A 72,089-nucleotide genomic window follows, 5' to 3' on the forward strand; every position below is an offset into this window, starting at 1 on the left:
GATGTCACTTTCTGTGTAGATGAGTGATGGAAACAAAATGCACGATAGACTGGAACATGCCTCATCTTTTCACGTAGACAGTCGGGCTACAAGAAAGAAAGTTTTAGTGCTTGGGGGTGAAAAATCCTCTGTCATTTTGCTACCATGTTTCTTACTTAGCCATCACCCCAAGAAGGAGGAAGGAAATTCTAGGAACTATACGAACATTGAGGGAGGGATGAGGTGTCTCTGCCTGAGAAGTGGAAGGAGAGATATTTCCTCACTAGTGTGCAGGAGCCACTACTTCTGAAAGAGTGAGGAACAGAATGTGTGCACCTTTACTCAGAGTTTGTTTTGTGCTTTTGTCTTCAAAGGTGTGAGACGGGGCACCGGAGACAGTTCATTGTACTTCTCTGCCAGAATGATGTTTATCAATGCACCACTGTCGATGATAAAAGGTATGGGACAACCATTAGCCTTTAGTGTGATCTTGGGGCAAGGTCCAAATGAATGTGGTTGTTTCACGTGGTGATCTCACTTGGACTCACTGCAGGAAGCCAAATCCACGTGTTCACGTCGTTCACTAGTCAACATCATCATCGCACAGCCATCTTCTTCACTGTGGCTCGACAATGACATTGAAGAACATTTGGAAGATTAATTTGATGATGGTCGACCTCTTTTAGTTTCCACTTGCCTCAAGTGGTGTTGCTGTTTGGTCTTGTGGGCATGGCTAGATGGTTTCTGGAACTTTCTGGCATGAATTTTCTCTTCTCGACGTGCTGCAGTTGGTTTCTCTTTCACTATGCAAACTGTTATAAAATGGTTTTCTTTCTGGCAGCCTTTGTATATTTAGCCAATCGCGGTACCTTTACCTTCGTGCAGGAAGGAGAATCTGCATCGGAAACACAATTTCCTTTTCTTCGGTGACATCACTTCTGCTTACTTTTCATGTTCAATCCTGATTCACTATGGACTACTCCAGCTTCCATATCAGCAGCTTATCGATCTTCACTGTCTTTTGCTCTTGCAGCCATGAGCCAGGACCCATATGTTTATCTTGACTATGAGCTGCATAGGTATTCAGGAAGGAGTTCGCTCAAAGCAATCAGGCTATTGATGGGAAACATAACATATTCTATAGGTATTATAACAATGGCATAGGTAGAATACAAGTTATTGACCAAGATCTGGAGATTTTCTCATGTGACTTCACAGGTTACAAACCATGGAAACAACACCACCAAACCTACAACATCTCAATATTAATCAAACACAGGTCTGAGTTCCCAACAAAACAACAACCACTATTGGTGGAAGCTCACCAACTATAGACCTATGACATGAATTCAACTAACATCAGTTAAGCTTGACCTAGTGTACCTGATTAAGTGTAGCAAACCTTATTGGAAGACCCCATTAAACCCAAAAGACAGCAATAAATACCACAACCTGAAAGTGCAACATGGTTTTAGACAACATGGAGAGTCACCATGGGTCTGCTTTCGGGAAAACAAAAAGGCCTCTAAATAGGCCTGACCTATGTCCAGCCTATGGCAAAATATACAGGCAATATATTTTACACCAACAAGCTCCTGGGACTGTTTCTAACCTGGCTTGCTGACAATGATACCACTATACTAGACAACATAGGATTCTTTCCAAGAATAGCACATGCCGTAGAATAGCTTTGGCACACCCATTTCGGCTACTCTGCCCACAATCAATCAATCACTCATAGTATTTGTAAAGCGCGCTACTCACCCGTGAGGGTCTCAAGGCGCTGAGAGGTGGGGGGGGGGGAGTTTTGCTACTGCTCGAAGAGCCAGGTCTTGAGGAGTCTTCTGAAGGCGAGTAGGTCTTCGGTCTGCCGTAGGTGGGTAGGTAGGGTGTTCTAGGTCTTGGCGGCGAGGTAGGAGAAGGATCTGGTGCTGGAGGTTGTTCGTTGGATGCGGGGGACGGCGGCGAGGCGAGGCTGGCGGAGCGGAGCTGGCGGGTGGGGGTGTGGAAGCTGAGTCTGCTGTTCAGGTAGGCTGGTCCGGTGTCGTGGAGTGCTTTGTGTGCGTGGGTGAGGAGTTTGAAGGTGATCCTCTTGTCGACGGGGAGCCAGTGTAGGTTAGTCAGGTGGGGGTGATGTGGCTGCGGCGGGTGGCGTTGACAATCAGTCGGGCGGAGGCATTTTGGATGCGCTGTAGTCGTCGTAGGTGTTTGCCTGGGATTCCGGCGTAGAGTGCGTTGCCGTAGTCCAGCCTGCTGCTGACGAGGGCCTGTGTCACCGTTCTTCTTGTTTCGGTCGGGATCCACTTGTAGATCCTGCGAAGCGTGCGGAGGGTGTTGTAGCAGGAGGAGGAGATGGCGTTGACCTGTTTGGACATGGAGAGGGAGGAGTCGAGGATAAATCCTAGATTGCGTGCGTGGTCAGTGGGTGTCGGTGCTGTCCCCAGAGTGGTCGGCCACCAGGAGTCGTCCCAGGCCGAGGGGTTGGGTCCGAGGATGAGGACCTCCGTCTTGTCCGAGTTCAGTTTCAGCCGGCTGCTCCTCATCCAGTTGGCGATGGCCTTCATTCCGTCATGGATGTTGGTTTTGGCGGTGCGTGGGTCCTTGGTGAGGGAGAGGATGAGCTGAGTGTCGTCGGCGTAGGAGATGATATTGAGGTTGTGGTGGCGGGCCACTTGTGCGAGGGGGGCCATGTAGATGTTGAACAGCGTTGGTCTGAGGGAGGAGCCCTGGGGGACGCCGCAGATGATGTTGGTGGCTTCGGATCGGAAGGATGGAAGGCGGACACTCTGGGATCTGCCGGAGAGGAAGGATGTGGTCCAGTCGAGGGCCTTCTCTTTGATACCAGCTTCTTGGAGGAGTGTTATTAGAGTGCGATGGCAGACCGTGTCGAAGGTGGCCTAGAGGTCCAGGAGGATGAGGGCTGATGTTTCGCCGTTGTCTAATTGGCGCCTGATGTCGTCTGTGGCGGCGATGAGGGCAGTCTCGGTGCTGTGGTTTAGTCTGAATCCGGATTGGGACGGGTCCAGGATGTTGTTGTCTTCGAGGTGGCGGGTCAGTTGCATGTTGACGATTTTCTCGATGACCTTCGCTGGGAACGGGAGCAGGGAGATGGGCCGGAAGTTCTTGAGGTCCTTGGGGACCGCCTTGGGCTTCTTGAGGAGGGCGTTGATTTCGGCGTGCTTCCAGCTTTCCAGAATGTCGCTGTTTTGAAGGAGATGTTGATGACCTTCTGTAGTTGGGGGGCGATGGCTGCGTCTGCCTTGTTGAATATGTGGTGTGGGCACGGGTCTGTCGGAGATCCTGAGTGGATGGAGTTCATGGCCTTGCGTGTCTCGTCGTTGCTGACGTTGGACCAGGAGGTAAGGCGGTTGGCGTTGTTGGTGTTCGGAGGAGAGGTGGAGTCTGGCATGGTCGGGTCAGTCGTGGTGTTGAAACTGTCATGGATGTCAGCGATCTTGCGGTGGAAGAAGATGGCCAGTGAGTCGCACAGTTCCTGTGAGGGTGGGATGTCGTTGGTGTTGGCACTGGGGTTGGAGAGTTCCTTAACAATGCGGAGGAGCTCTTTGCTGTCGTGCGCGTTGTTATCCAGGCGGTCTTTGAAGGAGGACCTCTTGACTGTTCTGATGAGGTGGTGGTGTCTGCGGGTGGCGTCCTTGTGGGCTGCGTGGTTGTCCGGTGTACGTTCGTGGAGCCATTTCTTCTCCAGTTTCCGGCATGCGCGCTTGGAGGCCAGGAGCTCGTCGGTGAACCAGGTGGGACTCTTACTGGTGTGGCTGTTGGAGGGTTTCTTCAGTGGGGCGAGGGTGTTGGCACAGTCGTCGATCCACTGTCTGAGGTTGCGGGCTGCGGCGTCTGGGTTGGTGGGGTCGGTGGGTGGGTTCTGGGAGAGGGTGGTGAGCAGCTGGTCTTCGGTGACTTTGCTCCAGCCGCGGCGAGGCAGCTGTTGGGTGCGGTGGTGCGTGGTTGGTTTTTTGAAGTTGAAGTGAATGCAGCGGTGGTCGGTCCAGTGGGGTTCGTGGTGTGGTTGAAGGCGACGTGGGTGCTTGTGGAGAAGACGGCGTCCAGCGTGTGGCCGGCGGCGTGGGTGGGTGCAGTGACGAGTTGTCTGAGGCCGAGGTTGCCGAGGTTGCCGATCAGCGTGGTGGAGTTGACGTTGTTGTTCTCGAGGTGGAAGTTCAGGTCCCCGAGGAGTATGTAGTCCATGGAGGCGAGTGCGTGGGTGCTGGCGAGGTCGGCGATGGAGTCGCTGAACTGGGCCTGGGGTCCGGGGGGTCTGTAGACGAGCGTTCCTCTGAGGGTGGTGTTGGGGTCGGTGTGGATCCGGAAGTGCAGGTGTTCGGCGGTGTTGAGGGTGTCGTCTGCGTGGGTGGTGACCTTGAGGGTGGACTTGTGGACGATGGCAATTCCTCCTCCGATGCTGCTGGCGTGGTCCCTGCGGGTGATCTTGAAGCCGTCTGGGATGGCAATGGCGATGTCTGGTGCAGAGGAGTCATTCCACCACGTCTCGGTCAGGAAGGCTACATCCGGGGCAGTGGCATCGAGCAGGTCCCAGAGCTCGATGGCGTGTCTGCGTGCAGAGCGGGTGCTGAGGAGTATGCAGCGGAGGTGGTTGGGTCTGGTCCTTGATAGTTTGGTGGTTCTGCCGCAGGTGAAGCTGCAGCTGTGGCAGGAAAAGGGTCCATGGGTGCGTTTCGTGGCGGCCTGGTTGTAGCGTTGGTCTCGGCCGGTGTTGAGGCGTGGAGGGAGTCGGCATCGTAGCTGAGGCTGGGTATGGTGCGGTGGGGTGCGCGAGGTCCAGGGGTTCTGGTGCGGGGCGCTGTCCAGGCGCGGACGGGCGCAGACGGGCTTGACTCTGGTGCGCCTCCGGCCGCGCAGCGTCTTGCATTAAGAAGGGGTGGAGGGAGGGAGGGGCAACTGGGAGGCGGATGGCGGGAAGCGAATGGGAGAGGAGGGGGGCGGGGCCGCAGGGGACGCAGCGGCGGGAAAGGAATGCGGGGAGTGCAGGGAGCGGGGCGGCGAAGAACTTGAGGCACAGCAGAAAGGAAACAGGCAACAAAAACACAGGCAACAGTTATTTAAGCAGCGCACAGAAAAACAGGCAACAAATACAGGCAACAGTGACTAAAGCAGCGCACAGAGAAAACAGGCAACAAATACAATACAAATACAGGAAACAGGCAGCAGATCAGACCGAATACTTACAGCCCACCACTGGGCCACCAGGGATGAGGCGCAGGCGGGAGCCTGCGGGTGGAGGAGGGCCTCGAACTCCCAGCAGCAGCGAGGGGCAGCAGACAGAGGACACAGCACCAGCAGGGAACGCTGGAGCGGTGGGGCGAGTGGCCTGGCCTGAGAACAGGTCAACAATCCACAAGAAGAAGCAACTACTGTTGAAATCCTAGCCCCAAAATGCATGATGTGTAGTAATACTTAGTTCACCATGATACTCATTTACCATCCTCTAATCTACTATTCAAATTCTTGGATACATTTATAAACAGCATCTTATATATGTGTTAGATGCCGAAAGAGACTCCTAGTTTCAGAAGACTTTAATTTATTAACTGATGGCCTATTGAAAAACATGCTCAAGACCCTTGACTTTATTTAGAGTTTGGTCAACTGGATACTTTGTCACAAATTGGTGGATATCCTTCCCGCCGTATTCCAAATGTATTATAGCCGATGGAACTTGTAATACAGCAGCCCGGAAATCTATCTGGTTCGTGAGAGAGTATCCCACCCCGCAAACTCTAAATAAAGCCCCTTGTCACTAATAGACTCAATGCTTGAACAACTGGTTTAAGGACATGCACAATTATTAGGCCATGCACTAGGACCCAGATTTACGAAGGAATTGTGATGTTGTTGTGTCACGCAAGTCGAGGCAAGGTAAGTCCTTAAGTTATATCTACTAAGTCACACACAGGGTGATTTGTGCTGCCATGTTTGACGCAACGGACCGCAGCGAGTTTCCTTGATGCGTTGCATTATGTGAACCGTTAGTAAATCTGGCCCTAGAACTTTTTCCCTCCATATCGGTCTGGAGCTCGGGGGCATAACCATCACCTCTCATTTCTGGTCGGACCACTTACTGATAACCAGCCAAATTGAAAAACCTGAGGAGGGGAGAACTGAAGAACACTCTCCACCCATCTCCTGAAGCTATGTTGTCCAAAACCCTAAAAAGTCTATTAAGTGGGATCTTCTTCACACTTTGCAGCAGTGCCGTATATTTCTTACAACCAGGAAAATCTGTCTCATCAAAGTTAACAATTTCCACAAAGACCGCATAGGAACCCTTGATGTTGTGGTCCCAATATTTGAAAGAAAACTCGAATGTTTCCTCAGTGCTGCAAATAAGTGCCTCAACACAGATCTGGATCTCCTGAAAGGACACAGTACTGGTTTAGAATGCAAATGGGGGAAATCTGGGTTGTAGAAGGACAAAACAAAGTGAAACAACCACTAGATGGGCTACTAGATAGCATTAATCTGTCGATAGAAGCTTGCTACAATAAATTGTTGAGAGAGGCAAGGAAGAAAATGACTGAATTATCAAAGATTTAAAAAAGAAATCACAATAGCTAATCTAGCAAAAGATGCAATCCCCCAATGACAAATTTGTACGATGAACTTCTGTTGTTTGGCAATAAAGTGAAGTCTACAGGTGACATTTGTTGGCTAATAAATCACCAATAAATAAATGAATAATACTACATCATTGAGGATGTTTTACGCTATCACACAATAGCACAAGACTGGAACATTGTGTTGGATAAAATGGAATGAGACAGCCACTGTAGTGTCTTGTAAGTATCAATAGCAGGCCCTTATGGTCCCTGATGGACTTAATAAAGTTCATGCCGCATTGCATACAGTTAACGATTGCACTCTGAGGAATAAAGACGTGCACTACAGAGCTCCATGTGTGGCACAGTCATTTGCATGCCACCGGGCTGTGGAGGACCTTACAACTGGCAATGAGACAGGGGATCTGCAACCCAAAGAAACAAGAGTGCCCTTACTGAGAGTTTGCTGAGGTCCATCAAACTGCTTGTGTGTGCCATATGTGCCTCAGTCAAAGTGAAGCAGTCGATGTTTGGTGTATGTGGAGTCAAAGCGCCACTCAAGCCGGTGCAAGGCTTTCAAAGAAGGCGAAGGTCAACAGAAGAGGTACTGCACCGCAACGTCACACAGAGTCAACATATATACAGTGCGATAGCGCTAAAAGCAGAGACAACCAGGTACAGAGAAGCACAGAGGGCTGCAACAGCCAGGTGCAAAAGCGCACCAAAAGCAGAATTATCCGGTGCCAAGAAACACTAAAGCTTTTGTGAACTGCTCCCGGGTGCTTACTTAATGCACACTGTTACGCCGGTGTGCAGTGGACACACGCAGTGGATGTGCCAAAGGCAAGCTCATCTGCGCCCGTCCGTGTCCAGATCACAGCCAGCGCCAGCCACACTGCAGAAATTGGTAGCGGTAAGTGCATCACCTGGCCTTGAGATACCATCTTGGCTTTAAGGAGAAGCCAGTGTCCAAGTGCTAACTTAGAGAACATTGGCCTCCCTAACCATTGTAAGGAATGCAATTTCACTATGGGGGAGGTTCCCCAGTTCTTAGGGGGTGTCAGATGATGGGGTAAGAGCCTGCTCGATTAATTTTAGATCGCTCCCCAAACAAGCTGAAGATATAAGGTTATCTCTGATGGATAACACCTGGGATGTGATGTTCCTGACAGAAACTTGGTTGAAGGGGTAATCTATGCTGGTCCTGACCCTTGCCATCCCCCCAGGTTTCTGAATAATTTGCGCCAATAGGAGCTGTGATAAAAGAGGGGGTGAGGTGGCTATTATATTGAAAGAATCTTGGGAGACTTCCACAACGGACTTAAGCAAATTAGGCAATATGGAGGGCTTACATTTCTGTATAAAGATTTCTCCAACACTCTCCTTTGCAGGGCTGTTGATTTATAGACCACCTGATTGGTCAAACATTTTCACCCCCGAACTATGTAATCTTATTGCACAGAAATAAGTGCAATATGCCAATTTTACAGCTTTAGGTGATTTCATGCAGATGATCCCAGTTGCCCCCAGGCCTCTCAGCTATTAATGTCTCTTAATGGAGCTAACCTTACACAGCACGTAAATGCTCCCACGCATAGAGCAGGTCATATTGTTGATTTAAAGGCTCCTCAATATATGGTCTGGACGGATAATTTCTTGGTCCCCTTCTCATTCACTCGAGGGAAATCACCGCAGAGTGGAGGCAAACGTACAGTGTTTAAAAGGAACTGGAAAAAGACAACGGCTGACAACTTGGGCCCAGTGCTTCTGGACAGGGGACGACTGATAATTGGCAATCCCTATGACGATGCTGTCGCACTTAACTGTTGGATCTCTTCCGCCCTTGACTCAGTGGCACTGATGAGATTTGTTAGGTCCCCGAGAGAGTCTCCTTCTGCCCACTGGTTCTTGCAGACCTCCAAGCAGAAAAAAGTAGGTGTAAAAGCCTTGAGCGGCTTTGGAGGAAAGATTATAGCCCAGCGGCCAAGCTAGCCTATAAGGAAGCCTTGAAGAAGCTGTGCAAATTGATGGAGACGGCTAGAAGGGAATACTTTGTCAAGTGTATTGAGAGTGCGGAGAACTCGGGAAGGGACATTTTCAGAATTGTTAAATCCTTTACCAATCCATCCACAATTGAGGGAAATATTCCTTGTGAACGAATTGATCTGACTTCTTCAAGGGGAAAATTCAGAATGTGTATGCCTCTTTCACAATTGGAGAGGCGACGGTGAAGCCACAACCGTCTGGAATTCCTAATCCAATTGGCATTTTCTCAAACTTTCTCCGTATAAATTTGCAGGAATCATTGTCAGAAATCCTACGATGTAAGTCTGGCTCCCCTGTGGACCCTTGCCCACCTAAGCTTTTCAGGTCTCTGTCTCACATGATTAACCCAGTATTAAATCACATTTGGAACACCTCAATATCCACTGGCATTGTTCCAGATATCTGGAAACATGCATTCCTAAAACCCCCTTTAAAAAAAAACAAATGCTGAGCTCGGTAACTACCGCCCGATCTCACAGCTGCCAGCACCTGCAAAAATGCTGGAATAACTGGTGCAACAACAACTCGCCAATTTCATGGATGCGCATGACATCTTGCATGACACTCAGTCCGGTTTTCGGTTGGGATACAGTACCGAGACAGCATTGGTGGAGATGGCGGAATCTGTAAGAATGACTGTAGATTCTGGGGCATCTGTGATGCTGGTTGTTTTAGATTTGTCTACTGCGTTCTACATGGTTGCACACCCAATTCTATTGGACAGACTCACACAGCTGGGCTTGCGGGGGACAGTACTCTCTTGGTTTCAGTTCTACCTTACAGACCGTTCTCAAAGGGTCTTTCTCCAACTGCATCAATCCGAACCCACGCCACTGTGGTGCTGTGTGCCCCAGGGCTCTGTCCTAAGCCCTCTGCTCTGTAACACCTATTTAGTGCCACTTTTCACTCATTGCTTCCCAGTGGCGGTGCGTCCATTAAGGGCGCTGGGGCGTTGCCCCACAAGCCGCACGCACCGGCAGCTCCCTCGGCGTCGCAATCAATGTCAGTCACAGTCAGCATGAACTCGGACTGCCCACCCCCTTCAGATTCTGAAGTGGGAGGGCTGTCCGACGTCATGCTGCTGAGTGACTGACATGCAGCAGACCAGGGGTGGCGCAGAGTGCACAGCAGGCAGCAGTGCGCATGCTGGGTGAAGGAGGCGAATTTTCGCTCCGTGCCCAGTCATGAGCACTACTGTCTGCTGTGGCTGGCGCATGCCCCTTAGGAGAGCGAGGGTTGAGCAAAGGCTCAAACCTCGGTCTCCTAATGGGCAGGCGGGCGGTGAGTCACCCTGCTCTAAGCCAATGCTGGCGCTGCTGGAGCAGCGTCAGTATTGGCTTAGAGGGGTTGCCAACCAGTGCTGTTCAATCATTAGAAGAGGCGCCAACGGGACCCCCCCCCCACCTCCCCCACCCCCGGCGACCTCCTCGTTGGCAGTGATGTCGCGGCTGTTCCTGTTCTGTGAAGAGCGCGCGCGGGACCCCGGCCCAGGAGGAGCAGTCAAGCAGACCGGTAAGTTTCTTTTCTTATAATTTATTTTTAAACGTTCCTGGCCCCCAACCCCCCCTCACCCTCCTCCGATAGTACAGCTCTCTTGCTAATCAGCAGTGCGAGGTGCTGACAGGGCCTGCCATGCTGAGTCTGTACACGGGGTCTGCCTGGGGCTGGGGGCCCCCTGTGGGTCTGCAGTGAGGAGCCTTCCCGTGCCCCCCATGGACTATGTCCGGGACGGGACCCGGGCAGCGGAAAACTCTACCGGAGGGGCAAACTGCAGTGCTGGGCAATGTGGACGACAAGCAGCTCAGGGGGTTCTTGCTCCAGCTGCAGAGGTGTGTGTGCGTGCACGCACGTGCAGTGCAGGGTACGTGTTCGACCCGGTTTAAGATAGGTCTGCAGAGAGTGCAGAGATCCGTGTCTTTAGTTGGGGGTGGGCGAGCCTGGTAAGTAGCAGGGCCGGTTAGTGTGCCTGCTGGAGGGACCCATGTGTAACCTGCAGTTATTATAGGTCTGTGTGCTGTGCTTGTATGACAGACAGCAGAGTGGGCTCATGTGCCAACTGTGGAGAACTGTGTCCGCATCCTGCAGGGCAGGAGTTTGAACCTGTGGAAGAGAGCCGGAGGTCGGTGTGCCCGATACCATCGTCTCTCTGTGTACAGGACAAGGTACAGCTTTGAAAAATAGCTCGGTGGATTCGTGCACTAGCTGCTGAGGGCTGTCTGCATCTTGCGGGGGTCACCCAGGGCACAATCTTAACAGGAGAGACATGTGTGAGTGTGACTGTGTTCGCGCTTCTGTGTCTTTTACTGCACTTTACGGGTTGGGATCGTGAAACAGTAGCTGCGTGGGTTCGTGCGCAGGCTGCATGGGGTGCTGTGCATGTCGGTTCTAAAGACAGCTGCCAGCAACATATGTGAGATTGATTTAACACGTTTAGTGTAAGTAGAGCACAGTTTGCCACTGTAACCTGGTGTTTGTTTATATAGGCAGTCGGTTCCGGTAGCAGAGCTTCCTGCGTCCTGGGAGCTGCTGGTCACGGTAACAGGATTTCCTATAGTTTGCTCGTAATTTAATCCAGACTCCTGTGCTTCTAATCCTGGCTCTGAGCGCTTGGTTCCTTTTTACAGCTATCCCTTGCTGATGGTTTGATAGCAGGGTTTGCTCCTCTGTGGCTAATCCCAGTAGCAGTGGTCACAATGGCTTTAAGGCCTTTTGCTGTTGACATAGGAGCAGGCGAATTGTTGGGGTGCTTTACCCGGTATCTTGTCACTTGTTGACTGATAGCTTTGGTCGTGGGCCACACAACGGACTGTTAGTCTCTGTATCAGGGCTTTCATGCCTCTCTCTGGGGTGCTGGCTCGGAGAGCATCTCGCACAGTGGTCACTGCTTCTGGTGGCCGGGCTCTTGCTGTGGTGAGGTGCAGGGTTAGTTAGCAGGACTTTTATTGGGTTGCTTTACTGGCAGCAGGTTGCTGAACCTGGTAGCATAGCCATATAGCACTTTATTTCTTCTTGCATGCTCCCTGGAGCGTGACTGTTGGACCAGGTTCAGACAAAAATCCCTTTAACCAAGTTGAAGGCGTCGTTGCTGTTTCTGCTCCCAGTTTTGTTCCCTGTACTCACACACGCTGTTCTTCCGTCATTGAGCGAATTGGTATCATCAGTTGTGCTATTTCAACGGCATTAGCAGCACTGTACCACAACTGTTTAAGAACCCAGTGTTAGTCTTTTGTTGTAAACCTGCCCGTTGTGTCAGACTTTCCCCCTGAGTGTAAACGATTTCAGTGTCATGTTGAAATGCCCCTCATTTGTAAGTAGGCCTCACATTAGTTTTTATTTTAAAATCCAGTGTTTTATGGGATATTTACGAAAATCCATATGTGAAAACACCACCATAGCATGCTTGTATCTGTGCCACTAGGTGAAAGGTCTACATGCATGTAAAGCATGAATTCCGGTGCAGACTAGAGTTACATGACACGCCTTGCTTCTATCAGTTATTAATGTGTGAGACATGCAGCACCGGTTAGCACTCTCGCCTTCCTCTGGCAGGAGCACCTGGCGTCTCCATCCAGCCCTGAATGTGTTCATGGGGCAGCGGCGCAGAGACCTCTCCTCCTGGTAGGAGTGTTGTGCTTTGTGTCACGTGGACGTCTCTTCCCCACCACAGAGACCTGTGCGCACGAACCATGCTAATAAGGCTCCTTGAGCGATGTCCCAAAAACACGACAGCATAATCTGTCCTCCAAAGGTGCATGAGGTAAAAGGATATAAACCCCTGAGCCCATGCCTCTGATCGAAGGGACGGGGGAGTATACAGAGAAAAGATAGAAGCAGTCATCTGTGGGCATTGCAGCTGCTCCAAAATTGCAGTGCTTGTGTCACAGCAGAAGCACGGAGGCTCACGTAGCATATGGGAGTAAGGGACACAGTGCTTTGCTTTCCCTTTTCTCCTCTTTGTACATCAACACCATCTCAGTCCCCATTGATGCAAGGTGTGATCCTGATACAATCGCATCGCATAATGTTTCATATTTGCCAGTGTTTGTGGAGTGATTTGGTATAACCCTGTAGCAGAGAATGGGCAGGAAATAGGCAGACTTAAGGGGTTATACCTTTATTGACTGTTTAACAGTGCACCATTTTATAAAACGTGCAATATGTTAATGGAAAAGTAATGGTTGTATTTATTTAAACATTTTAATGCCTCATACCCCTAACTACTTCCCGGCTTTTAGAAAGCAGTGTGGTGTTTCAGAGGTACAAGCTTGAACATTTGAGATGGAAGGGGGAGGGGGCTTAGTGTCTGACTATTTGTCTGCATTATAATTCCTATTATAAGATCCGTTTGGGTGTCTCTGCTTTACAGTTTCAAGACTGAGATGTGTCTGCTTGTTAGTTGTCTGTCTACTTCGCAATCCCCAGTAGAAAGGTGTGTGTACACATATAGTGAGCATGGGTCTCTGTGGAGCTGGGTGAAGGTACAAGAGCAAAGCTGTGTGAAGTGAGGGGAGGGGAGGTGCAGTGACCGATCTGTTTATTAGCCCCAGCACTAATTGCTTTATTAACCTTCATGCTTCCTCAAATTTGCTTAAAAATGCACCGTTTGTCCACTCTTTATTCAAAATTTTCTTGGGGGGTGTAAGCCCCCCAAACCCCCCATAGGTTGTTCGAGCTCGCTCGCTACGCTCACTCGCCGCAGTGCAGTACGACAATGTTACGCCTCACCACTTTCAAATGTCACCAGCCGCCACTGTTGCTTCCTGGGAAGTGAGGGCAGTCTCCTATGCGGATGACATCCAGTTGGTGTTGTCACTAAAGGATCACTTGGTTGATTAATTTGCCAGATTCAAGGGGTGTCTGAAGGACATCGTGAGCTGGATAAACAAAGCCTAAAATGAAATGCGGACAAGACGAAAGTCCTGTTCTTTGGTCAGGCTTCCCCCCGTTTGCAGGGCTGTGTTGGCCAGAAGAATTGGGCTGACCACCGACTCCAGCTAATACAGCAAGGAACCTTGGCATCAAATGGGATATGGACCTTTCCTTTTCGGCCCAAGTTCAACACATATCTTCATCTTGCTTCAGGAAGCTAAGAAATTCCTCCACCTATTGCTGGAGTAAAGTTGTAGGGTCATAGTCCATGCTACTGTGACCTCTCAGCTGGACTATGCAAACAGTTTGTACCTAGGGCTACCTTCTTATCTGATCAACAGACTTCAGATGGTACAAAATGCGGCAGCAAGATTAATTTGATGGGTGTCGTTCCGTCATCAATTCTCCCCTCATATCAAACAACTTAATTGGCTCCCGGTAGCAAAAACAATAGAGTTCAAGTCCCTGACCCTGGCCTTTCGTGCTCTGCATGGCAAAGAACCCAGGTATCTCAGGTGTAGGCTATGCCCATTTCAACAAAAACGCACACTGAGATCCAATTCCCAGCACCTACTATGTGTACCTTGCTATGATAAGTTCTGAATGGGAGGCAGGTCCTTCACAGTGAGGACCGCTAGGCAGTGTAACTCCTTACCCTCCCACATGCGCCTGGTTGAATCAGAACCTGAGTTCAGGAAGATTCTGAAGACCTGGCTCTTTAGACAAGGATAGCTTCTCTGTTGGACCTGATTCGCAGCTGTATTTTCCGCTTAGCGCCGGGACACCTCTCTATGAGGTAGCTGTCACGCTCTATAAATGCCACTATGATTATTATTATTATTAAAGGCAGTGAAAACCAGGTCGGATGCAGAAGGTTGAGAAGGGTGACGACCATGTACAGGAGACAAAACTGCTACTCACTGCTAAAGAAGTTGATGCTTCACAAATTCGGATCAGGTGCGATGACCCAGATTTCAGCACACGAATAGTGCTTTAAGAAGATGCAGGTCCAAATGGGCAGCCAACATCGCCAGATCCTCTGGATAGCAGGAAGTTCCACATGATGCCACCATGTTCTTGAAACCTCTTCTTCCATTCGATACTGCAAAAAAAGCTGAAAATTGGTGCCAAATCGACTGCCTGGTTTGAAAAATTCAATGATTTCATTGACGCGATAGCAGAAGCAGATGACAAAAAGATCATCAAATACTTAAAGAACCTTGCAGGTGATGCAGTGAAAGAAGCTATATAAAAAAAATATCCCAATCTGATTAAATATGTCACTGTCAGATTAAGGCAGCATTAGAACTCAAGTTCAATCCAATGCCGAACGACGACTATGAAACGTACGTCTGCAACCAAGCGAGGCAGCATGCTGGAGAAACGAGGGATGAGTTTGCCGAAAGACTCACGCATTGCAAGTTCAATGAATTCAATGATGAAGAAACCATCTGCCTCAGAGTCATTGATGGTTGTGGTTCCGACTCGTTTAGTCAAGGTATGCTGCGCAAGACACTCTGGAGCCATCCTTCAAAGTCTTTGGTGAACAAGAGAAGATGTGGTGGTTTTGTCTGTTCTTGTGATAAAGTACCCGACAGCAATAGGAGTCACATGATATTTGTTCAAAAGCATTTTCTTGAGTTTCTTCTAGGCCTTAAAAATGGTATTGCCTTTGCTGTATGAGAGTATGTATCTTTCAGAACCCAGTTCATGTGGGGTTAGGATGTCAAAAGACTGTAGCACGTTGTGGCTTTTGCTTGACTGCTGCAGAAAACAACATTTAAACAAAGAGTTCAATGCACTTGACAGCAATGATTTGTAGGTGAAAAGTCCCAGATTGGAAAGTGTTTATGATAACAAGTACTGAGGTTGGCACCCTAGTTATGAAGTCATTCCCTTACCATAGTGATAAAAACAACAAAACAGTTCAAACTAAGAAGAACACTGTGCGGGGTAAGAGTGGGTAACCCATCAATGTTGATTAGGAGTAGCCAGAGGTAGGAGCTGCTGCCCCTAGCTTGCCCATTGTACCAGTGGCCCTGCCAATGTTGCCCATAGTTACGGAGGTCATGAGGAGTCATGAAGGCAGATGCAAGATGAGAAAGTTCACAAGGCTTTAAGAGCCGTGTTTGTTTGTTGGCATCCGAACGTTGGCTTACATTCCAGCAAAGATGGACGCCATCTTCTGCACTCCTCTAAGCTCTGACGCCCTACGAGTGATGATGCTATTTATAATTTAACAATCATCGCCTAGAACCAAGGAAAGCCCTACTCAGGAACCTGAGTTCCAGCCATCATCCGCGCAGTGAATCCGTGGAGAAACGCTGAACACAAGATGGGAGCATGGGAGCTTGGGACGACTCCCCTTTGAGTCACAGATCTTGCCCTTCTGTATGAAGTTAAACAATAATGGAGATGTTTGTTCCTGCACTCAAAAAACCATATTCGTCATCACAAATTGCATTCAACCTGAGCATGGAGGCAAGATAGTCGCAGCCTCCCTCTTATGCAGTCCCAACATAATTAGACAATTCAAATGTGATACTTCCAAGAGGGGATGGGTTCTGGTTTTGATTCAGGTGTTAAAAAAGGATCAGCGTGCTAGATTGATAGTAAACAATCTAGAACCTCCCACCCAGCTCTTGTTCACCACACCCCCCTCACCGAGCGCCCTCTGCTTCAACCTCCCCTACGCTCAGGCACCTAGTGCGCTGTATACATCACTGCCACTAGCAGTGCCTTGAAGCCAGCTCTCGCCCCTACTTCCTCAGGGTGAGCATGGTGCCTGCCCGATTCTCGTTGTCTGAAAAATCACCAGCAGTTAGCTGTGCTCAGCTATTCTGCATCCAATGACAGCCAGAGACGTTTAAGGCACGGGCAAAATGGGCAATAGCCCAGGGCCCCCACCTCCTCAGAGGCCCCGGGTAAAGTACATTTTCTGTCTGGCTCATCTCTGTGTATTTCAACCTCCAAGGTATAATTCGAATTTTTAAGGTAATACATTCAAAGTTGTTCCAAACAGGCTCCCTCAAAATATTTCTTGCCTAAGGCCCCCAAAATCCTTTAAATGACACTGACAGCAGCCTCTCGACTTTCAAAACTCACCACCAATATAGAAAGAAATGTTCATCTCATTGTCAGCGGAAGCTCCTGGAATAAAATAAAATATATGTGCACCTCGCTTATCTACCTTAGGTAGCAGCTGTGACCAGGGACGGCCCAGACAATAGCTACACACGAGCAAATGTGGCTGCATTTTCCAAGATACATCATGAAGGACCTAACAAGGATTATAAAAAGGATGCATACTATTCTTTTTTGCTATCCGTGGTGCTGCTATACAAAGTTTAATGTAAGAAGCAAAGAGCGAATGAAGTCAGAAAGGGGCAGAACGCGGGCTGTGGTAAGGGGAGGGCAGCAAGGTCTCTGGTCCCCATGCCCTGTGCATTCCAGGGCCTGACGCTCCTGCTAGAAAATACATTTATAGTATAGACAAGCAATGGCAACGCCAAATGGTCTGGCTTATGAATGCACTATCAAGCCAGACTGCAAAATCCATGTAGGTTAATTAATGCCCCCCCCCCCCTTCATCACTGCCGCTGGCAGAGAAAAGCACTATAAATGGCACTTTAATAGCATTACAACGTCATGTGTGCCCCTGCGACTTCAACCTCGGGTATCAGGATAAATAAACAAAATAATCACAGCTGTGTGGAGGGCAAGTACATTTTTGTGGCAGCACACAGCGTCTGCCCAGTCAAAGCAGGGACTCCTCGCGCCCTGCATGTGAGCTCAATCCTCACTCTAGTCTAGTGATGCTCACATAATTGTCTCGGGACAGCAGCGCTGTCAAGCCAGACCATAATAAAAGCAGCGGTTCAGTCATGTTGAGGCAGCAAACCATCTGCACCACTAGATGGCACCAAAGACTAGAGCTACCTGGTATACATCAACTTTCTCAGCAAAAAAAGAAAAGAAAAACATTTTCATCTGTATAGATTGAGGTGATCCTTGTAGGAAGAGCATAATAGGGGAGTGCGAGCGGAGAGGGGAGAATGGGAATTCAATGTTTGACCTAGGCCCTACAAACACTTCTGACATGCCTGGGGCGAATTGAAAACACAAAGTTACGCAAGACTTTTCTTTACGAGTTTTAGTTGAAAGGCTGCAAAAACAACATGAATTTACTTTTGGTCATATAGACAACAGGACAAGGAGTCTAAGCCACAAAACGCAGAGAGATATAACAAAACAAAACAATTTATTTAGCTCACTGTGAAAATTTAGAGACAAAACTGGGGGGCCGGAGGGGTAACGGCTGTGGGGTACATGAATGGGAAAGGTGGCTAGCAGCTGCTCTTATTAATTCATTACAAACAAAACTAGAAATAACTCAGCAAATATTCATCAACTCACATTAGTTAAAACAACAGGAAAACACGTAAAACCTCCTGGCCGTACAGCAAAACCTGGGCAAAGGAGCGTAAAATAGTCTACCATAAAACGCCGCTTAATAAGGGCCAGCAAGCCAGCAAACACAGGGGTATAAAGCAATAAACCACTAGAAGACTACACTCAGGAAGCACATAGTAAACATTGCACTGATAGCAGTACCCCAGTGCTAGCAACTGCCTGTGTACAAGCAAACAATCTGAGAGCAACACCGGCATCAGTAAAACAGCCAAACTATGACCCAATCCTGCGCCTCCGCTCGCCTCTGCGCCATCATCCATGGGGGGCTGGGTCCACTCTGCTGGAGAAAACAATGCAAGAGGAGATGGCACGACTGAACAGCACCACTGGCCCCTCACAGGCCCCTGGCTGAGTGAACAGTAGCTGCCTCGAACAAGGACATAGTGAACCTGAGCCTCTTACTGTTACCAAATCAAGCCTGGAAGATGAAAAGCGATATTCTGAGACCCATCAAGCAAAGTGACAAACCCTCCTTCGTGTCAATACTGAGGTGTTAGGACCAGGGCCATTCATGAAAACCACCGCATTTCAAATGTGAAGCATCCAGAAAAAAAAGTGCGCTATGGACATTCGAAGTAAAACCAGTGAAAACGAGCAATGGCAAAGCCAATAGGTCTCTCCTATGCAAAAGCTATTGGCTTTGGCAGTATGCTTGAGCCATGTTGTACACGAACCTGGTAGCTGTTCAGCATGAGTAAATGTTAGTGAAGTAAAGGAAAGTGGCGTGGAGTGAAGTGTCATAAAGTGGAGTGTTGTGGAGTAGAGTGGAGTATTATGGAGTGGCGTAGAGTGGCGTGGAGTGGCGTAGAGTGGTGTAGAGTAGAATTGAGTGGTGTGGAGTGGAGTGGCCTAAAATGTTGTGGAGTATCATGAAGGGAGTAGAGTGTCTTACAATGGAATGCTGTAAAGTGGAGCAGAGTATCATAGAGTTGAGTGGTATAGAGAGAAGTAGAGTGCTAGAGTGGAGTAGAGTGTCATAGAGTGGAATGGCATAGTGTCATGGAGTGGCGTAGAGCAGAGTGGAGTGGAGCAGAGGGTGTTGCAAAGAGTGAAGCTTAGTGTTGTAGATAAGAGTGGCGTAGAGCGGAGTAGATTGTCATAGAGTGGAGTGGCATAGACTAGAGTAGTATAGTAGAGTGGAATTGCATAGAGTGAAGTAGATTGTTGTGGAGTGGCGTAGAGTGTCATAGAGTGGAGTGGCATAGAGTGGAGTGGAGTGGCGTAGAGTGGAGTAGTAGTGTGTTGTGGAATGGAATGGAGTAAAGTGGCATGGAGTGGCGTAGAGGGAGTTGCATCTAGCGTTGTCAAGTGGAGTAGTGTCGTAGATTGGCATAGAGTGGAGTAGTGTATTGTAGGGTAGAGTTGCATAGAGTGGAGTGGAGTGGAATAGAGTTTAATAGAATAGAGCATCATAGAATGTAGTATCGTGGAGTGGCCTAGAGTGAAGTGGCGTCAAGTACAGTAGTGCAGAGTAGATTGATGTAGAGTGCAGTGGCGTAGAGTGAATTGTTTTTGAGTAAAGTGGTGTAGAGTGCATTGGCATAGAGTTCAGTGACGTAGAGTAGAGTGATGTAAAGGGCAGTGGCGTAGAGTGGTGCAGAGTAGAGTGTAGTGGCGCAGCGTGGATTCCAGTGGTGTAGAGTGCAATGGTGTAGAGTGAAGTGGAAAGAGGGTGGTGTGGCGCAGAGTGAAGTAGAGTCACATAGAGTACTGTTGTGTAGACTGCAGTGGCGTAGAGTAGATTGTTTCAGAGTAGAGTGAAGTGGCTTAGAGTGGAGTGGTACATGCTAGAGTGGAGTGGTGCAGGGTAGAGTACAGAGGTGTAGAATAGAGTTGCAGTGGCGTGGAGTGATGTGGTGCAGAGTAGATTAGTGTGGCGTTGAGTGCAGTGGCGTAAAGTGGAGTGATGCAGAATAGAGGGGCATCGAGTGTAGTGGTGTAGAGTGCACTGGCGTAGAGTGCCTAGAGTAGCGTTGAGTTGGGCGGTGCAGAGTAGAGTGCAGTGGCATAGAGTGCAGTGGCATTGCGTGCAGGGGTGCAGAGTAGAGTTGAGTAGAGTTCAGTGGCGGAGAGTGCAGTCTTGCAGAGCAGAGTGTTGTAGAGTGCAGTGGCGTAGAATGCAGTGGTGTAGATTACATTGTCGTAGAGTGCATTGGCGTAGAGTAGAGTGGTACAGAGTGGAGTGGTGTAGAGAGCAGTGGCATAGGGTACAGTGGTAGAGAGGAGAATAGAGTGGCGTAAACTGCAGAGACGCAGTGCTCAAGGATGTACAGTGGGTAATTTGCAGATGCGCAGAGTGTTTCAGAGTAGAGTATGGTGGTGTGGAGTGCAGTGGTGTACAGTAGTTGACGAAGAGTGCATTGCTTTGAGTAAAGTGGTGTAGAGTGTATAGTGCATTGGCGTAGATTTCAGTGGTTTAGAGAGGAGTGGTGTAGAGTGCAGTAACACAGAGTAGAGTGGTGCAGAGTAGAGTATAGTGGCATAGAGAAGCGTAGCATAAATTGCAGTGGTGTAGAGTGCAGTGGCGTAGAGTGGAATGGCGCATAGTGGAACAGAGTGGCATAGAGTGCAGTGGTATAGAGTGCAGTGGAGTAGAGTGAAGTGGCATAGAGTGGAGTGATGCAGAGAAGAGTGCAGTGGTTCAGGGTAGAGTGCAGTGGCATAGAGTGCAGTGTTGCAGAGTAAAGTGGCTTAGAGTGGAGTGGAGTAGAGTGAAGTGGTGCAGTGTAGAGTTGAGCGGACTAGACTGGAGTGGTGTAGAGTACAGTGGCGAAGACTTCAGTGGTGCACAGTAGAGTGCATTGGCATAGAGTAGAGGGGTGGAGAGTAGAGTAGAGTAGAGAGGTGTAGAGTGAAGTGGCATAGAGTGCAGTGGTGAACAGTAGATTAGAGTGGATTGGAGTAGAGTGGATTGGCTTAAAGTGTAATGGCGTATTGTGTAGTGGCATAGAGTGTACTGGCATAGGGAACATTGCATAGAGTGCATCTGTGCAGAGTGGTGTAGAGTGGAGTGCAGTGTCATAGTGTGCAGTGACGCAGAGTAGAGTGGCGTAGAGTTCAGCGGCGGGGAGTGCAGTGGTGCAGAGTAGAGTGTCGTCGCGTGCAGTGGTGTAGAGTGGCATAGAGTGCATTGGTGTAGAGTTCAGTGGCATAACGTAGAGTGGTGCAAAGTAAAGTGGCGTAGAGCACAGAGGCATAGAGTACAGTGGCGCAGGGTAGCACAGAGTTGCTGGCATATAGTTCAGTGACGTAGAGTACAACGTGTTAGAGTAGACTGGTGTATAATGCAGTGGCATAGAGTGTTTTAGAGTAGAGTATAGTGGCGTACAGTGCAGTGGTGCAGAGCAGATTTGCATAAAGTGCAGTGGCATAGAGTGTATTGGTTTGGAGTAAAGTGGTGTAGAGTACAATGGAATAGAGTGTCGTAGAGTGCAGTGGAGTAGAGTGGCACAGAGTGGAGTAGATTGGCACATGGTAGATTGCAGTGACGTAGAGTGGAATGGCACAGAGTAGAATAGAGTGTCATTGTTTCAGAGTAGAGTGAAGTGGCAGAGAGTGCAGTGGCATAGAGTAGAGTGTCATAAAGTGAAGTGTCACTGAGTGCAATGGTGCAGAGTAATTTAGAGTGATTTGGAGTAGAGTGCAGTGGCATAGAGTGGAGTGATGCAGAGTAGCATGGCATAGAGTGTAGTGGTGTATAGTGAATTGATGTAGAGTGCAGTAGAGTGGACCAGAGTAAAGTGCAGTGGCCTAGAGTGCAGTGGTGCAGAGTAGAGTAGCGTAGAGTTCAGTGGGGGAGAGTGAAGTGGAGTAGAGTGGAGTGGTGTAAAGTAGAGTGAAGTGGTGCAGGGTAGAGTGCAGTGGCCTACAGTGGAGTGATGCAGAGTAGAGTAGCATAGGGTGTAGTGGAATAGAGTGCACTGGGGTAGAGTGGCGTAGATTGGTGCAGAATAGAGTATTGCGGCATAGAATGCAGTGGCAGAGAGTGCAGTGGCATAGAGTAGTGTGGCGTAGAGTTCAGAAGCAGAGAGTTCAAAGTTGCAAAGTAGAGTGTCGTACACTGCAGTGTTGTATAAGTGGCGTAGAGCGCAGTGGCATAGAGAAGAGTGGTGCAGAGTATAGTGGCGTAGAGAGCAGTGGCATAAAGTACAGTAGTGCAGAGAAGATATGAAGTGGCATTTAGTGCGATCATGTAGAGTGTTGCAGAGCAGAGTATAGTGGCATAGAGTGCAGTGGTGCAGAGAGGATTGCATAGAGTATTATTTTGAGTAAAGTGGTGTAGAGTGCATTGGTGTAGAGTGCAATGGTAAGCGCAGAGTGCAGTGGCATCGAGTAGAGTTGTGCAGAGTAGAGTGTTGCAAAGTGGTGCAGTGTAGATTGTAGTGACACTTAGTGCAGTGGCATATACTAGATTGTTTCAGAGTAGAGTGAAGTGGTGTGGAATGGTGCCCAGGAGAGTGATGTGGTAAAGAGTAGAGTGCCGAGGCATGGAGTGCAGTGGTGTAGAGCAGAGTGGCATAGAGGGCAGTGGTGCAGAGTAGATTAGACTGGTGTATAGTGGGTTGGCCTATAATGCACTTGGTGTGGAGTGGTACAGAGTAGAGTCCATTGGCATAAAGTGCAGTGGCATAGAGTGCAGTGTTGCAGAGTAGAGTGGCATAGAATGGAGTGTAAAGAGTAGAGTGAAGTGGCCTGCACTGGAGTGGTGTAGAGTGCAGTGGTTCATAGTAGTGGCATAGAGTGGTGAAGAGTAGAGTAGAGTAGAGAGGCATAGTGTGAAGTGGCATAGCGTGGAGTGGTGCAGAGTAGAATACAGTGATGCAATGTGGAGTGGCATAGAGTGGAGTGGCGGAGAGGGGAGTGGCATGGTGTGGAATGGTGCAGAGTAAAGTGAAGTGGCATGGAGTGGAGCCGGGTAGAGAAGAGTGGAATGGGGTAAAGTGGTGTATGCATGGTGTGATAGTACATCCCATTACAGACGGCACATCTTCAGTTGAAATGACCATTACATTTGCATAGGGATGCAGTTTTACCAATAAAGGTATACAGCACACAAATGATAATGTACAAAAATGTCATCACTGTATTGATTTGTTTTGATGGTATTCAAATATTTGTTTCCACCACACTTTAAATCACCAAAAAATGTACTTCGTTCATACTTTCCTAATTCTGATATATTCTGAAATATCTGCACTGTTCATTCACAGACATTTACATTTTGTTGTTTGCTAGAAAAAAAATAACATTGTACAGCCTTCCTCGAGCACTCCCCTGGGAGCCAGCATGATTGGTACATAAATCCTCTCACTTTGAGGTCATAGAAAAAAACGTAAACACCAAGCTCCCTTGGAAGACAGAGCCTGACATTTAGCCTCTGCCTTTGAATGCACAGCCAATATGACAAGATAAGAACAAGATTTAAAGGCCTGTTTACAGAAAGCCAGCACTGGTGGTAGTGTACAGTAAATATGGTATGGGCCCCGGAAGGGACAAGCTCAAGCTGGACAGCCTAAAACAAATAAAGCCAGCAAATAGAAAGCAAGCAAGAGTGAGTTACAAACCAAAAAGCCAATGGTAAGCAATGGCAGAATGCATTTCCGAATGTCCCCAAGATGCCGTTAGCAAACCAGGCTTAGAACTAAACAACACAGATTCAAAGACTGGAACAAATACCACCAATAACACAAGAAATAGAATACTAGAATGCCTAACTTAAAACAAGCATTGGCAAAGTCAATAGGTTTCGCCTATGCAAGATCTATTGGCTTTGTCAATGTTTTTTTCGAAATGTTGCCCAGCAGCGTGGGTTGCTGTACATTACAACATACCTTAAAGTAAAAAAAAAAGTGCTATGATATGGCCATCGTTGAACATGTTACAGAGCTTTTTTTTTCTTCAAGCCATTTTGCATGGCAGCCTGCTTTTCTGTGCAATATGTCTGTAAATAACAACTAAAGACAAATAATACTCACATCCACAAGAGCTATTTGGCTTTGTTTAATGTTTTTTCTGGGGCACAAAAGGGCTGGAGGGAGCAGGGAGAACTGTGAGAGGGGCTAGCAACACAATGAACATGTGGAGTATGGCGGGGGACAAGCAACATGAAGGAGGGGTGGGGGAGGGAGGGAGGGAGCAGAAACACCACGGAGGGTGGGAAGTGTGAGGGGGGTCAAGCAACATGAAGGAGGTGTAAGGGAGGAGGAAAGTAGTAGCAACACCATAGAGGGTCCAGGCAGGCCGGGGTGTTCAAATAGCACGAGTGAGGTGTGTAGGTGGAGGGAGGGAGTGAGTAGCAACACGATGGAGTTCAGAGAACTGCAGGGGGTCAAGCAACACAGGGGGGAGGGAGCAGCAACACAATGGGGGCAGGGATGTGGGGGAGGGGCAAGAAACACAAAGGAGGTGTGGGGGTATGAGGGGAGGTTGGTGACGAAAGCATGGACAGTGGGGTGAGGGAGGAACTGGAGACACATGCACTCGTATATAGCGCTTGCGGCCAGTAGAAGAACACTGGCTGCCGAGAGAAAACTGTACTTCATCCATGCTCCACTGCAGGGACAAACAATTGCAGGCTCAGCAGGAAGTTGGAGGCATTCAGGAGTAGGTAACCATAGAAATCAAGGAAACAAGAGTGACTTGGAAGCCAACCAATGGTAAGCAACTGTGAGAAATGGGTGGGCTCCCAGCCTATTTTAAAGCTTTTTTTTGTTGACAAACAATTTCACAGACAGTGCATATGCACTGTTCAAGAACAATATGTATGAATCAATCAATCAAGGGATTTAAGCGCACTATTCACCCGTGAGGGTCTCAAGGCGCTGGGCTGGGGTGTCAGTAGATCCGTTTCAGTCCAAGAGCCAGGTCTTCAGAGCCTTCCAGAAGGTATTCAGGGAGGGGGCACGTCTGATGTCGGTGGGGAGCTCGTTCCAGGTCTTGGCCGCGATGTAGGAGAAGGATCTTCCCCCTGCTATGGCTCTGCGGATGCAAGGGATTTCGGCGAGGAGGAGGTTGGTGGAGCGGAGGTTTCATTTGGGTACGTGGAGGGAGATTCAGTCATTGAGATATTTGGGTCCGGTGTTGTGTAGGCATTTGTAGGCGTAGGTGAGTATCTTGAAGGTGCCTTTTTTCTCGACGGGGAGCCAGTGGAGCTTGCGTAGGTGTTGTCTGATGTGTTTGTGTCGCGGGACCCCGAGAACAAGTCTGGCGGCGGTGTTCTGTATTGTCTGGAGCTTGCGGAGTAGAGACTTGTTGATGCCAGCGTAAAGGACATTTCCATAGTCCAGCCTGCTGGTAATGAGTGCGTGGGTGTCTGTCTTCCTTGCCTCGGGGGGATCCATTTGAAGGTCTTACGGAGGATGCGGAGGGTGTTGAAGCAGCTGGAGGTGACAGTGGTGACCTGTAAATTCATGGAGAGGGAGGAGTCGAGTACGATGCCGAGGTTCTTGGCGTGATCCGTGGGGGTCGGAGGGCTGCCGAGGGTTGTGGACCACCAGGTGTTGTTCCATACCGAGGACGAGGACTTCTGTCTTCTCCGAGTTTAGTTTTAGGCAGCTGCTGCTCATCTAGGCTGCGGTGTCCTACATTCCTTCCTGGAAGTTGAGTCTGGTGGTGGCGGGGTCATTGTTGAGGGAGAGGATGAGCTGGGTGTCGTCGGCGTAGGAGACTACGCTGAGGCCGTGCTGTTGGACAATGGCGGCAAGGGGAGCCATGTAGATGTTGAAGAGGGTTGGGCTGAGTGATGATCCCTGTGGGACTCCGCAGTTGATTTCCGTGGGTGCGCAGAGGAAGGGTGGCAGCCTGATCCTTTGGCTCCTGCCAGTGAGGAACGATCTGATCCAGTAGAGGGCGGTGCCTTGTATGCCGGTGTCATGTAGTCTGGCTGCGAGTGTGCGGTGGGAGACGGTGTCGAAAGCTGATGACAGGTCGAGTAGAATCAGGGCTGTGGTGTGGCTTTGGTCGAGGAAGGTGCGGATGTCATTGGTGGCTGCGAGTAGGGTGGTCTCAGTGCTGTGGTTGCTTCGGAATCTGAACTGAGAAGGGTCGAGGATGATATTGTCTTTGATGAACCTTGTCAGTTCTGCGTGCACTGTCTTCTTGGTGACTTTTGCTGCAAAAATAAGGAGCAAAATGGGCCGGTAGTTCTTGAGGTCCGTCGGGTCTGCTGAGGGCTTCTTGAGCACGGGCCTGACTTCTGCACATTTCCAGTCATCGGGGAAGGAGCCGGTCTCGATGGTGGTGTTGATGGTGCAGTGTAACACAGGTGTGATGGTGGTGGTGGCTCTGGGGTATATGTGAGGTGAGCAGGGGTCTGTGGGGGCCCCAGAGTGTATACCTTTCATGGTTGCGGCGGTCTCCTCGGTTGTGATCGGTGTCCAGGCGGAGATGGTGGTCTGGCTTGTGTTGCATCAGGGAGGGTTGACTGCGGGGTCAGGCGTGTGGTTGTTGAAGTTGTCATAGAGGTTCTTTATCTTCAGGTGGAAGTAGGATCCGAGTTTGTCGCAGTGATCCTGGGAGGGGGTGATTTCCGTAGCTTCGCTGCAGGGCTTGGTGAATTCCTGGATTACGATGAAAAGTTCCTTGGAGTTGCTGGAGTTGGCGAGGATTGTGTTGTGGATGAAGGTCCTTTTGGTGGTTCTGATGCGTTGATGGTATTCCGTCATAGCGTCCTTGTAGGTGGTGTAGTTTTCGGGTGTCTTGCTGTTTCTCCAGTTCTTCTTCAGGCATCTGCAGGTGCGCCTGGCTTCTTGGAGATCGGTGGTGAACCAGGCGCTTTCCTGGGGCGGTGCTTGTCGGGGTTGCGCAGCAGGGCGAGTTTGTCTGCGCCGTTGGAGATCCAAGTTTGGAATTCCATGGCTGCGAGGTTGGCGTTGGTTGGAGCGGAGGGGGTGCTGTCGTTGAGGGTGGAGTTGAGTTTCTCCTCGGTGACTCTGCTCCAGTTCCTACGCACGGCGCATGGAGCAGGTTCGGGTGGCTTGGGTTTGTTGATGAGGAAGTGTACGCAGTGGTTGTCGGTCCAGGGGGGCTGCATGGTGTGGCTGAAGTGAGCGCTGTTACCTCCATCGAAGATGGGGTCGAGAGTGTAGCCTGCCTTGTGGGTAGGTGTGGTGATGAGTTGTTTCAGTCCGATGTTGGCGAGGTTGTCACGGAGGGCGGCGTAGATGGGGTCGCTGAGGTTGTCGAGGTGGAGGTTCAGCTCTGTGATGAGTATGTAGTCTGTGGCGGCGATGGCGTGGGGTGCGATGAGGTCAGTGACAGTGTCAGGGGCCAGGGGGGGTCTGTAGGCGAGGGTGCTGCAGAGTGTAGAGTTAGGGCTGGTGTGGACCTGAAAGTGCAAGTGCTCGGCGGTGGGGAAGTTTTTCGCTGGAGGTGGTGAGGTGGAGGGAGTTTTTGTGTGTGATGGCGATGCCTCCTTCCGGGTGGTTGGGGCGGTCCTTCCTTTGGATCTTGTACCCATCTGGGGCCGAGGAGGCATTGGTCCAGGTTTCCATGAAGAAGGCGACGTCGGGTGAGAGCGAGTGCAGGAGGCTCCAGATTTCCACGGCGTGCCGGTGCGAATGCATCTTAGGGCGTCGGCGGCTTTGGCGTTGGCGGTGTTGACGATGCCGGTGTAGGCGTCGGCAGTGTTGGCGGCTGGAGCGGTGGTGAAGGTCTAGTGGCAGTGGCAGCAGGAGAACTAGCCGTGGGTCGTGTTTGGCATGAACAGCTGGCAGTTGTTCTTTCTTCCAGGGTTGAGTGCGAGGAGGATAGTTGCGTCGTAGCGCTGGATGGTCGGAGATCCAAGGTTCCTGGTGCTGGCCGCAGTCAAGTCGCGGGCGGGCGCAGGTGGACTTGCCTTTGGCGCGCCCCCCTGTGCGACCGAATTGTTTGGAAACTTTCTACCAAATCTCCTGGAGTTTACGAGCAACAGCAAACAACAGCATTTAATGCATGCACAGGTCAAGGCCTAGAAAAAACACACATCACTCACATCCGAGACACATCACCTTACACTCCTCGAATACTCTCAGGTGATATGATTGCTCAATCTGTCCAAGGAAAGGAAAGAGCTCCTCTGGAACTGCTGAAAGATCTACATTACTCAAGACTTGGCAAGGGAAAAAACGTTTCTAACCTTGAGAGGGGAAATTCACCAACTAACGATAAGATACAGTATACTACATCTTTGCAAATGCAAAATGATCTGCAAGGAAAACCCATCATTGACAAAGAGAACCATACAAACGTGTCCAAAGTCTAAGGGAAATGCAACCTGAATACATGTATAGTGGCAAAGTGTATACTGCACCAAAACAATGACATCTCCAGATCCATATACGAAGCACTATCTAAAGCCATCTCAAAGACTGTCCTCGGTTTCGGAAAGGCCAAACAAAAACATCTTTCCTTAGGTTTTAGACTGTGAGTCATTAAAGCTAGAGCACGCTAAACTCACCATTAAAAACAACAATGCTTTAATGTCACCCAAGGGCAAAACAAGACCAAGAAGGCTGCCATAATAGTTCCATGCCACTTGGATCAAAACTAAGGCGATGAAAGAAATGATACCAGAGCTAATCAGTCGCCATCAATTCATTATCCATTACTCATGATCAAACTGCAAATAGGGTGAGCTCTCTTGCTCGTGGCGTGCCTCAGCAATCCCCATTTCAATGGGTTTAAAGCCAGAACCTCATATGTTTTCTATAGAAGGTTGGCCCTGATGCCCATTCTTCCAATCCATTGAACATTTATTCCTTTTCAATTTCTTTTCCTTCCACCAATTCCATAGCAACAAATTGGAGGCCACTATCTGCATAAATGTGGTGCAGAGGGTCAACCCTCTGATGTCTACAGGTGGTCAAGGGGCGCATGTTCTCGGTTCGGATATCCTTGGGATTTGAGTAAATCAGCATCTATAGCGTAAACATCATGAACAAAAAAAGTAACATTTAATTTTTGCAAAAATTCTGTAGGGTCCATATATTTATAAAAATAAAAAGTCCACAGTTCTGGTAAGACATTTGACAGTCTCTTGCCAATGACTTGCTTTTAATTGTTGTGCAGAACTTTCTTTCTTTGGCCGATGAACTGATGGGGTTACCTTCAGTGCATGTGTGGCTAGCTTATGAACTAGGTACTGAGACACTTTATTATACTTTTCTCAGACTAGTCTGTGTGAACAGAGTGGCGTGAGCTCCATCAAAGTCTGCAAGCAGCAAGTGGGACTGAGGTATATCTTCCTGCTTTGGATAGTCCTTTAAATAAGCATAGTTATGAGGCCCTAACACTCTTAAATCAGAGTCCACATTTGATAACAAATATGTTCTTTCTCTTTCGTTCCTGTTGGACTGAAACTCCTAGCTCAAAGCTATACGAACCCATTTGATTATTAACTTTCAATATACAACACACAGGTGCCTTCTTGAGACTTCACATGTGCCTGTGTTGCAGTCACACCACGCAGCCATACTTATGAATACTTAATTTTCAGATATATGTCATCTCTATACTCGCTCCCATCTTTGCTCTCTTCAGCTCGTAGGTCAACACGGAGAATTAAGCTGTGACACACTGTGTCCATGGAGAAGTTCCCTCAGGTCTCTAAGAACACTCAGCTGGTCAATGCACATCTTACAGTTTATAGCAGCTGTCACCTGGTGTAGGACCGCTGCCATTTGTAGATCTGATGCATGGTGTGGGTGCAGACTGGCTCCTGTATGCAAGCACCAGCCCCCGTTGCTGCCTTATCTGAAGCCCCAGGACCTGCCCTTTTCCTGTCGGCCAACCCCTTAAGTTTTTCCTCCATCACGAAAAAGTCCACTGTGGACTTGAAGAACTCCAGCAGAGCTTCATGGCTCCAGGGGGCGCCTGTCTGCCCAGCTCCCAAAAATCCACAGTGTCCTCCATGCTGCGTCAGGAGAAGGAAGAGATGAGGGTTTGTCTCAAACAGACCAAGGGGTAAAGTGTTGACGGGGTGCCCTCGGATGGGGTCATCATGACTACAGATGCAGAGGACTGGGGTGGCCACCTCATCCACGTCTCGAAGTGGGTCATTTCGTTCCCAGTATGAGTCCCAGGAACTAGTGCTGGCCCCGTTCTGGCAGAACAAGGACTCTTCCAGCTCCTGGAGAGAACTGCTTCTTAGCACCTTCTCCATGTTGATTGCCTCCCCGAGGGCAGTAACATACCTGCAAAGTGGAGAAAAAGTGGTGAGGGGCCATGGCACAACTATACAAGGAGTAAAAAGAGGTCAGAAACTGTGGACCTGATCTAGAGCTCGGTAGATGGGTTACTCCGTCACAACGGTGAGGGATATCCCGTCTGCCGCAATATAAATCGAATAGGATATAATGGGATTTATATTTCTGAAGACGGGAAGTCCATCATTGTGATGGAGTAACCCATCCGCTGAGATCTAAATCAGCCCAATCTAAACAAGATGAAATACTATATAAAACTTAAACAAGTTGAAAGAAGGCCTTGAAAGATTCCAAAAGGACTAGAGAGGCCACAAACCCACGAGCGAGAAGCAAAAAGAGGCCACAATGAAAAGAAAGAAAGGGCAAAGTATGTATGAAAATAAGAGAGGACAAAGAGAAGGAGGTAATAGTTCACAGTGAAGAGAACGGGAGACCACTAGTTCCTTTTACATGAACCGAGCGATAGAGACCAAAAGATACTCTTTTTTTTTTTTTTTTTTTAGCCCTACTTTTATAAGGGAGCTTTCAAAAATTGATATTTTTTATCGCCATTAGACCAAAAGATACTTTGCAAGGAGAAATGGGAGACCACAATAGACTTGAACAACGAGAAAAGAAAGCGGGCCCAACAGGCACATACAGAAAGGAAAGGGAGGTTACAGAATATTTGCACAATGAGAGATTGAGCGAAAGTGGCTGTAGGGTACAAACAACTTTTTCAAGGAAAACAATGAGTGTGAGGAGGAGAAGGCATAGGACACAAAGTATCTTTAGAAGAAGGAGAGACCACCGTTTGGTTGTACAAGCATGATGGTGCAGTGGTATTACTTGAGACTAGAAGAAGCATAGAGAGAGGGGCACTAGGCATGTACGGGGAGTACTCAGTGGTAATTAAAGACTTGTACAAGGAGAACAGAGAGTGTGTACATACAGAGGGGAGTTGTCACAACACACCTAAAGAGAAGGACGTAGGGAAAAAGGCACCAGACAAAAAGGTGGAGGGCGAGAGTGAAGAAAGATGTTAAGGACATGTAAACAAACAGGAGAGGAACTACAAAAGACTTCACAACAGTAGAAAGAGTACAAAACGTGCACAAAGAGCAGAGAGGTGAAAGGTAAACTCAAACTGCATGGTCAAGAGGAAGGGAGATGGGAGGATGGAAGAGGCAATAGCAGGATGGCACAAGGATGAAAGACCGGCCAGATAAGATTCGAGCAAGAGGCAAGACAACAAAGGAAAGAGGCCAGAGAAAGGTACAAGAGTAGCATGGGAAACCACGGGAAGGGTTAGAAGAAGATGATATGGGAACAAATAATGTGAGGAAAAGGTAAAGAGAGGCCATATAAACGTATATAGAAAACGTGGGATACAGGAGAAGTGTATGTGGAGAAGTGATGCCAAACAAACTTGCACAAGGAAAGGAGAACCCACAAAGGAATAGTACAAGGAGAAGGGGGATAGGAAACAAATTACACAAACAACAAACAGACTACAATAGGCTTGTAGACGAGAGGATAGACAATAAAGATGGGTAGAAGACAGAGGAGCTAGTTGGGAAAAGACAGAGAACCAAAAAGACAGCTAGATAGAAAGAGAGGGAGAGATTTACAGTATGTGTACAATGAGATGAGAAATCCCCAATACCGAAATGTAGCAAAGGTAGAGTGCAAAAAAGATGCTAGTAATGATCAAGCATTGTTAAAATATAGGGGCATCCATGCCGCCTTTATGCAGATGATGTCAAATCATTAGATCTTGCGTAAAGACGTCTGTAGCTTAGGATTCCTGAGGACCAGTGTTATTTAAATTCTAAAGACTCATCACTTAACCCTGGAAAGGGAGTATCGCAGGATTAGTGCCCTTTGGATGGCCTGGAATTAGAGGAGGTCAAGGGCGATTACTATTAATAAAAGCTAAACAAGCCTGTTGATGAAAGTGAAGAAAGGAGCAGAACTCTCACATTTCTTCATTCAAAATCCTCCAAAACTAGGGGTGCATCCAGGTTCATTGTAATCCAGAACAAAGGAAACTGTTAGTTAATCCTGTGCTATCCCACGTTTGAGAATAACATTTCATCATTGGCAACCAGATGCACATTTATTCACCTGGAGATATTCATTCATCGCAGGTGTGCTATAATGAGGGCCGGCGCCAAGCTGTAGAAATTACAAAGACCATCACCAGCATCTAGCATCAGTGAATATATGACGTTACGTCACGGTCTTCACACTGCGATACGTTTACAGCGCAGGCATTACAACGCAAGTCCTTACAACGACTTACGCTGGAGGGCGTTGGACTTAGGAATAGCATGATTTACTATTTTAACTCCAGCCTACGTAACAATAGGGAAGGTGTTGGAATAGTAAATCATACTTTTCCGTAGTGTATAGCACCATCCAACGCAAGTCGTAACGTAATGCCTGCGTTGTAAACGTATTGCGGTGTGAAGACTGCGATGTAACGGATGTCTCCCTAGGAAAACCCTCTAAAATCTATGGGACGGTAAAACAAATCATCATAAATATTTACATATTCTCTTATGAGACTATTAAAGTGTATCTGGGATCTAATTACCAGCAATGGAGTCTGGTAGATTTGAGGACGTTGTTGGACCCAATAAGAGCATTTTCCACTCTACTTAAAAAATTGTTGGTAGTAAACTGATGCTGGGAGACATCCGTTACATCGCGGTCTTCACCCCTTTATTGATTTAATTTCCTTTGAGCCTTCATTAGGACAAACAGGTAGTATCAATAATGAGACAAAGACACAACATCCCTGTTGGAGTTGGTCCTCAACAATTTAGTTATCCTCTTTTAATTATCTGTATATGTGCACACTTACCAAGAACTATAAATGTTCTAGGCCAGAGAAATTTATCAACCAACTCTTTATTTTGTCACAATGTGACTTACATTCTGGGAAACAAAAGAAAGAAACAACCTATGGTAGGTAGAGATACCTTTAAAAACCTGTGAATCTCTAATCCAAGCAATAGTCCTGGAACCCAAACTATTGGAATTTAGTGTGCAAAACCTAATCACAGAATGGTGTTCAAAAGGTAGACACACACAAAACGTGTGTATTCATGCTTCGTAATGTCATAGATTATCAAAACTGGAAGACCTTGTTGTGTTTTATCCACAGCCAACTGGTTGCCCCATACAAAGTCAGTATATTTAAAATCCTATCTACTTAAAGTGAAAACCAACATGGGGAATCATCAGGGTATACTCCAGACATGCTTTCTTTCACTTGCCCCCATAACGACGTGGACACAAGCAACATAGAAACATCGATCTCATACGGAATTCAAGTGCAAGTTGGAGTGCAAACACCCCAGAGACCAGAAACCTATTGGCACACCGATGATAGGACGTTTGTTAGTGTACGGGTGAAGTAATGGCCCTTTGCTTGGATCAGCGATTCTGCAGATCAGTGGTAACTTTTGCATAGCATAGGTTTCTAATCTCTGTGGTGTTTTCAATAATGGTTTCGTTCTGTATGAGATCAATGTTTCTATGTTGCTTGTGTCCACAACGCTCTGGGTGAGGGTGATGTCTGGAGCATACCCCGACGGTTCTCTACGCCAGTCCTCATTTTAAGTACATAGGACTTTAAATATATTTTGTATGGTGCATTTAGTTGGCTATCGATAAAACACAATGAGGTCTTCCAGTTTTGAGCAACTATGGCACTACAATGCACGAAAACAGGATTGTGCGTCTACATTTTGAACACCATTCTTTAATAAGGTTTTGCACATAACATTCTGATAATTTGGGTGTCAGTACTACTGGCCTGGACTAGAGGTTCACCTCAGGAAATTATTAGTATCTCTACATACAAAATGGTCAATAGACAATCATATTTTTTGGCTTTAATTTGGTTCCCATAATCTAAATCGCATTGTGATGAGGTAAGGAGGTGGTTGATACATTTCTCTGACCTAGAACATTTATGGTTCTTAGTAAGTACGACACATACAAAGATGATTAACAGAGGACCACTAAGTTGTTGAGTACCAACTTCAACAGAGATATTATGTCTTTGTCTTATTATAGTTGCTACCTATTTGTCCTGATGAAGACCCCGAGGAAATATGATCAATAAAAAGGTCAAAACGCAGACTCTAAAGCATTTGACCACTGTGTACTATACTCCAAATTTGGATCGGTTTTGGACTAAACTTAGTGTGGATAATTCTACCTGATGATCTTACCTTTGTTTGGTATTACTTATTGCCCACTTGTTCTCACTTTTTTCACAATTCATTGTGCCTTTTACTGGAGCACCGTCTTTATGATGATGAAGTTCATGTATTTTACTGTGTTAAATGTTTATGTGCAATCTCATTAAATCAAGTAGCAGAGAATCATTATTGGATTCATGATGAGTTTTGCCTAGGAAGCAAAGGCTAGTTTGGCTTCCTCCAAAGAGACCACTGTTTATTGATAAACCAATAAAGTAAGGCAAAGGGTGCTTCATGGATACCTTGTGTCATGTCTTTGTTTGTAAAATAGTAGCTAGGCATTGCAATGGTTGTGCTAAGGCATGTTATCTGACTAGCTCCTATCACACATTCTTCCCGTCACACCTCGAGATGGGGTGTGTGGTGCTCTCACCAAATCTACTATGAATTGTATTGCAGAGTGTACCGAAAAAAATGGGTAAGCAGATCCCCGACTGAGAAGAAAGGAAGGTATTCTGGGCAGAAGTGCATGAAAGTTTCAGATGTTGTTGTGTCATTTATGCGGTGCCCACTATTGTTATGGCTGTGTAGCACAATATCAATCTAGGCACTCTTTTCTTTATATCTGGGAAGGCCATCAATTGAACATAGGATCAATAGTTTGATAGCACGTGTTTTGTCTCTGGATAGTTGTGTGCTTTCAGTAAATATCCAATAAAAACTATCCTGAATGGGTTTTAAACATCAGAAGAGTAGAGCTCAGTGAGCGCCTTGCACACACAGCCTAAACACCTCTTCCTTCTCAGCCCACCCATGACCTTACCCTGTACTCTCCACATCCCTCCACAAGTTCAAGTTCAAGTTCGTTTTTATTGTTTGATTACTTAAAATCATTACAAAAACATTACAAACCCCCCCCGAGCAAATAAAATATTACAATAAACTAAAACCTTGTTGTTCTGAGTAAGATCCACAGCAACGTCTACATGAGCCCCCTCGCAGACATCGCACGCCAGCACAACCTCAACATCATCTCATACGCCGACGACACCCAGCTGATCCTCTCCCTCACCAACGACCCCGCCACCGCCAGAGCCAACCTTCACGAAGGGATGAAAGAGGTAGCCGAATGGATGAAGAACAGCCGCCTGAAACTGAACTCGGACAAGACGGAAGTCCTCATCCTGGGATCCTCACCCGCCGCTTGGGACGACTCCTGGTGGCCCCCCACCCTAGGCAGCGCACCCAAACCAACAGACCACGCACGCAACCTGGGCTTCATCCTGGACTCCTCCCTCTCCATGACCAGACAAGTCAACGCCGTCTCCTCGTCATGCTTCAACATCCTGCGCATACTACGTAAGATCTTCCGGTGGATCCCCACCGAGACCAGGAAGACGGTCACCCAGGCCCTCGTCACCAGCCGTCTGGACTACGGCAACTCCCTCTACGCCGGAACCACCGCCAAACTCCAGAAGAGACTCCAGCGGATCCAAAACGCCTCAGCACGACTCATCCTGGACATCCCCCGTCGCAGCCACATCTCCGGACACCTGAGAGACCTGCACTGGCTCCCGGTCAACAAGAGAATCACCTTCCGTCTCCTCACCCACGCACACAAAGCCCTACCCAACCAAGGCCCAGGATACCTCAACAGCTGCCTCAACTTCTACGCTCCCAAACGCCAGCTTCGATCGACCAGCCACGCCCTCGCCGCCGTCCCCCGCATCCGAAGAGCCACCACAGGGGGACGGTCCTTCTCCTACCTCGCCGCCAAGACATGGAACTCCCTCCCCACCACCTCCGCCTGACCCAGGACCACCTCGCCTTCAGGAAGCAACTCAAGACCTGGCTGTTCGAGCAGTAGCGGACCCCCCTCCCCCAGCACCTTGAGACCCTCTGGGTGAGTAGCGCGCTATATAAATGCGATGATTGATTGATTGATTGATTGATTGACAGCACATTCAGTAAGATTTAAGTTTAAAAACGCTTACATTAGCAACGCTGCAAGAGTCTGCTGACTAAGTTCATGTATTTAATTCCACGGCATGCCAGTATAATCGAGGTACCCTCCAGCCAGCAAATCACCGCTTGCCTGCTGGAGCGAATGTTCAGCTCATTGAAGATAGATTTCAAATACTGTCTCCTTTGGTCTAGAATGGCTGTACAGGCACATAACAGGTGTATTAAAGTTTCCTTTTTAAAACCACATAGTCTGCAGGACTCTGTTTCAAATGGCGTTTTCCACTGGGGGTATAAGTCCTTTGCCTCATGCACACCCATTCGGTACTTTAAAAAAGTCATTTTTAGCCGTGAGCTAAAATGGGCGGATAAATAAGGTTGTGGCCTCAAGGATCTATAAGAGTTTATAACTGTCCACCTGTGCCGCCGTTTAGAGAGCGCTTGTTTGTCGGCCCACAAGGATTTCTTTTTAGCTGCTCTGTTTACTATTTTGCCAAAGCTTCCTCTGTCCAACCTGTTGGCCCATGCTGCTTGTAGGTCCATCTCGGCCAAGGACTCTCTCAGAAAGCTTCCCCAGGAGTTAGGTGTTTCTAAATCCCCCTGGAGCTTAATTTCATCCCAGCATAAGCTATTTAAGGTGTCCGGGTCAGAAGAGTGGAGCGTGTGGCAAAGTTTAATAAAACAGCTCATTCCTCGGAATTTCTGATGCTGGAGGCCGAATTCCAGTCAGACCTGGGAGGGCGAAGCAGAATTAGGCAAGTCGAAGACTGCTTTGTAGATCTTTGTCTGCAGTGTACTCAGTAGGAACGCTTCTTTGCCGTACCAAGGGGCCAGGTCATAGGACAAGCTGGGTTGTATTTGGGCGGCCATTACTTTAAGCAAGTGAGAGAAGTTTAGGCAGTCCATCTTTTTGCGTAATAATTTGTATGCATAAATTAATGAATGGGCCTTTGCTTTTAGTGCCAGTTTGTGCTCTTTATGGGTTGTACCCTGCCCAATTGTTACGCCCAGGTATTTATACGAACTAACTTCTTCAACAGTTGCCCCCTTAGCCGTCCATTTGAAATTGAGTTTCTTGCGATCCACTAAGCGCACTATTTTTGTTTTCTCTTTGTTTAACTCAAGTTGTTCCTTGTTCAGGTAGGCTACTAAGTTGTTTATCGATCTCTGTAGGCCAATAGGGGTTTGGTTCAACAAAACAATATCATCCGCATATTGTAATATGGCAATTGGCTCATTGACCATTTTCGGGGGGTGTGACTCTGGTTTTTCAATATAAGGTGCAATGTCGGATAAAAACAGATTGAATAGACTGGGGGCTAGAACGCAGCCTTGTTTTATACCGCTTTGCGTCTGGATACTTGCAGTTGTACTCAACCCTTTGCCCAACTTAACTCTTGCCCAGGTATCCGTGTGCAAGGCAATTATGGCGTTGTGCACCACAGCCCCAACCTTATCACACTACATTCAACTCTTTGCAGCATCATTTCTTTCTCAGCACCAACCACTTTCCTCCATTGTTGAGCCCCTTCACAACTCACTGCAGATGAAGGTCACATGACCCTGGGCTCAAGCTGCAGGGTGTGACACCTCTATCGCCTCCCCTTCCCCCCACTCCCCTCTACAGTAGAGGATCAAAGTGTCAATCGCCTAAAGTAGTTTGTCTCTATTTCTGCACCAGAAATGGGGTTCGGAGGTGTGTACTCACCTGCTCAGTGTGAACTTTTGATACAGGAGCAGGGCTTTCTCCCAGATCCAGGGGCAGCCATCTTCGAACCACTCCTGTGGGCAGAGGAGAGGGGAGATGCAGGCCGCAGCCGTCACGTAGCTGGAAGAGCCGCACTCCCCGAGGTAGGAGAAGAGGAGGCCGGCGCCGGTGCTCTCTGCCACCGCGAAGAGCCGCGAGGCCTGGTGCCGGTGGCGGATGTACTGAACGGCTTCTCGAAGGTCACAGGGGTCACCGTAGGGCTGCAGCTTGGCCGTGTTCAGAGGGCAATCATTGTGGCAGCGCCGATTAAAGATGACAGGGTGGTACCCGCGGGTTAGAGCCAGCTGGCACAGCTGGAAAAGAAAGTGCGCAGATTATTAATTTAGATCCCAAAATTCAGAGACTCAGAGAGGGGCGTTAGAGACAATAATAATGAACCCTGAGCTCAAGTGGAAGGATGCGGCTGGAACCCCGAGCTCAGAAAGAGGGAGTATGAACCATGGGGCTTATTTACAAGCCCCTTGAGTCACCCTTACGTCACTTTTCCTATGTTAAAAATGACGCAAAAGTAGCGCAAAGGGCTTGTAAATCTACCTCCATGTACTTAGGGGCCAAGTGAGCGGATGCTGACCCCCAGTCCAGGGTCTGGGAATCCAGCACTCAGTGGGAGCGAACCTCAAGCTGATTGGGAAGGAGAGCAAGCAATGTAGGGGGGTTGGAGTGTGTCTTGATCCTTACAGAGATGGAATGTGCATCCCTTTGTCAGTGGGAGGGAGTGCGACTCCTACAGTCAGTGGTGAGGAGAGTGAATCACATCACGTGGATGGAGAGTGAATCTGGCACTCCGCTGCAGAGAGTGATTCCTCCACCCATGCTGCAGGAGAGTGACCCATGAGCTCAGAGGGAGAGGGTTGCAATCCAGCACCCAGAGGCACGGAACATGCAGAAGGCCAATATGCGACCCATACAGAATATATATGGAAGGAAGGGCCTTATATATCATTAGCATTATTTAAATTCACACAATCGGGACCCTCAAGCACGTGTAGGTGGAGCCTCTCATGCTGGGATGGTAGAGGTTAATTTAAGTAATCTGCATGGGTTCAGCCAATCAGAAACCTTAGTCCCAGTCCAAAAACAGAATCCTCATCAAGTAATAAATTTCAGGCATCTTTCATAAAACACCTCACCCCAGTGGTCACCCAAGTGGGTACTGACCAACAATTCAGCCCAGTATACCCAACTGAACCAGCAACCAAATCCCACCCATTTATTGTGGAACCAATAACCAAAATATTACAACTGGTACAAATACAGTGAAACAAATGCGTATGACAAATTCTGACTAGACGATCTTATTTTACAAAGCATATTGCTAATGCGTGTTCACATATTGCTGGAGAAAGTAATCAGAAAACAAAGGATAAAACCTTAAGTTGGGAATTAATGTACATGTAACTCTGTCGTGCTGACATCTAGTGGACCTGAGCTGTGTGTGTGTGAGTGAATGCATTTGTAGTTGTTTTTTCAATGCCTTTCATGAAATATTAGTGATAACTAAGTGGTCAGAGTGGTTTGACTTTATTCCTCTTCTATGAGCAGAGATCTGGCTAGGTGCCTGCAATTTGCTTTGATTTCTGCGAGGACTCTTGGACGTCAACTTGTATGTATCTATTCGGACTATCTGATGGTTTTGTGAACGTGATTGTGTCACATGTGACATGAGAGTAAAATGCATGTGTGTATTTGTCTGTACTTATAAAGCATGGACTAGTCCCAGGAAAATGAAAATAATGTCAGTAAAGGTAGTTTTATAGTTGTATAGAAATGTAAATCCAGCAGAAACCATAGGGAAGTAATTGTGCAGTTTATTAATGTTCTCGAAGAGCAATAAACTTTGTAATTCGGAAATATGGAGGTTAAGGAGAGATTAAGAGGTTTTCATAATAAGGTGTTTGGTTAGGAGCTGGCCCTGTTCAGTAAGCGCTTGAAAAGGGACAAAGATGATGTCAGCCTCACCTGTGTGGGTCGGAAATTCCAACATTTTAGATGCATTACTGGGTTGTGGTGTGTTTGTTTCCCCCCCTGTACCTTGGGACTGATTCCCTGAGGTTTCCTTTGCTTCTTAGATTCAGTTTACCGCCTGAGGTCCTACTTCTTTAGGCTAGGGGTGTGGGTAAGTTAAAATGCATGGCGCTGTGAGTCAGGCATGCTGTCTTGAAGGGGCATCTTGCTTCCTAAGGTAACCCATTAAGTGAGCGGAATAGATGGGTAAAATGGCTGCATTTGTGCTTGTTAGTGGTTAAGAGGAAAGCCACGTGTAGAACTCTTTTTATGATCCTGTTAGTTATTTGGAGAGGTTGATTAGAAGGCCATTTCCATAGTCTATGAGGGAAAAAAGGGAATGGGCTCCTGTTTTAATGTGGTCTTTGCTGATGAAAGGCTGACATTGTCTGCGATGTCTTAGTTGGCAAGAGACAGATTTGGGCTAAATGTAGGACATGTGAATCCAGGCAGAGTTTTTTTAAATCAAGAATAAATGCCATAGCTCTGGCAGAATCAACTGTCTTGACATTTAAGCCGTTGTTTTGGAGGACATTAAGCCATGTGCCCGTGGGCTTCTATTCATTGCTTGGTGACTAGCCGCACCAAATGGGGTCTGGCGATACTAATAACGGCAAATGACCCAATTGCTGTGGCTTGCATAGTGAATGTGTTCAGGGCTTAAAGGTATTTTTCTTTATATAAGAGCTATGGTCATATGGAGTTAGACACGTCTTGCGAACTACATTGCCCACCAGTACTAAACCAGATATATCATTCTAAGGTTCTCCACTAGTGAGCTCATGTACTGCCCTGAATGTGGCAGAATGAAGTGGTAGATCTTGGAGGAATAACCCAGGCCACCCTACATGGGGCTGTATGTTTTGGTATTACCTCTATTATTGATTGTATGTTTTTATCTTATTCGGGGACTCCACAATTAAATACTTTAATTCTAGAGCTTCTAATCAACTTTTATTCACGCCTGTGTTTATTTGTATGTTAGCCCAGACAGTTCCTCAGCCCGAGGGTCATCACATAATGCATAAAGAGTATGTTATAAAGTCAGCTGCCAGAGTTGGACCACTCTAATTGTTTGTTTGCAGCCTATAATGATCTGATTCTAATTAAAATGACCCATGTGAGGCGTTGAAACTGCTCTTCACGCAATCCATAAGCCTCTTTAAAAATTAAACAATGCGGTCAGTAGAGTGCGCCCCAGGGGGCAGCCACGGAGTAAATCCCCCAGAGACATTCCAGCAAAGATGTCCTCTTTCACACAAAAAAGGAATGATCATATCGGCCAGACGCCAAAGCCCCGTCATGGTCAGTGGAAACAAGGTTTAGCTGTTGCAGGACCTTGCCTGGACAACATTGGTCAAAAGAAAGGAATTTCCACCGCGGGTGGACGTCTTGACTGAAGAAAACATCATATTTTGATGAATGGTTCCACGCATAGTACACTTTAATAAACCAGTGTCCTTTTCATGTTACATCAGTGAGTGGTGGTTTGAAAGTTGCACATGGGCAGGGGATGTTGGGCGAGCTGCCTGGATTCGGTCAGGAAACAGAAAAGGGTCTGTCTGAAGTGGCAAAGGCAGAGAAAATAACTGCGAGCAGAGGATGGCTGTAACTTTCAAGCTTGAGCATTGGTGGTGCGTAGGACACATGCACATTGTAATTTGGACGATAGTGACAAAGTTCAAGGACGAAGATTAATTTTTTATTGTCAGTGACAACATGGGGCTTTAGGGCGCCGAGGGGTCTGCAGTTTCTCTACGATGGGCGCCTACGGTGGGAGACTGTGGATCTCACACCCTGGAAGGGGGAAAAGTCCTTAGAATACTTAACAAAGCTAAAGTTGTAGACTTGTTTTTGTTTATTTTCTTCTTTTTGTATTGAAGAATAACCCCCTTGCAGATTCTTCTGACTGTCCAGATAGTCTTAGATATTCAGATACTTTACCAACTTTCGTGGTTCACACCACATAAAACATACAAGACACAGACTGACAGCCTTGCAATTTTTATGAATGTTATGGTTGAGTTCACAACTTAATAGTTCTAGATTTTAATTCACTATTTCGACACTATTATGTTTCCTCTTTTTTCTACACTAGCTTTGGTCTCTTTTATAACTGGCATCTGAAATTTACAGGTCTTTTTTTCTTTACTGAAGTGGTTGTTTTCACACTCTTTGACAATCACAACATTACACTTTGGTCTCATTGTGGTCTAGCACCTGTAGCTGTGGTCGTGTTTATATACTTTGCTGATCCTGATTGATCACGTAATGTCTCCCACAATACTACAATTCTAGCGAAAGCATGTGGGCGGCCCTTGTGCACCTCTCTTATTGGAAAATATATCTATAATGATCTACGTATTAATTGAACTTAAAGCCTTGAAAATGTTGTCAAAGACTAAACACATGTCAGCTGTCTTCCAATGTACAAAATGGAATCCATACTGGGTCACTAAACTCTCACCAATAAAATTGGACCGGCTTCCTAAGCAGACCTTCAAAACAATTTGTAGGGCTCTGGGTGTATTTATGCAATTATGGTTATGTGAAGAAGGTTTCTTTTTCAAGTATATTGTACACTATTATGTAGGCATAATGTTTAGCTTGTAGATTACACTCAACGTTAAAACTGTCCTTACATGCCATGTGTTTGTCTTAGGGAGGTGCGGAACATCCTTATACCACTGCTACCAATTTTCTCTGTTAAAAAAAGGAGGCTTTCTCCTTCTCAGTCCCGAGAAGGAACCTGCCTGGCTTGGCTAGGTGGTGCTGGTCGGTTGCAACTCACATAGCCAGGTGACTGGCCTTTTACTGTGCCCTTGTGGGTGAGGTCTTCAGGTCATTATCCCTGCACTTTCCCATAATGTGAACCTTACTTACTCCCTAAAGTGTGTAGTGAGAATACCATAATAAATGGCTCAGATCAGTAAGTATGCTTGAGTGGGGTATTGTAACCCCAAGCATGTGAGCCAGATCTGTGAGACTGATTCCTTCCACGTTAGCCACTTTGAATATCCTATACCCCAAATAAGCATGGCTTAAGTGTGGAATTTGAATCCCATTCGTACTCAAACAGGGTAATTGAATTTTGTCCGATGAAGCCCCACAAATCATCCTTCTCTCCTGGCTGGCTGGCTGGCTCTGAATTGATAAGAACTAAAACAAAAAAAGCCCTGCATTATCTAGAGTAGCACTGAAGTAACCTGGAGAGCAGTGGTTATGTTTTAAAAGAATAAGTGCCAGGACCCAAAGTTTTGCTCAGTATCCCACAGCCAGCGCTATCGAAGGTTGGGGTGCCAAATACCAAGGCTGTGTAGTAACTTCTTCCTCTGCACTATCCATTAGGCTCTTGACATCCAAGTCACCCCTGGGGTTCCAGAAATTCTTGGCAGTGATTGGGCAGAACCTAAGGTTCAGACTCCCACCCTTCCTCTCCGTCCGACCCACAGAGATCAACTGCGGAGTAGCCCAAGGATCCTCGCTCAGCCCCACGCTCTTTAACATCTACATGGCCCCCCTCGCCACCATCGTTAGACAGCATGGGCTCAGCATAGTATCCTATGCCGATGACACCCAGCTCATCCTCTCCCTCACGAAGAACCCCGAAAACATCAGACTCAGCTTTTAGGAAGAAATGAAAGTCGTTGCAGCCTGGATGAACAACAGCTGCCTTAAGCTCAACTCGGGGAAGACAGAGGTCCTCATCCTTGGACCCTCCTCCACCGCCTAGGATAACACCTGGTGTCATCTGCCCTTAGAAACCCACCCACCCCAACAGACCATGCCCAAAACCTCGGCATTATTCTAGACTCCTCCCTCACCATGACCTGTCAGATTAACGCCGTCGCCTCCACCTGCTTCAACTCCCTCCGCATCCTCCGCAAGACCTTCAAGTGGATCCCCCCAAATGCAGAAAGACCGTCACCCACGCACTCATAGCTAGCAGACTGGACTACGGTAATGCCCTCTACGCTGGAATCAACAAGTCCCTGCTACACAAGCTCCAAACCATGCAGAAGACCGCAGCCAGACTCGTCCTCGGAACCCCACGACATGAGCACATGACCCAACACCTACGAGACCTCCACTGGCACCCCATTGAGAAGACAGTAACCTTCAAGCTACTCACCCATACCTACAAGTCCCTCCACAACATCGGATCCAAATACCTCAACGAAAGAGTCTCCTTCCACGTACCCAAAAGGAACCTCCGCCGACTTTGCCCTGGCAAAGACCCCACACATCCACAGAACCAGAGCAGGTGGAAGAACCTTCTCTTACATCGCAGCAAAGACCTGGAACGAGCTCCCAGTCAACATCAGACGCTCCCCCAGTCTGCACACCTTCAGGAAGAGCCTCAAGACCTGGCTCTTCAACTGATCTGGAACTGCACACCCCGTTACCCCACACCCCCAGCACCTTGAGACCCTCACGGATGCATAGAGCGCTTTGAAAACCCCTGCTTGATTGATTGATTGATACATGGTGTAAACTGAGTCCAGTATCCAAACTCTGAGGACAAGGACCAGTCCAGAGGCACCAGAACAAATTAGTTTTAATCTATTTGTCGGTGACAAACCCCAGGAGAGTATCCAGGGCACCAATGAAATAAAACAATTCAGACTGCAGAAGCCCATGATCATCAAAGAAACACTTGTATTTCAGTGTATTTGAATAATACATGTGGCCCAAAACAGTAAATTAGCAAAAAAAACTGCCTTGAGCTTCCTTGAAAATGTCTATAAGACTTTAAGAAACTATTGTGCTTAACCTGTCCAGTGTGTCAGGATACATTGTAGTCCTCCATGGAATGACTGTCTGTTAACAAATGAGGGATTTCCCAAATACGCCTCCATGGACTGCTTGACTGCAAACAAATGATGGATTCTCCAAGGTTGCCAAGCCACACAAATTCGTATATAGCTTCCCAGAGACTGAGAAAAAATCCTCCCACCTAGTAACACAGGCTTCTTTACAGTATAGGCAGTGGCTACTATTTTGTTTAGGTCACACTATTCTATGTACAACCGATTTAGGGTTCATCTATATAATGCAACTATAACTTTCCTGAAGACAACGGGCCTTATTTAGCCCTTTGCGAGCTGGACTCCGTCCCACCAGGGCAGTGGAGGCATGTACTATTCTGTCTTGGCAGGTTATAGCCCGCTATACTTAGAGATCTCCACCTGCCTGATAAACATCTTTACCTTTAGAGAAGCTCGCTGATGACACTAAGGCTTTTCTAAGCGGGTGCCATGTCTGCCTGCCCAACAAGGTGTTTTGTTTTTCTAAAACAAATTCTCGAAGTGGGATATTGTTTTTGAAAAAAAATTAACCTGTTACACTAGAAACATCTCCCAGCCTGAGGAGGTCATTTATTAGGGCAGGCCTCCCAGTGCGCATGCACTGATCTGCAAGGCATGATGTATTCAATACATGGGCTTCAAGCCGGTCCATCGCTTGGCATTGGTTGTTCCTGGTGCCTTTATAAATTCCTTACTTTTGAATGGTAAATCATACCCATTTGGTCTTTAGTTCTCTCTCATAGCAACTGGCCCTATTCAGGGCTCGTTATGCTTCTGTCCATTTCAGTTTGTTTCATGCACTATTTTTCCTATTGTCTGCCTCGTGTTCTGGAAATGTTGCAAATGCGGGCAGCTGCCCAGAGTTACCGCTTTCCACTCCCACCCAATGTTTCTTCGTGTTTTCTCCCCTTCACACCTTAGCTTTCACATATGATCTACTGAGTTTCCGGGTCACTGAAGAGCGAGTTGAGCAGTCAGAAAGTTAGAATGTTAGAAATTTGACTTTACTCGTTAGCGTCACCCAATCCTTTGTTTTTAGCATTAATTATGTTTCACTCGCGCTGAGCTTCGTTGCTCCATTTCTGTAAACAGGGCTGTAAATCTTGTTCTTTATCTGGTCACAAATGTGGCAGCTGTGTCTTTCTTCCCAGTTGTAAATCCCCTTTCTAAGTCCTCTAGGCAGTGCTGCAGCTGTATCTCTATTCCTAGTGGCCAATCCTCACCCTCAGTCCTGTAGCCAGTGCTGGTCCACGTGGTAAATCCTCATTCTTAGTCCTCTAGGCAGTGCCGTAGCTGCTTCTCTGGTCCCAGTGGCAATTCTTCATTCTTAGTCCTTTACCCAGTGATACTAGCTGCTTCTCTGGTCCCGTCAGTAATTACTCATTCTAAGTCCTCTAGGCAATGCTGCAGCTGTGTTTCTGGTCACAGTGATAATTCCTCATTCTTAGTCCTCTAGGCAGTGCTGCAGCTGCTTCTCTGGTTCCAGTGGTAATTCCTCATCCTTAGTACTCCAGGCAGTGCTGCAGCTGCTTCTCTGATCCCGCTGGTAATTCCTCATTCTAAGTCCTCTAGGCAGTGCTGCAGCTGCTTCTCTGATCCCGTTGGTAATTCCTCATACTAAGTCGTCTAGGCAATGCTGCTACCTGCTTCTCTGATCCCGACAGCAATTCCTCATTCTAAGTCCTCTAGGCAATGCTGCAGCTGTGTTTCTGGTCACAGTGGTAATTCATCATTCTACGTCCTCTAGACAGCGTTGCAGCTGCTTCTCTGGTTCCAGCGGTAATTCTTCATTCTTTGTCCTCTAGGCAGTGCTGGTAGCTGCCTTTCTGACCCCAATGGTAATTCCTCATTCTTAGTCCTCTAGGCAGTGCTGCTAGCTGCTACTCTGGTCCCGACGGCAATTCCTCATTCTAAATCCTGGGGCAGTGCTGAAGCTGTGTCTATGTTCACAGTGGTAATTTCTCATCCCAAGCATCTAGAAAGTGCTGCAGCTGCTTATCTGGTCACAGTGGCAATTCCTCATTCTTAGTCCTCGAGACAGAGCTGCTAGCTGCTACTCTGGTCCCAGTGTAATTCCACTTTCTAAGTCCTCTATGCAGTGCTGCTAGCTGCTATTTGGGATCCGTCAGTAATTCCACATTCTAAGTCCTATAGGCAGTGCTGTAGCTTTGTTTCTGATCCCAGTGGTAATTCTTCAGTCTCAGTCCTCTAGGCAGTGCTGCTAGCTTCTTCTCTGGTCCTGTCGGTAATTTCTCATTCTAAGTCCTCTAGGCAGTGTTGCTAGCTGCTTCTGTGGTACCAGTGGCAATTCCTCATTTTAAGTCCTCTACACAGTGCTGCTAGCTGCTACTCTGGTCTTGTCGGTAATTCTTCATTTTAAATCTTCTGAACAGTGCTGCTAGCTACTACTCTGGTTCCGTCTGTAATTCCTCCTTCTAAGTCTTTAAGACAGTGCTGCTAGCTGCTACTCTGGTACTGTCAGACATTGCCACATTTTAAGACCTCTAGGCAGTGTTCCATCTATGTCTCTGTTCCCGGTGGTAATTCCTCATTCTTAGTCCTCTAAGGAAGAGCTGCTAGCGGCTTTTCTGGTCCTGTCAGTAATTCCTAATTCTAGGTCCTCTAGACAGTCCTGCTAGCTGCTTCTCTGGTCCTGTCGGTAATTCCTCATTCTAAATCCGCTACACAGTGCCGCTAGCTGGTCCTCTGTCTCATCAGTAATTCCTCATCCTACATCTTCTAGACAGTGCTGCAGCTGCTTCTCTGGTCCCAGTGGTAATTCTTCATTCTAAGCCCTCTAGGCGGTGCTGCAGCTGTGTCTCTGCTCATACATCTACTAAACTCCAAACCAAAACACACAGATAAAAGACATTGTCATTTACAACGCCAATAGTTCTTACTCTGCCAAATGCGAGACCTATTGCACTACAAATATTTGTTTGCTTTCCTGTTTGGAACTTGCAGGCTCCACCTAGTGGTTCAAAACAGGAAAAAAGGACAGAGGAACGTCCTCCATAGAGCCAGTGGTTTCGATGGGTGTCATCGGCATTCATTTTTGGGGACTGGCACCTATTTTTCCTAATCTGACATTATATTTTTTTCAAATTAAGCACTGAGTAGGAACCCGCAAAAGCGAGACAAAAGGGCAGGGCGTGTCTTGTGGTTAATTAAATAGGCATTTGGTGTATTCAGCACTAGCAGCCTTGGTATTCGGCTTAATGCAGTGATCCAACACTTCTGAAACTCAGTGCTGCACCGTATTTACAACAATACGGTGCAGCCCTGCGTTTCCCCCTGCGCTGGCGCTAATTTCAGCTGTCTAACGCCAATGCAGGCACCCTTGCACCAAAGTGCAATGCCTGCATTGGGGAAATGATTGTTTATGTGTTCTTAGATGGCGTTTTGTAACTTCTAGGTGTGCTGCTTTGTGCAGTACAGATAGGAGTTGCAACTCGTCATTTTAAAAATGATTGTTTATGGGCAGAAAGGGACACCTTCCTGCACATAAACAAGCATGCATGGCGGTTTGCTGTTGCAGGTGTGCTGCTCAATGCAGCACACATAGAAACAGCAACAACTAGGAGAAATAAAGCATTAAGAAATAAAGCATTTCTCCTCGTCGCCATGTTAAGACCAGGTTTTTTGTCTTAATTTTGGCACTGCCGCCCACTTACACCACTCTTGTCAATAAGGGGCAGCGATATGTATAGCGTGAAAGGGTGCCTTATTTACAAGGTGGAGTTAACACTGCCTTGCAAATAAGGCAAAGGCCTTATTGCCACAGGAACGTCTTTAAAAGTGATCTTCCTGTGGAGGTAGGGCTTGTAAATATGCCGCTTAGAATGATGGACTGATGTGAGCTGAGCCTTGGGTCAAAGGTTTCCACCAGCAGAGAATCTGCTGGAAGAAACATAACAGTTCCCCCAAAGCACAGGACTTTGGTAGACGCCTAATAAGGGCCTTGGGTTCTTGACATTTTCTTGCAGTTACTGCTGTTGTAAAATAATATACAAAAGACACACAATTGATGGATGGAATGCAGAACAAATCAAAACATCCACCCCCAGTCAAGAGATCTGGGTTAAATCCATCATTCTTTTGCTCACCATGCCACCCCAGTTTAGACCTGGCCATATGCAAATCAGTCTTGACCTTGTGCCTCATGGGAACAGTCGAGCCCCCTCTTCTGCCAGGATAGCTTGATTCCAGTGGCACAGTGAGCCCAGGAACGGAAACAATTTCGGGGTTTCACCCCCACAGTGAACCCAGGACCCACAGAATGCAGATCAAATGAGAACTTTCACCCTCAGTTAGGAGAGCTGGGTTAAATCCATCATTCTTTTGCTCACCATGGCACCCCAGTTTAGACTTGTCCATATGCAAATCAGTCTTGACCCTGTGCCTCATGGGAACAGTCCAGCCCAAACTGCCAAGCCAGGTCCTCCCTGGACCAGAAACAAGCACCCTAGAACCAGTTTTGGGATTTCACCACTATTCAGCCAGGATAGCTTGATTCCAGTAGCACAGTGAGCCCAGGACCCACGTCTGGGCATACCTGGCGCACTTAGGGCGAGAAAGCAAAAGACACACAATTTATGGATGGAATGCAGAACAAATCAAAACATCCACCCCCAGTCAAGAGATCTGGGTTAAAGCCATCATTCTTTTGCTCACCCTGCCACCCCAGTTTAGACCTGGCCATGTGCAAATCAGTCTGACCCTGTGCCTCATGGGAACAGTCCAGCCCAACTGCCAAGCCAGGTCCTCCCTGGACAGGAAACAAGCATCCTAGGACCGGTTTCGGGGTTTCACCCCTCTTCAGCCAGGATAGCTTGATTTGCATTTGTCACCCCGAGTGGACTGTTGCTTTTGCAGTTGTAAAATAATATTACAGAAGCCGTGAGATGAAAATCTCCTCCGTTACCACTGCACTGTTGCCTGCTAGCTAGCAGGATGAGGCCGCTGTGTGCATCTGTCGGCTCCGCGCTGAATTCTACTGTCTGTGCTGCTCTTATCTGTAGACCCGCGTGAATGTTGGTTTGAAAGGATTCCTCGTTTTTGTCTTACTCGATGTAAAGTGTTCTGTCCTTGGCATCGACGTACTCCATGTTATAAAAACCTTCAAAAATAAATAAAAAGCCTAGGCGCTAGGTACCAGCGGCGCAGGAACTGGGGGTGCGGAAGGCGCTGTGCAGAGGGGTTTAGAAGAACAAGGCACATTAAAGGGATATTCAAATATTTTTCTCCCGACAGCATTTGGTGTTATTTCAAAGACGTGCTGTCAAATACCCCCATGCCTTCAGTGAGGTGAATAGCCCCGTTCTGTTCACACACCACTGCCGGGTACTCTGTGCTAGCCAGTCTCCTTTATACCAAAGGAAGCAGTGACGCACGGGAACCCACAACAAGTGACACACATACCAGCATCACCCAGGCCCCACTGACCACAAACTCACCTCCGTGAAGTTCCGGGTCACCTTCCCGAAGGAGTTTGGGATGCAAAGCAGAACTGGGGTGCTGGAGTTGGAGGATGACCGGCGCCTCCGCGCGCCGAGGCCCACCGCCCAGTCCAGGGCCACCAGCCCCTCGTCTCTGAGCTGCAGGTGCTCCCTAACGAAGTGAACTCTGTTGCTTGGGGGGCCCAGGAGGGACACCGCGGACTGCAGGGAAGGCAGGGCCCACCAGGGCCAGCCGCTCCAGCTGGGGCCCCGGAAGCTGGGGCAGTGCACGAGCAGGTAGCTGGCCAAGGCGGAAGGCGTGCACCTGAGCACTGGCTCTGCGGAGGGGCCCTGGCCAGGCGCGCCGACCCCGGTCTGGATGAGGCCCGTGAGAGGCAGGACATCGGTCAGGAGCAGCAGGAACAGGATGGCAAACAGGAGCAACAGGGCAGTCACCACAGTCCACGACCAGAGCAGGCGGCTGATGACGAAGAGCACAGCGATGGCAAGGACGGCGGCGACGCAGCCGGGCTTTGGAACTGGGGTCCCAGACATGGCCCTGGGAGCCAGAGCGAGGAGGGAGCGTGAGAACGCACGGCGTACACTGTGAGGAGAGGGCACTGGAGGATAGGGGTGTGAGCTGCGCAGAATGCAGAGACAGGAAGACAGAGAGGAAAGGGTGGTTTGTGCGCTAAGCACTGAATAAACTCCACGCAGAGGAGCAGAGAGAGTCAGTGAGAAAGAAAGAGAGAGCAGGCGAAAGACGCAGAAAGGGGGGGCCCAAGAAGAGGCGGAGAGCGTGGGGGTGAGGGACAAAAACCTTGAAGAACTGAGGTGAAGGAAATGAGAGGTGGGAAGAGTGTGGGCGAGAGCTAGAGGTGGGAGGGAGAGTACGAGAGAGGGGGGGGCTGGCCGCTCCTCCGAAAGAAACCTTATTGACCTCAAAGTAAGACAGGTGTTCAGAGAGGCAATGCCCGCCCTCCAGCTGTCAGGGAAGCACAGAAAGAGACGGGCTGAGCACATCTTCCAGTTTCAGAGTATGTGAGAGCAGCATCCAGACGAGTGGGAGGGGCACCCAGAGAGAGAGAGGGGAGGGGAGGGGGGCAGAGGTGGATGAATGCACAGCGTGAGGAGCTGCAGGACGGCAGCATGGGTGAGCAGGCAACAGAGAGAGGAGGCAGGGAGTGTGAGGGAGGGGTGAGAGGGGGCAGTGTGGGTGCCAGGGAGAGATGGTGGTGTGATTGCAAGGAAGATGTGACAGGATCAGTTGGAGTGAGAGATTAGAGGTATCAGTGGGAGTGTGAGGGAAAGGTGACAGGGTCGGTGGCAGTGTGAGGGAGAGATGAGCAGAACTACCCAGAGATAGCACCCCAAAGATTAAACACGACCACATGCACTTTTTGGAGACAGATACAAACATCTTTATTGAAAAGATAGAGCGCCTTGACAGTTATCTTCTCTTTGAGGCTGGTATTGCAGCAACTGTCGCCCCCAGAAACCAGCAACAGGCAGGAACTGGAGGTCCCGCCCCGGAAAATTCAGTAATTCAGTAACAGACAAACAAAAAAATACAACGAACAGGCAGTATTGGTGATATAAAAATCTGGGCCAACAACGTAACCCTCGCTTATAAAGAGAGGCATAATTGATAGGTGAATGATGAGAAATCTCTGGTGCTAGTCTGGTGTCAAGTGGACCCGTGCCTGCCTTTCCACAGACAAAAACAACGCACATTTTTGAGAGCACCAGCACACCATCTCTCTGTCCCTGTCTGTCATTCTCCCTCTCTACTTCCCAGCTTCTCTCTCTCTCTCTCTCTCTCTCTCTCTCTCTCTCTCTCTCTCTATCTATCTCTATCTCTCTTCCTTCTGTTTCACACACACCTTCTCTTTCTCCTTCCTTCACTCTCACGCGATCGCTGTCTCTCTTTCTTTCCTACACACGCTTGTAATGACAACTCCAACCACCTTGTTGAGTTGTGGTGAACTTCTTTATTATAATGCACCAACACAGGCTCCGAAGAATTCAGAGCGCAACAAACGCCTTCGCTCAGCCGGCCACTAACTGTAAACTGTCAACATTCCAGTGATGACAGCTGGTGACGTAGGGAGCACAGGTGCGGTCTCCGTAAGTGGACACAAGACAATCATACCACTTCTTCCCCCAAAGGAAAGAGAGAGAGAGAAAGAGAGAGAGAGAGAGAGAGAGAGAGAGAGAGAGAGAGAGAGAGAGAGAGGAAAAAAAAGAAAGGAAAGAAAGGAGGATATAAAGGAAGAAGGGTGAAGGGGAAAGCAACGGTTAGGCATAAATCCTAACAATCATCACAATGCTGTTCTCTCTCTTTCCATCTGTGTGTCTCTCTCTCTATCACACACACACTTTCGCCCTCAACTTCTCTGACAGACGCTCAAACACGTCTATCCTCACACCGTTCTGCAACTCTTCACGCGCACGTGGCGCGAGCGTTTCATCGCACCATGATTGGAGCTTGGTCACAACTAAGCCCTTCATAAAGGCCACACTATGTGAAACAGCGCGTCACGCCTTGTAAGGAGCACGATGCGATATATCATTCTACTATACTGAACAATATCAACACACACAACCGCAGAGGTGCCGTGCAGGCGTCCCTTGCCCGGCAGCATCTTGAGAATCTCACATAGGATAGGGTGACCAGAATTTGAAAGCAAAAAAACGGGACATTTCACAAAAATAGAAGAAGGACTATAACCCCCCCCCCCCCCCATTTTTAGTCGACCCTCTCCAAAAACCGGGACTTGAGCTAAATTTCTCGAAATCTGCCCAGACAGCTGGTGAAAAACGGGGACCGTCTTGGCAAATCCAGGACGCCTGGTCACCCTAACATAGGACGACATCAAAAAGAAAAAAACAAATCAATAGTCAGAGGAGCTTTGTCTGTCAGCTCCTTCAATAGCAAATGGTGGAATGTGCCACAAGGTGAAAAGGCAGGGGAAAGGAATTCACCATCGCAATTGGGAATGCCAAGAAAACACACTTGGCAATCCTCACAGCGTCAGCGGATGCGAGCAGCTTCTGTCAGACTCATTAATGGGGCGATGTCACTTTCAGAGATCACTTAGACAATAACACTGCCGAAAACAGAGTAACAGGTGCAAGTAGGCACCAGAAAGAAAACACAAGATCAAGCTTGTCTGACTTGTCATGCCAAGAAAGTCTTTTGCATTGTGTTATGTTGTATTGGAAGGCTCAGATCTCAAGTTAAATCAAAGATATTTGTAAGGTGCTATAAACCATGCAGCGCTGGCACATTTGATCAGGGCTTGATCAACTATGAGGAGCCATTTGAGGTAGAAGAGGAAAGATTTCAAAATCCTTTGAACCCTGTCCCATTCCTATTGCCTGTATATCTCTACCGCCAAGTTCTCCTTTTAAATGTTGAAGAGACTCTCACTTTCAAGGCACAAGTCCTAAAAAACAGAGTTGAGGGGACTAACCAAGTTAGGGAGTATGCAAGTGACATTCATAACACATGAAATCACAGCGCAGCATCCTGGTGCGGCTTCACAGTAAGTGACATCACAACCCATTACCTCACAGGAAGTGACATCAGATCTTAATACCTTACACAGGGGGACTCTTTGCTGCTCTTCACCGTACTGGACGCTACGCTGTTTGTTGGGGGCTGGATGCAGATCGACTCACCCACGGGACTGCGAGGACCACGGAGCATTGCGCTCCACTAACTGTGCTCACCTGGTTCCTCTTCCCGTTCACGCCCCCTACTCTTCCCCCGGGCTTAACTCTGCCTATGTCCTAGCGCGCTAGCGGTACGTGCACGGGACGACGCTCGGGGCGAAGACCGGGCTAAGACCGGGCTAAGACCGGGCTAAGACCGGGCTAAGACCGGGCTAAGAGCGGGCCGTTTGTGGCCGTTTGTGGCCGTTTGTGGTCGGGCGAGGCCGGGTGAGGCTGGCTGTAATACTGTAGTTAGTGCTTGTCCCACACACAACGTAGTCTATTAGCTGTTCATTTCTCCAGATATTGACTGTTATTGTTTGTTTAGTGTCCTAGGCATGTCATCCCTGAGGTCGGGCAGGAAGATCCCGAGGGATAGTGTCGGGGGCTGTGTCTCGGGCACTCTGGATAACTTTATCACTCGAGCAGCTCGGGTCCTTGACCATGAAATAGTCTTAACTGAAAAACGACTTTCTATGGAACTTGCCGCCAAAAGATCATCCTTAGGCGGCCTTATGTCAGCTAAGTCCCCTGTGTGTATATTACCTCAACCTATTCTTAACCAACCGGTCAATAGTAACTTAGGCTTAGAGGCTTGCTCTGCCCCTGATGTCTTGGATACACTTCCAGTTACCATGAATATAAATGTTCCCTGTGGTTTGCTACCAAATGACACTGATATCCTTCCACAGCCTCATATTGACTTGATGAGTACCGCCAATTCGATACCGGCTGTTAAGACACGACTGATACAGGGGAAGAATAAACGTAGGGGAGCGCCTATTAAGGGCAAACGAGGTAAAGACTCTAAATTGTCTAAACCCTCAACATCTCGCCCCGCCCAACATTCCCACATGTCACCTGGTATTTCTGTTTCCCACGCGAGTCCTGTGCCACCACTTTCCCCTGCCATCTTGTCTACCTCCTTTTCTTTGACCTCTGATATCGTTGAGTCCCTGGAACAAATATTCAATTCACTTTTATTACCGCTCTATGAGAAAGTTAAGCAGCTTTCTGATTCATTGGATAAACTTGAGGGCATGTTACAAACCAATACGGCCTTATTAGAGAGGCATTTAGCGACTTCATCTACCTCCAACACCACATTAACTTCGGTTGCTGTTACAGAGCCAGCCGGTGTCTCTAATGGTATGACTACAGCGATTGGAGCTTGCCTTGATCAACCAGTCCCTTCTGGCAGCTCTGTGAATCAGCATCCTAGCCTTATTCCCCCTTCAGTCAATCCCAGTACTGTACTCACCAACAGGGGTGACCCCACCATTGGATATTCTTCTGTTGTAGAAGATGGCTCTGTTTTAAAATTTCCCTGTATAAATCTTCGCCCAGAGTCTCTCCCATATACTGTTGTTTTGGTGGATGTCCCAATTCTCGCACATGGCAAGTCTGAGTCTCATAGTGAGCTTAGGAATAAGGTTACCCACTGGTTAAATTGTAATCGGCCCTTGCCGTTCTCATCTTGTGCAGAAATAGTTACTGTCCGCAGGGTGCGCTGGTTGGGTAACAGTGTTAAATGTGTGAAAGGGGACTGTGTGCTTATTAATTTCAGAGACCCTATGGTGGTGAGACATATATGTACATATCCTAAGACCGCAAGTACCTCTGGAATCACCACCACGGATTTGTCTTTTTTTTATCCCCCCGATCCAAATCCCCCATCCAATGCCTGGTTAAATGGCTGGGAGAGGGTAAATAGGGGCTCCCGTAGAATGCAGGGTGCAAATTTTCATCTCCCCCTATGTAATCAATATGGCCCTCTGAGTAATCTGGATGGGGTTGATTGACCATTTCCTAATCCTTGCCGGGTGGGTTCTGTCCCCAGGGCACCGTTGGGTCCGGTTCCTGACAGTCATAGCAGCAAGGCTGAGAATGGCAACGTCCTTGGGGGCTTGGGCTTTTTGCCCCCCCAGCTTTATCTGCGCCAGACAAACTAATCATTTGACCGAGTCACCCCCCCGTCCCGAAGTTCGGGAGCGCCTTTACACACCGCTGTCATGGACCTCTACTAATGGTAATCTTATCAACACTGCATTAGTCTCTGATGTTGGTGAGTTATCTACTCCCCCTTTTTTTCCTTCATGCCCTATCGTCTGTTCCCCTGCTATTGGGAGTGTAGTGCTTAACAGCCCCGCCCTATATCCAGCGGATCCGAGTCCTTTACAGCTAGGCCCAACTAATGGTATTACCTCCAAGCCCTCCACCCAAAAGAAATCCAACGTTTGTAACTTTATAAGCTGGAATATCGCTGGATTAGGTTCTAAGAAGGATGATGCAGGTTGGATTAATTTTATTAGTTTATATGACATCATAGTGTGTCAAGAGACTTGGGATATTTCCCCAAGTTTCTGGGTGGATGGATATTTGTCGTTTGCCATCCCTGCGGTTCCCAGTAACTCTGGTAGGGCCAAGGGTGGCCTTATGTCCTTATTTTCCTTAGACCTGAAAGGCTCTTATAGACAGGTCGACAGTGGCTCATTAAATCTCCTAATTGTTGAATGGGCCGTTTCTTCAGATTATTACATTTTTATTATTAATTTTTATAATTCATGGGATAGAGCGACGGAAACTAGCCATTTAAATAGTTTAGAGTTTTTTCTTTCCACGATCAGTCAAAATTATCATATGAATTAAGATTTGATCTTATTAGGTGATTTTAACGTTCACCCTTGTAATGATTTCTGTATGACTAGAGACCATGAGGACATGATGGTCTTTCAGATCCCTCATTTTGAACACACTAAAGGAGGTGAATTCCTTGAAGAGCTCCTTGCCAATTATAATTTGTATGAATCTGATATCCCGGCACCTGGTGAAAGAGTTATTACCTTTAAAGGGTCAACCCCAGGCACTACACTTGATTATATTTTTGTGAGTGCAGGCCTTTTGTCAAGATGGGTGTTTTATGGGGCCGTGTTTTCCCCATATAGTGACCATAACCCTGTCTTGTTCACAGTAAAATGGAACGAATGGCTCAATTCTAATACGCCTCCCAGTAACCCGGGCCCAGCCCTACAACCAACAGATCAAGGGAGAAGGCTGAAATGGGCAAATGTGGTGCCAGAAAACTTTATGCAGGACCTGATGCCCAAAGTAACTGAGTTTGTTGAGATCTGTCAGAATGAGGGCTCCCCAGCCAATGCTGTTATAAGGGCGTTCGAAAGCATTTGCGCTCAAGTGTCTTCCGCTCTCGTGGTTAAACGTACCCACGGGGGGGACAAAAAGCAGAGGTGGTTTGACTCTAAATGCACAAAAGCACATAAAACTTTATCAATAGCCTTGAAACGTATTCCGAGAGTCAAAACTGAGGTTATCTCGGCTAGGAAGGCCTATAAGGCCTCCATTATGGCGAGAAAGCTCGCCATTAAACAGGTGGCCTGAGAGAGCCTCTTAACTAGAGACGTCCTGCGCAACAGCTCTCAGTTTTGGGCCATTGTGAACCAGCCCTTTTTTTCCGACACAGACAATAATATAACGGACTGCGTCATACCTGATGACAAATGGTTTAATCATTTCAGTAAAGTTTACGGCGCTAGTGATCCGAGCTTTGATAACACTGGCTGGGTGCCTTTGGACTGCTCCCCGCTTGTTTTTTCACCTGCTGAGGTGGAAAAGGCCATTATAGAGACATCTAAAAACAAAGCCCCGGGTCCAGACGGGGTCCCAGGGGATCTCTATATGCTTTTGCCTAAATTTTGGGCAGGGGTTTTGTCCCATGTTTTTACGGCAGCCAATGGTAACATTTTTCCTAGTAGTTGGTCTACATCTGTTATTGTCCCAATTTTTAAAAAGGGCCAGCGAGACGATCCGGGGTGCTACAGGCCCATCTCGCTCCTAGACTCCGCTATTAAGATTTTAGGGAGAGTCCTGCTGTCTCAACTCACAGACAACATTGAGAGTAGAGGTGGCCTTTCAAACCTGCAATATGGCTTCAGGGAACATAGGGGCACTGTGGATCAGTGCCTAAATCTCCACATGTTGATTTCCAAATATACTGTTGCCAAGGAGGGGTCCCTGTTCTTGGCGTTCATGGACCTCTCCTCGGCTTTTGACCTAGTAAATAGGTCAAAATTGTGGGTTATTCTTTTAGAACTTGGAGTTGATAGGCCCCTTGTGAATTTTTTAGCTTTACTCCATCAGGACCTCTCTGCCAAAGTAAGAGTTACAAAGGAGGGTAGATGCACTGGCAACTTTAAATCAGCTAGAGGGGTCCGGCAGGGCTGCATCCTGGCTCCCCTCCTGTTCACCGCTTATATAAACGGGCTCGGTAAACATCTCGAGGCCGTGGAGGGTGATGTCCCGCGTGCAGGAGAGATACGGATCCCCGCCCTCCTGTACGCAGATGATGCAGTCCTACTGGCTCGCACCGGGCTGGCCCTCCAACGTTTGCTGGATTCTTTTGGGACCTTTATGGCCCAACTTGACTTGAAAATTAACACCAACAAGTCTCATACGATGGTGGCAACTCGCCATGTCAAGAAAGGTAAAAACATCTCCTTTTTCTGCAATGGCGAGGTAGTCTCTAGGGTTGCCTCCTTTCCCTATTTGGGGGTAACATTTCATGAAAGGGGCACCTGGAGACCGCAGATTAAGGTAAAGTGCCTCTCAATGGCCAGAGCCTCCTCGGCCTTATTGGGTTTCTCCAATAGGTTGGGCGCTAGGCCTATGGAGGCCCTTCTGAAAATATATGATGCAAAGTGCATTTCCATAGCCATGTATGATTCGTCTCTTTGGGGGTTTGTCCATCAAGAACCTATCCAACGAGTGGAAAATAAGTTTTTAAGAAATCTTTTGTCCGTTCCTCAGTCTACTCCTACTTATTCGATCCATAGTGAGGTGGGTTTAGACTATGTTACGGACAAGCTTGGGTTAGCACCTCTAATCTGCTGGTTGAAAACTTGGCTTAACCAAGAATTATCTCTCAACCATGCTATTTTGCAGGACGTTATGTCATTAGATCATATGAACAAAATTTCATGGTTGGAGTATGTAAAAAACTCCTTTTTTAACCTTGGTCGCCCGAACCTATTTGCTTTACCTTCTTCTATAAGGAAAGGGGATATTATTTGTACTAAGAAACATTTTCTGGATAGGGCGAGATTGGCCCGTGAGGAACAGGAACTGACTAAATCTACAGTCCGATCACATTTTATGTTGTTATCCTCCCCGTCCATGGAGCCATATCTCTTTATTGTTACAAAGCCCCTCCATAGACATCTGTTGATTAAATTCAGATTCAACCTTATCCCCTATACCTTAGGTTGTTTTCATAAGTGGTGTAAACCAGAAGAGGGCTCTCCGTGTAAGTGTGACAATTTTTCCACTCAGGATACCATGCATTTTGTAATGTTTTGAAGTTTCTATAGGTCTCCTAGGAAAAAGTATTTGTTACCTATTTTAAAAGATGCTGGATTTGTTCAAGTTAGGCCAGCATTAATCTTTTTGCAGTTTCTTACTGCCTGTTATGGGGGAGGCCTGAAGACCAACAATCAAGTAACGTGATTATTTAATTGCCTCATCATGCATTTGCTGATTTTCCTGTTTATGCACCTTTAGTCTATGATTTGTTGGTTGCATTGTGGTAAATAATTTAATTACCGGGACTTAATTTGATACGGAAACATAATAAAAATAGCTCAGTAAAATAAGAGGCAGAATCCGTGGTATTAGAGGTTCGGAATGGGCTTTATTCCAATGGACGATTCGAATCGTTGACTCCAAGTTCCATCACCACGGAGGTTCAAGAAGTGGAGTACGTACTTTATCGATAAGTAAACACTTTTATACAATAGACATTACAGGGAAGCAAATGCAGGAGGCGTAACAATTGACAGTGAAGATAAAAGATACATGCGTAGCAAAAGTAGGCGTAACTGGGTGTAACTAAAGAACGTCATCAGGTGTGACGTCATAATGGGGTGGTTCCATGAAGGAATTTCGCAATGTCAGCAGAAATACTTGGCAGAAATGCGCGCACAGCAGCATGACGTGTGATTGACGTGCAACTAGGGGGTGAAGGGGACTTGACATTTAGCTCTACATGTGGCGACAGATGTCTGGAGGGTCAAGTCAACCTAATCCCAAATCATATCTAACATCCTATGTTTAAAGAACTATGTTATCCAAAAGAGAGGTCTCTTAGAGTAGAATCTTATTCTATACTGACTATACTGACTGTTAGTGCGTGTACAAGCGTCTAAGTGTCTACACTAGATGCGAGGGCAGAAGTCTTCCATAATAATAGGGCTATGAATTACTTGCACAAAGACAGAGAAGCCGGGCCTTTGCTCGGTAGCTGGAAGAATGTTTACTTAAACTACTAGACAGGAATGCGTAGGGCAGGGAGCGGAGCAGATAATTTCGAAGGTGAAATACAGTTTTTGGCAGGCAACAGGCTGATGTCAGGCATCGTGAGCCGCGCAGGGAATGAGACAAAGTTCATGGTCACAGATGCAGGCTCAGACTGGAGCTTTCAGAGGCAGAAGGCAAGAAAAGCTTGATGACAGAATCAGGGCCTATCTGCCTGGACTGTAAAATGGCATAAGTGAACCATATAAAGCCGGTGGCCTTTCATACTTAGGAATGGAATATCCAGCCTATTCATGGCGGATCTGAAAGAGGACATGTTGACGGTGGACGCACATGTGTTTGCGTCTTCATAACTGGAACTGGAGGGAACATACATGTACTTGTGATTCATACATGAAACCGTTGGGGTCCAAGATAGGGGACATAACTGATCAGAAAAATCCATATTTCCACATTCCCTCCTTGTCCCCTACTTGCCCGTTAAGAGATATCAATCTTCATCAATCCGTTGATCTGTTCATATAACATCATTTGTTCGTCTTTTTTCTTCTGGGATGAGTGAAATCCTGGTGGTGGAATACACGATGTGGCACACAGACCACAGATCGCTGGTCCACATTGTAGACATAGACAGCAACTGAATAGTATGAGAAAGCCAATACCTAGGAAGGATAGGACCTTCCATCCAAAGGTAGATAATACACTCCAAAACCAACCGGACCAAGTCCAGGTGCCTGGATTCTGGTGTATCTGGCTTACAATCTTGTGAAGGCGAGTTATGGCTTTATACACAGATGGCGAATTTTCTGGTATGAAAATGCAACAACTTGATCCGATGACCCTACAAGCTCCGCCCCTATCGGCCAGGATGACGTCAAGGACAAGACGATTTTGAAGCGCAACAATCCGCATAGCAGACTGCTCTTCTGTTAAATTGCCTAAGGCGGAAATAGTTTCGTTCACTACTGCTTCAAGGGTTCTAGTTAATCTACGTATCAGCTTACTATTAGTAACGGTACCTATATAGGGAAAAAGACCTTTATTGAAATCTGTGTATTTTTCCCATGCTGTTTCAGTGTAATCGACTATTGGGAGATCTCTCCTTTCTCTATTGTGTACTAAATGAGTATTTCTGTGATAATCAGGAGGAGCTAGGAAAACAGGTGGCAAAAGGAATCCGATGTAGCAGGTACCATCCCAATCTAGAGGTAAACGTACATATGCCGTCTGACCACATATGAAATAGGAATGGCGGGAAGCTCTAAATGTAGACTTGCCTTGATTACTAAATTCTATTACAGTGGTGCATCTACTATGGCCCATATGTATGGAACCATTCTTTCTTACACATAATTCACCTTTTACTGGGAATATTGACATAGCGGGCAAAATTGGAGTAGCTTCGGATTCGACATTTAGGATCATAAGATTAAGTGTAAAATTACCTAATCCATACACTTCATTTTCTAGATCAGTTCCTGTTCTTTTGGGAAGTCCCTCCTTGTTAGGGTAGCAGGCTTTAAGTAAAACTAAGTTCAAATTTCCCCATACCCCGTTGTCTTGATGAACTGCAGAATTCGAATCTAGGGAATTAATTAAACTAAACCATGCTCCACAGGAGCCGTTGTGTGTGAACGGGTATGGAAAGAGAGGTAGAATTCCTTTATAATTCTGATAGGGAGGGAGTCGGCCACATATCCAACAATTTGTAGCATTGTTAACCTGATGGGAATGATGTAACATACTAATAAACGTGTTATTGCGCAGCGCAAATCTATAAGACAACTCATGCGGAGGTAATTCACTAAAAGAATGTTCAGCAGTAATATTATAAACATGTCTAGAAATAGGATAATATATGTGCAACAATATACTTGCAGTAATTATTAAAAGACTTAAGAAAAACAAAATTAATAACGTCACTGTGCAATGACTACGCAGTGATTTACAGTACGCATGTCGTTTCAACATTTTTCGGGTTTTTTCTCTATTCAGGTCTAAGGGATACATGTCAGAGACAAATTCAACCGCTTCACCTTGGAGAGGACTTAAACAATCAAATTGCCTGACTGGTTAGACCTGAGCTTTAGTCTGTATTGTTCGTGATTACTTGATTCAACCAAAGGAAGTTTTGAGTCAATGGGTGAAAACGCACGAGGTGTGGTATTTACATCCGATGGTAGTCCATGAAATTTCTTGATATGACTTGAATGTACCCAGCCTTTCCTGCCTTCGATCTTCACGGCTGTCCTTGTGGTGAGCAGTACGAGCTGAGGTGACCTCCACCTAGGATCCAGCTGAGACTTCCGATCAAAGTTCCTCACTAAGACCAGGTCCCCCGGAACTACGTCATGGGGTTTCACCTCAGTGTTGTCGGGAAAAGCTGCAGCTACCTGTGAACGACAAGATTGTAGTGCAGACATCAAGGAAGCCAAGTAATCTGTCAGCATGTTACAGTCAATATCAGTTATTTTGCGTGGTATAGGCGTCCCCCACATATTTGGTGGTCTGCCAAAGATCACCTCATACGGGGATAGCCCTGTTCGAGAGTGTGCTACCATTCTCATGTAAAAGAGTGCAACTGGTAACGCTACTACCCAGTCGACACCTTTCTCCCTGCATATTTTGGACAATCTAATTTTCAGGGTCTGATTATGTCTTTCCACGAGACCTGCTGCCTCGGGGTGTCGGACACAGTGGAATTTCCACTGATAGCCTAACAAAAGTGAAACGTGTTTCATTAGTTCGGATGAAAACGGCTGGCCGTTATCTGAGTAGACAACACGTGGTAAACCGTATCGTGGGAAGAATTCTCGAACCAACTGTTTGGCAGTAGTCGGGGCAGTGTAATCTGAAACCGGGTATGCCTCTGTCCAACGGGAAAGAGCACAGACAACTACGAGAACATATTTGAATCCTCGACATCGTTCCATCTGGATATAATCCATCTGGAGGACTTCAAAAGGGTGATCAGGAGGCTGAAATCCACCCTGTTCTACGGGAATGCTTTTTCCTGGGTTAAACTGACAACAGATCATACAGGTACGGACCTTTTGTTTAGCTGCTGCTCGTAAATGTTTGTTAAACCAAATGTGTTGAATGCTGTCTAGCATAGCTTTTTCTCCTAGATGCGCTGGACTATGTACAGTGTTAATAATGACTTGGACCATTGAATCAGGGAGGAACCACACAGATTTTTCCTTCGTCATCCATCGTTGATCCGTTTGGATCCCTCCTAATTCAGTCCATTTCCCTATTTCGTCTGGTGTAGCATGTGTCTGTATGTCAATTACGTCAAGAGCGGGATCTTTAACCGTCATACAATGTGTTGGCGTCGGGACTATTGTCTTTGTCATGTCGGATGTTTGAGTTTGAGCAGTCTGTTTAGCTGTTCTGTCAGCTAGATCATTGCCTTGAGAAATGATATCAGTAACTTTCGTATGAGCTTTACATTTCATAATTGATATTGCAGTGGGTAGGTGTATTGCATCTAATAAGGCATGAATGAGGGGTCCGTGCTGAATGTGGGCACCGTGAGAAGTTAAATAACCTCTCTCTCGCCACAGCACGCCGAAGTCATGTACAACTCCGAATGCATAACGTGAATCAGTGTATATGTTGACTTTTTTATTTGTGGCTTGAATACAGGCTTGTGTCAGAGCGACGAGCTCTGCGGCCTGAGCTGACAAGGTATTTATGCAATTTGTTTCAATGATTTCAGTGTCTGTTGTGACTGCGTAAGCGGCCACTAACTCTCCTGTACTTGTTCTCATACATGAACCATCTACATACAACGTCAGGTCTGGGTCTGACAATGGGACATCTGTCAAGTCTTGTCTGGGTTTCGTCGTGATTGTAATAACTTCAATACAATTATGAGCTAGTGGGTCTGTTCCGTTTACAGGTAAAAGTGTGGCAGGATTCAATGTATTACAACGTCTTATTTCTATATGTGGCTGAAACAATGTTAATTCGTAACCAGTGAGTCGTGCTATAGTCAAGTGTTGTGTTTGCGTTCGATTCACAAGAACCTCTACTGTATGTGGTACTTCAACTGTCAATGGATGTCCTAACACTATGGCATCGCTTTGTCTGATTGCTAAAGCTGTTGCTGCCACTGATTTTAGGCATGCAGGCAAAGCCTGAGCTACGGGGTCTAGTGTACTAGAAAAATAAGCACATGGTTTGTGTGATCCTGCTTGTTCCTGTGTGAGTACTGACAAGGCAGTACCTTCGCGTTCTGTAACAAAGAGCGTAAAATGTTTACTGTAACATGGTGTTGCTAAAACCGGTGCTTGGCATAAGGCTCTCTTTAGGCTTTCAAAAGCTTGTGCATGTTCCTGAGTCCAAGGGAGAACAGTCGATGTGGCTGCCTCCTGTGTTGTCAATTGAATGAGTGGTTTTGCTAGAAATGCATACTGAGGGATCCACTGCCTACAATATGAAGTGAGGCCTATGAAAGCCCGCACCTCCTTCTGTGTCTTGGGTATTGGCATATTAGCTATTAACTGAATGCGGTCGGGTGTAAGCTGCCTTCCCTCCTTGGACAGCGAGTGTCCAAGATAAACAACTCGCTGGACACAGAATTGCAGCTTGGAAGGGGACACCTTGTGCCCCTTTTCGGCTAAAAATTGTAAAACTGTCAATGATGCTTTCTCACATTCAGGTTCGCTTCTAGCGGTGATCAGCAGATCATCGACATATTGAAGCAGGGCAGTGTTTACTGGCATGTGGATACTGTCAAGTTCTCGTTTCAGTGCTTGGCTATAGATGCTGGGGCTTTCTGCAAATCCTTGAGGTGCGCGTGTGAATTTAAAGCTACGTCCATTTAAACTAAATCCGAACAAGTATTGGCTTTCCGGATCTATAGGGACGCTGAAAAAGGCATTCTTGAGATCGATTACAGTGAAGAATGTTGCCTCGGAATCAATAGCTGTCAGTAATGACGAGATATCTGGGACCACAGGGAATTGTGGCACAATGCATTTGTTCAATTCCCGCAGATCAATAACCAATCGATATACTGGCGGGGCTTTTGGATCTGTTCGTTTAAGAATCGGAATTATCGGAGAATTACATACATTGGAGTCTGTTTCCACAACCACTCCTTGGGCAATGAGCTCGTCAATGATTTGTAGTAAAGCCACTACAGCATCTGGTGGTAACTTGTATTGTCGCATTCGTGGTAGTACCACTCCTGCCTTTAGCGTAACTCGATATGGTGTAATATTCATGCAACCAACATCAGTAGGGCCTTGTGCCCATAAATGTGTAGGTAAAGTCTGCAGTCGGGAATCCATGTCTCGAGACACATAGTGACCTTTGAAATCACGTAAAAACAATCTTACTCCTTCCGGAGAACAACATATTATAGCTCCTAGAGCTTTCAGTGTTTTTATACCTAACAAGTTTTCTGGACATGATTTGGTAAGCAATAAATCTGTAGTTCTGGTCAAGGGTCCTATCGTAAGTGGAAGAGGGTGTGATACTTCATTAACAATAGGTTTTCCTGAAAAACCAAGGGAAATATTCTGTAAGCCTGAGAGGGGTGCCCCTGGAACTTCACTACGTTTTATGGTTGTTCGACTTGCCCCTGTATCAAGTAAAAATTTTCTATCTTGGCCTAATAATTCACTATGTACATAAGGTCCTTCTTGGTCTATAGGGACCTCGATAAGGGGTAAGTCAACTTCCCTCTCTAGGCTGCTTCATGCGTATCGTTGATAGTCAGGATAGTCGTACTATGCGATCTGGTACAGCTGTCGTGTCGTGGTTTGTGTGGCAGCAACAGGCAGCGCTGGTGCAGCTGGCACAAACTGTATAGACTGTTGTGGAGCTGGCATGGATTGTGCATGCTGCGGGGCTCCTTGTTCATTCTGATCCTGTCTAGGTGGCCGTGGTCTTTCCTGTGTTTTACCTGTGGCAATATTACGCTTCAGGACTGGGCAATCGTGTATGTAATGACCTGGTTGTTTACAATAGTTGCATGTCCCTTTTACAGGTCCTGCTGAATCACTGGACTGTGTCGTACCCTTTTTATGACCTTCAGCTGGAACTGTCTGGGAGACTAGCATTTTCATTTTTGTGTCTTTCATGCGTCTTTGTTCATGTTCTTGTTCCTCTCTAATTCTATTGTGATGATACTGTAACATTTGTAACATTTGTGATGGGGTGTTACCTTGCCAGGTACTCTCGAATTTGAATACTCTATTCTTCACTTGGGGCAAGGAATTTTCAACTAATTTGGTCACAAACAGATGTGGATACGATTCGCTACTTGCCTTTATGCCACTATTTATACCAAAACATTTTTCAAATCGGGCATAGAAATCACTAGTGTCTTCATCTTGCTTTTGTTTACAGGCTGAGATTGCACCCCAGTCTTCCTTTTTCGTAGTTAATAAACGTGGCAGTACCTGTACTAGTAAACCTGGTAGCGCTTTAGTTTTATCCCCAAGCCCTGAACCTGGACCTCGAGCTTTTTCTTCGTTTTCTAATGCTGTCCAGTCTATCTTTTGGTCTCCCACCTCCCACTCTTTTTCCTTAAGTTTTTCATAAATGCCAGCAGGCATTAATACCTTTAATATGGTCATAATGTCGGGATAGGTATACTCTCCCATGAGTAACATGTCTTTAATTTCACGGTGAAAATCCGCTGGGTCTTTGTCATGACTGGGTACCACTTTCTTCATTTCTAACAATTCTATTTTTGATATGGGTGTATATACAAATACACGTTTAAACTCATTGTCCTCGCCCTTTATTGGGTGTACTTCTCGTAAGGGATTCTGTCTGTCCATGTAATACGTCGTTCTTTCCTTAATGGGCAGTGAGACATGTTCTGGGCATACGGAAAGAATGTACTGCTTTCTTGATTCTAGTATTTCTCTAATTAACTTAGTACCTGAACCTCTCCATCTATTCGTGAGTAGTTCAGTCAATATATCAGGTAAGGGACCAGGATCTGAATGTTGGCTTTTATATAGTATAAGAAGTTGTTGAATCATATAAATCCCAGCTAAACGCTGTTCATCTGGGGTGAGATTCAGAAATGTGTGTGCTACTGTATCATCACCATATTTTCCGGGACTGTCAACCCAATGAACGGCTGACCTGGCTAATTCTTGTTCATCCATAGAATCGAGTAAATGGTAACCCCTTCGTTCTCGGAGTAATTTGTCAGCGGCTTGGAACGAATGCTCGGGTGACCTTATATTTATTATAGGTGTTTGGAAATTCCTGTTATTATCTGGACATATCGGACGTATCGGGTCAGTAGAACATCTAATACTATTACAGGATCTTCCTCTACCTACATAGGCTATGGTTTCTGACTGTCCTGTGGACAGTCCTGATCCTTCCTCCTCCTCGTTTTGTTCAAACTGGTCTACCGCTAATCTCTCTTCGTGTAGGCGTTCTATTTCTTTACGGATCTTTCGACACATGGCTATTATACATTTTTGCCTATCATGTCTCCCTTCTGATATATTCTGGCTCCATCTGGTAAGAGTTTCCATTGTTTCCGGATCTACCCCCGGTCGGTCTTGATTTCTGATCACACAATTTATGAGGAAACGTAACAGTTCCCCCTGTATCTCCACTTTCTGGTATTCCATAGCTCTGTTAATACATTCAGAATCTCGCCCTGTTTGGACAAAATGGTATATATTATCTAGATGCATAGTCATTCCTGGTAACTTCCCTAAATACACCGCAGCTCGTCTGATACGTAATGATGCCAGGATCATTTCGTCCTCTTTGCCGGGCACCGGGTCATATCTACAATCTACAAGAAGTTCCTTAAGCGTACGGGAATTTATGAGTTTGGGGGTACGTGGATGCGCTGATTCTTGAAAAGTAAGTTTATTTATTCTGGGTGGCGTAGAAAAAGTGTTAATAGCACCTCCGGTAGCCCCGTCTGGGGTATCGGGCGTGAAAGGATTCGTTGAACGTGATACAGCAACTATAGGTGTGGACACAGCTGTAGAAGTAGCTGTAGGGACAGATGTGGAAACAGATGTGCTTGCCGGAACTTGTGTCAGGATCTGTTGCTGTAGAGATACAGATACAGGATCCTGGCGTTGAATTTCCCCGGCAGACGGTCTATGGGGGGCGGTGTTAGCATACTCGGGAGCTGCGTCATCTAAATATGAGGAAAGGAAAACATCTTCTGCGGTTCTAGGATGCCCCTTAGGATGCACTTTTATTGGAAATAATGGGGGTGGCAAGTCTTTTGGTATCTCCGGAGTAGCCTTAGGTAATCCTTCGGCCAGAAGGGGATACATACCATTCATAAGGGCATTTCTTTGTCTGTCTACTTGTTCTGGTTTCACTCGTGTACCTTCTTCAATTAATAGATTTTCTCGGACTTTATTTGAATTCTCCTTATTTTTCTCCTCCTGTCGGAGTGCTTTTTCTGTACGTCTATGAGATTCTTTGCGCCATAACTCAACGGCGTCTTTCTGTGACTGTCTAGCTTTCCTTTTCCATAACTCTTCCTCTACTTTCATGATGCACTCTGCATCCCAGGTCCCCGCTGCGGGCCACCTCTGACTTTCTGGTAATTCCTTGGTGTAGTCTACCCATAAATCAAGAAATAATATAGCGTCTAGGCCGTGTTTATGATACATGAAGTACCCTGGAGTGTCCCTAGGAGGAATAGGAACAGCTTCTTCGAGTACCCCTTTTCTAGTTGTGATCTGTCTTAATTTCGAAAAGAGCGGCATATTGAGAACTGATCTGATACTGGATTTTGAACAAAACTTAATGAGAACTGATCTGATACTGGATTTTGAACAAACTTAATACAATAAACACAATAATGAACAGTCATTCATACCACAATATGCAGGACGTATTAACACATTTAACATTTAACATATAAATGAGCAACAATGATGATGACGATCTAAGGAAACTTAATCACTAAACATAATACTCGGCATTAACTGAAATATTCGGACTTTATATACTTGATATACTAGATATACTGCTAAACAGTACAGATACACTGCTAAAACAGTGCAGACCGGATTTGTGTACCCAAACCCGTCTTGACCGGCACAGGTTATGTGCACGTCAGAACGCCTCCCCAGTAATGGTACTCACCGGGTAGCTCGGAACGGAAGGCCTCGGAACGGAACTGAACTGGACTGGACTGGACTCGACTCGAAAACTTCGGAACATCGGAAACCTCGGAACTTCGGAACTTCGGAACTTGGTGGGCCTCTGTATACCTCGGATCTTGCTCTCTCAGCTAGGCTCTGGTCGGGATACTTCGCACTTCTCACCGCCTCGTCTGGGTGTTGATCGCAGCCTCAGTCGCCCCCGCTTGACCGGAGGGAGATACAGGAAATCCTGCTGGTACGCGTTGTTGTCCGTCCAGCTGTGGCAGGAGACCGGGCCTGCAACGCACCGCCGGCACGTGAGATGAGAAAGTGTCCCTGTTCGTGCGCCATTCATGTGGTAAATAATTTAATTACCGGGACTTAATTTGATACGGAAACATAATAAAAATAGCTCAGTAAAATAAGAGGCAGAATCCGTGGTATTAGAGGTTCGGAATGGGCTTTATTCCAATGGACGATTCGAATCGTTGACTCCAAGTTCCATCACCACGGAGGTTCAAGAAGTGGAGTACGTACTTTATCGATAAGTAAACACTTTTATACAATAGACATTACAGTGAAGCAAATGCAGGAGGCGTAACAATTGACAGTGAAGATAAAAGATACATGCGTAGCAAAAGTAGGCGTAACTGGGTGTAACTAAAGAACGTCATCAGGTGTGACGTCATAATGGGGTGGTTCCATGAAGGAATTTCGCAATGTCAGCAGAAATACTTGGCAGAAATGCGCGCACAGCAGCATGACGTGTGATTGACGTGCAACTAGGGGGTGAAGGGGACTTGACATTTAGCTCTACATGTGGCGACAGATGTCTGGAGGGTCAAGTCAACCTAATCCCAAATCATATCTAACATCCTATGTTTAAAGAACTATGTTATCCAAAAGAGAGGTCTCTTAGAGTAGAATCTTATTCTATACTGACTATACTGACTGTTAGTGCGTGTACAAGCGTCTAAGTGTCTACACTAGATGCGAGGGCAGAAGTCTTCCATAATAATAGGGCTATGAATTACTTGCACAAAGACAGAGAAGCCGGGCCTTTGCTCGGTAGCTGGAAGAATGTTTACTTAAACTACTAGACAGGAATGCGTAGGGCAGGGAGCGGAGCAGATAATTTCGAAGGTGAAATACAGTTTTTGGCAGGCAACAGGCTGATGTCAGGCATCGTGAGCCGCGCAGGGAATGAGACAAAGTTCATGGTCACAGATGCAGGCTCAGACTGGAGCTTTCAGAGGCAGAAGGCAAGAAAAGCTTGATGACAGAATCAGGGCCTATCTGCCTGGACTGTAAAATGGCATAAGTGAACCATATAAAGCCGGTGGCCTTTCATACTTAGGAATGGAATATCCAGCCTATTCATGGCGGATCTGAAAGAGGACATGTTGACGGTGGACGCACATGTGTTTGCGTCTTCATAACTGGAACTGGAGGGAACATACATGTACTTGTGATTCATACATGAAACCGTTGGGGTCCAAGATAGGGGACATAACTGATCAGAAAAATCCATATTTCCACAGCATCCTGACTCTAGGCATGACTTGTATTTTTATATTGTATATATTGTGTTGTTAAATGCTTTTATGATTTTTACAAAAATCGAATAAAGACTATTTTGACTGACTGACTGACCTTACACATATGTTTCGCAGGTCTATTATGAGTACATTACAGCTCATTACAAGATTTAACAAATGAGATTTTGAGTCGGGGTTGTGCCAAAAAGTGAGGCATCCTGACGCACGTGAGCATCAACTTGTACATTTTTTTTTTAACTCTTCCACAAAGAAACTGGCAACAAGGAGAAACGTGTCAGTAAACCTGTTTTGCTTAATTGGTGGCAAAGTCCACATTTTAAATTATCTTAAGGCTATTAAAAAATAAAATAATTGCATTAAAAAAGTTATTTGCGTAGATACTAACGGACCCCCACATTTGGCATTCTTACAGTGCATGCATCTCCCTTATATACAGGGATTGAAGAAAGTAAAACACACTCCTCTCTTAAGTATGTGTGAAGAGATGCTGAACCTTTGCATCTAGGTGTGACTTCAGATAGCTCCCTGGCAGGAGAGTGGAACAAAAGGAGGCCTGATGGCCCCTTAGATTCGGCTTTTGGTATGGGCCCAGCTGGAGTCTGCAATACGAAAGCCCCCTTATTGCCTGCCTGCTCTGAAAGAAGGTAGATAGCGTGCAGGCGCCTCTGAATGCGCCCTGGTGCCTGGAAATGACACCAGGACAAGTTCATCATATTTCAGTGGGGACTAGCTTCCCGCAGGGTGGACGGCGTTGACCCTGTCAAAATAGTGGGTGGACGCCGTGGACCCATGTGCACCCCGACTTGTGCCCTGCTCACTATTGTTCAAGCAGGCCACTCACTACACAGTTAGGCTCCTGCGACTCCGCCTGCAGTTGCCCTGGTGATCCTGGAACAAAGTAGGCGGGTTTCTGAAGTCAGCATCCTCCATGCGTTCCGGACCAGTCTCCAAACTTCACTTCTCACCTAACAAAAGCCCAAGGGCCTTACCAGAGAAGTCAGCCAGGCAAGGTCCTGGGAGCTATGGGTCAGATGTGAGAAACACGGGACGCAAATACCGATTGCAAATTATAACCTGTACCTTTC

General features: G+C 47.0%; 1 protein-coding gene across 1 annotated transcript; it reads right to left on the minus strand.

Annotated features, from left to right (window-relative positions):
* Positions 1 to 28,203: 28,203 nt before the first annotated feature.
* Positions 28,204 to 51,079, minus strand: LOC146858248 (protein ABHD15-like). Its single transcript, XM_085649068.1, has 3 exons — positions 50,316 to 51,079; positions 37,988 to 38,340; positions 28,204 to 30,109 (listed from the first exon to the last, which is right to left on the minus strand). Exons 1-3 carry the CDS (start codon positions 50,850 to 50,852, stop codon positions 29,572 to 29,574), a joined length of 1,428 nt encoding a protein of 475 aa, XP_085505194.1. The 5' UTR covers positions 50,853 to 51,079; the 3' UTR covers positions 28,204 to 29,571.
* Positions 51,080 to 72,089: the final 21,010 nt, after the last annotated feature.

This window comes from Triturus cristatus, chromosome 3_2, assembly GCF_964204655.1.
Source record: "Triturus cristatus chromosome 3_2, aTriCri1.1, whole genome shotgun sequence".
In the NCBI taxonomy this organism is placed as follows: Eukaryota; Metazoa; Chordata; class Amphibia; order Caudata; family Salamandridae; genus Triturus; species Triturus cristatus.

Bases quoted from the DNA above. Each gene is read 5' to 3' on its own strand.
- LOC146858248 (XM_085649068.1), bottom strand. From the start codon at position 50,852: ATGTCTGGGACCCCAGTTCCAAAGCCCGGCTGCGTCGCCGCCGTCCTT. The intron at 38,341-50,315 runs GTGAGTTTGTGG...TTTCTTTTCCAG, and splicing joins TGACCCGGAACTTCACGGAG to CTGTGCCAGCTGGCTCTAAC. The intron at 30,110-37,987 runs GTGAGTACACAC...TCCACTTTGCAG, and splicing joins CAAAAGTTCACACTGAGCAG to GTATGTTACTGCCCTCGGGG.